The sequence below is a fragment of the Oncorhynchus clarkii genome, chromosome 18 (genome assembly GCF_045791955.1).
Source record: "Oncorhynchus clarkii lewisi isolate Uvic-CL-2024 chromosome 18, UVic_Ocla_1.0, whole genome shotgun sequence".
NCBI classification, from domain to species: Eukaryota; Metazoa; Chordata; class Actinopteri; order Salmoniformes; family Salmonidae; genus Oncorhynchus; species Oncorhynchus clarkii.
In genome coordinates, this window is record NC_092164.1 from 53,654,947 (window position 1) to 53,727,035 (window position 72,089).

A 72,089-nucleotide genomic window follows, 5' to 3' on the forward strand; every position below is an offset into this window, starting at 1 on the left:
GCTGTTGGTGAGACTACTTGTCTCACCTCGCTGGCTATCAGGTCAACAAGGCAGCCATGTCTAGCAAATTACAAATCCTTGCATGAACAGCAGCCATTTACAACGTGGACAATGGACTCTCATGTAGAATACAAAATGGGTCATGGTTTGCAGGGTACCAGAGTGCTAAATTATATTTTATAGGTAGAACTTGCAGCCTCGTGTCATGACGTTGGCCTGGGGGTAGGTTTATGACAGTCATAAATACCTCTTCCTCCCCTTTTCCTCTCTCTACCCTACTGATGTTACATTTGCAACCAAACAAACCCATTTGGTTAACATAGAGATTCTGGGAACATCAGAAGGTCGGGGAAATTAACTATATTCTGGTAATCCAAACAATTGAACATATGCGGTGGTACTTAATGAATATGATGTCAGTTCGGTTGTCATCTGAGACATTCTCATCAATGATAAGATGACATAAACTCTACAGTTTAAAGTCTACACATCAGAGTTATCGGATTCACATGGAATTGTTCAATTGAAATGTTTGAATATGAAATTATTCGTGATGGGATGAAATATGATTTTAGCTTCTAAAATGTGAGATTTGTGTTTTCATAAGGTTAGGGCTATGCTCAATCAGTGGCCCGCCTCTGTGAAGGGACATGGGCTATAAAACTTTTCAAACACGCCCTCCTCTCCCTTCCTATATTAAGCCTTGATAACAATATAACCTCCTGTTCCGAGGATGTGAGGACGACGGTCCGATGTCAGAATGGTTCAGATAATAACTACAGAACGAAGCCAACATCAGCGTGAGCTTTGGTTGCGAATGGTATGAACTTTGAACTCTTATTCATTACAGAAGTGATACTTCCTAGCCGTTGAGTTAGCAACAGCAGCAGCAAACGCAGGTTAGGAAGGAACAGACAGAATATCCCTTCTACCACACAACGACGTTGCTACAACGTATCCAATTTACCAGCAGAGACATTTTTCAAAGGACAAAGGACTCGGTTGGGCAACATGGCCTTCCATCTACCACCAACCTAACGAAGCGCAGCTCAGAGTAAGTATTTATTGCATTTTTCTTTTCCAAATGGGCGGTAATGTAGAATGCATAAGATACTGTATTCACATCTTCGCCCTTTGTTCCCCAGTCTTCCCGCTCTTTCACTCAAACCCAGCCCCTTTTCTTTTGTGTAACAAGCTGTCACATCTGTTCCGCCCGCTAGGGACGTTTTCCTTTATGACGTAATTTGTAATCATGTTATGATTAATTATGTGTATGTGTAATTCTGTGTGATTAGTTAGGTATTTAGTAAATAAATAATGAAACCCAATTTTGTATTGCTAATTCAACTTGTTAGCCATTGTTCGTGCAGTAAGCCAAGAATTTACAACTTTCAGATGAGACTGAATTAAGGTGACGATTAATATTGAATGCTATTGATGTAAAATATTACTAGGTCTTTAAGAGTTTATTCTGAAGATAACAGCTCTATAAATATTATTTTGTGGTGCCCCGATTCTCTAGTTAATTACATTTACATGATTAGCTCAAACAGGTAATATTAATTACGGAGAAATGATTTCATAGAATAGCATGTCACTTAATCCGGCATAGCCAAAGACACGACACTCGCCTTAACAGTAAAGGTGAGAATGTCCTCGCCAATGTCAGCATTTTGGTACATGGAAAGAGAGACAGTGGTCAGCACAGTCCAGAGCAGCGAGTTTTCCCTGCAGCCTCAGGCAAGTCTAGTGTTGCAGTTAATAGCGTTGTCCTAGATGTAGGATGAGATGACCCATCATGGGTGACAGAGGTCTCCACATCAACACCGCGATCAGCCACAACTGCATCAGAGGCAGTCACTGGCTCAGTTTGCATATTAGTCCGTGTCCACCTGAGCTCGACTCCAGTCCATTTGCAGAGGTTGTCGAGGTCTGACCAGACTCCAAAGCCCGCAGCACAAGTGTCCAATTTATCATTGACCTTCCTCCTGAAGCCCAGGAAGTTGTCCTCAGTGTCCCTGGCCAGTGAAACCTTCCACCTCTGTAGTTCCAGAAGGTGGGAGGCTCTGGCTAACATCTTAACTGTCTATGTTGACAATGTGTAAATCCACTCAATATTCGGGACAACTTAACCCCCCTCTTTGGCTCAGGAAGACAACGTTACATGTGGTGTGTGTGTTTAAGCATAGCCACATTCTCACTGCTATTAATTTCCCTCAGAACCTTCTGTGGGATATGCACATTTGCATGCACTTTTGAAAGCAGATGCTGAATCTTTGCTAGAGCCACCTCTCTCACTGATTCATGACCACAGGTAGAGGGGAAATGTCAATCATATCAAGCCTAGTTGAACACTCATGGACAAGCTCCTAAACTTGTTCCACCCACTCGACATCAACATTAAACGTATGTTATAAATAACTATGTGTTTCGTGATGAGAGTAAATTCTGATTGGTTTATTCATTAGTGCAAATGTTGCGTCTTTCACACACACACAGACACACGCACCGTAAATCTATATGTTTGGGTGTATGCACAGTGCACTTAAAAAGTATTCAGACCCCTTCCCATTTTACAAATTTTGTTACGTTACAGCCTTATTCTGGAATGGAATACATTGTATTTTCCCTCATCAATCTACACACATTACCCCATAATGACAAAGTCATGAGGTCGAAGGAATTGTCCATGGAGATCAGAGAACAGATTGTGTCAAGGCACAGATCTGGGGAAGGGTACCAAAACACCCCTGCAAAAAGCTTTGCACCCCCCGCAGTTACTTGCCCAAGCCTCCCCAGCTTCTCCTTCACCCAAATCCAGATAGCAGATGTTCTGAAAGAGCTGCAAAACCTGGACCAGTAAAAATCAGCTGGGCTAGACAATCGGCACCCACTCTTCCAAAAATGATCCGCCTCCAATGTTGCAACCCCTATTACCAGTCTGTTCAACCTCTCTTTCGTATCGTCCGAGATTCCGAATGATTGGATAGCTTCCGCAGTCATCCCCCTCTTCAAAGGGGGTGACACCCAAACTGTTACAGACCTCTGCCATCCTGCCCTGCCTTTCTAAAGTCTTCGAAAGCCAAGTTAACAAACAGATCACCAGACCATTTCAAATCCCACCGTACATTCTGCGCTGTGCAATCCGGTTTACGAGCTGGTCACGGGTGCACCTCAGCCACACTCAAGGTACTAAACGATATCATAACCGTCATTGATTAAAGACAGTACTGTGCAGTTGTCTTCATCGACCTGGCCAAGGATTTTGACTCTGTCAATCACCACATTCTTATTGGCAAACTCAACAGCCTTGGTTTCTCAAATGACTGCCTCGCCTTGTTCACCAACTACTTCTCAGATAGAGTTCAGTTTGTCAAATATGAGGGCCTGTTGTTCGTACCTCTGGCAATCTCTGTGGGGGTGCCACAGGGTTCAATTCTCAGACCGACTATACTTCTCTGTATATATCAGCGATGTCGCTCTTGCTGCGGGTGATTCCTTGATCCACCTCTACGCAGACGACAACCTTCTGTATACGTCTGGCCTTTCTTTGGACACTATGTTAACAAACCTCCAAATGAGCTTCAATGCCATTACAACACTCCTTCCGTGGCCTCCAACTGCTCTTAAACGCTAGTAAAATTAAATGCATGGTCTTCAACTGATCGCTGTCTGCACCTTCCCGCTTGACTAGCATCACTACTCTGGACGGTTCTGACTTAGAATATGTGGACAACTACAAATACATAGGTGTCTGGATAGACGGTAAACTTTCCTTCCAGACTCATATTAAACTTATCCAATCCAAAATTGAATCTAGAATCGGCTTCCTATTTCGCAACAAAGCCTCCTTCACTCACTCTGCCAAACATACCCTCATAAAACTACCGATCCTCAACTTCGGCAATGTCATTTACAAAATAGCCTCCAACACTCTACTCAGCAAACTGGATGCAGTCTATCACAGTGACATCCGTTTTGTCACCAGATCCCTATTTTCCACCCACCACTGCGACCTGTATGCTCTCGTCGACTGGCCCTCGCTACATATTCGTCGCCAGACCCGCTGGCTTCAGGTCATCTACAAGTCCATGCTAGGTAAAGCTCCGCCTTTCACAGGTCACTGGTCACCATAACAACACCAACCAGTAGCATGCGCTCCAGCAGGTATATTTCATTGGTCATCCCCAAATCCAACACCTCCTTTGGCCGTCTTTCCTTCCTGTTCTCTGCTGGCTATGACTGGAACGAACTGCAAAAATCGCTGAAGTTGGAGACTTATATCTCCCTCACTAACTTTAAGCATCAGCTGTCGGAAGAGCTTACTAATCACTGTACCTGTACATAGTCCATCTGTAAATAGCACACCCAACTACCTACCTCATCCCCATATTGCTTTTATTAACTTTTTTGCTCTTTTGCACACGAGTATTTCTACTTGCACATCATCTTCTGCCTATCTATCACTCCAGTGTTAATTTGCTAAATTGCAATTATTTATTGCCTTACCTCCATACGCCATTTACACACACTGTATATAGATTGTTCTATTGTGTTATTGACTGTACTTGTGTTTATATGGAAGAAATTTGGAACCACCAAGACTCTTTCTACACCTGGCTGCCTGGCCATACCGAGCAATTGGGGGACAAGGGCCTTGTTCAGGGAGGTGACCAAAAACCCGATGGTCACTCTGGCAGAGCTCCAAAGTTCTTCTGTGGAGATGGGAGAACCTTCCAGAAGGACAACCATCTCTGCAGCCCTCCACCAATCAGGTCTTTATGGTAGTGGCCAGACAGAAGCCAGGTTCATGACAGCCCGCTTGGAGTTTGCCAAAAGGCATCTAAAGGACTTTGTCCATGAGAAGCAAGATTGTCTGGTCTGATGACACCAAGATTGAACATTTTGGCCTGAATGTCAAGCGTCATGTCTGGAGGACATCTGGCACCATCCCTACAGTGAAACATGGTGGTGGCAGCATCATGCTGTGGGGATGTTTTTCAGAGGCAGGGTCTGGGAGACTCGTCAGGATCGAGGGAAAAATGAACGGAGCATAGTACAGAGAGATCCTTGATGAAAACTTGCTCCAGAGTGCTCAGGACCTCAGACTGGACGAAGGTTAACCTTCCAACAGATCAACGAACCTAAGCACACAGCCAAGACAAAGATAACGCAGGAATGTCTTCCGGATAAGTCTTTGAATGTCCTTGAGTGGCTTAGCCAGAGCCCGGACATGAACACGATCTAACATATCTGGAGAGATCTGAAAATAGCTGTTCAGCGATGCTCCCCATCCAACCTGACAGAGCTTGAGAGGATCTACAGAGAAGAATTGGAGAAACTTCCCAAATACAGGTATGTCAAGCTTGTAGCGTCATACACAAGAAGACTCGAGGATGTAATCACTGCCAAAGGTGCTTCAACAAAGCACTGAGTAAAGGGTCTGAATACTGTACATTCACGAGATAAATACCAAACTCAGCATATCAACAAGAATGAAGGAAGCATATTGTCCAGAGGTAAATTGTACACCTATGCATCATAGGTTTCCAGTTAATTGTATATTGCTGTCACTCTGTGACAATAATTGTAATCACTTTTTGTGTTTATGCCTAAAAATTATAATACAAATAAACTAACTGGAACATAACATGTTAAATGAATGGTAACAATGCTTTACATGCTTTGTGACAATTTTAACAAACTCCAACTTAAATCAATGATATAAAAGACAACATCTAAAGCTTTGTAAAGTTCTGAAATAACTTTCTGCAAAAACGACTATGTAGACTACTCCAACAAACTTACAGGAAATGCAACATGAAGAACCTCTCCCTCTCACTCTTTCCCCTCCCCTCTCTTTCCCTCCTCTTTCTCTTCCCCCTCTTCTCTCCCCCCCTCCTCTCTCTCTTTCCCCTGCCTCTCTCTCTTTCCCCTCCCCTCTGTCTCTCCCCCTCGCCCTCTCTCTTTCCTCTCTCTCTCTCTACCCACCCCTCCCTCGCTCTCTCTTTCCCCTCCCCTCCCTCTCGCTCTCTATCCCCTCCCCTCCCTCTCTCTCTCTTTCCCCTCTCTCTATCTCATCCCCTTGCCTATCTCTCTTTCCCCTCCCCCTCTCTCTCTTCCTCCCCCCTCTCTCTCTCTCTCTCTTCCTCCCCTCTCTCTCTCTCTCTCTTCCTCCCCCCCTCTCTCTCTCTTCCTCCCCCCCCTCTCTCTCTCTCTCTCTCTTCCTCCCCCCTCTCCCTCCCTCTCCCCCTCTTTCCCCTCCCTCTCTCTCTCTCCCCCTCTTTCCCCTCCCTCTCTCTCTCTCTTTCCTCTCTCCCTTTCTCTTCTTTCCCCCTTTCTTTTGCTCTCACTCTCTCTTTCCCTCCTATCCCTCTGTACCCCCTTTCCCCTACTTGGGGTGACAGGTAGCCTAACCGTTCAGAGTTGGGCCAGTAACCAAAAGGTTGCTGGTTCGAATCCCCATGCTGTCAACGTGGGAAAATCTGCCATTCTGCAAGCCAGTTAACCCCCAACAACTGCTCCCTGGACATCGAATAAGGTAGCACCCTGCACCTCTCTGATTCAAAGGGGTTGAGTTGAATGTGTCTTCAGTTGTACAACTGACTAGATATCTCCTTTCCACACACTCATAGCAACAAGGTGAGATGTGATATTACCGGGTTAAGTTGCCATTTATTACACTCCTCAATTGATTATTACAGACTGTACGCCTTCTCCGTCTGACAGGAAGCTTACTGCCCCCACTGACACACACCCACACACACTCATGCACGCGCGCACATACCCCCCCTGTGGGATCCCACCATAAATGATGTGTCAATAGGGGAGCTTTAGTCACATGACCCAAACACTGCAGGAAGACATAGGATGATTGATGAGCACAGAGAGAGAGGAGGTACACACACACACACACACACACACACACACACACACAGACAAAGATGTAGTGTAGCATCAACAAATACATTTTGTCTTCCAATTCAATTACTAGTGTAAATACTACAAAAAACAAACATGTACTTTTGATGTTTATATAGTGCTTTCAGATAAATAACATGTATTATTGAAGATTTGACACTGTGATAAAACATTACTTTTTACCTGTAAAATTAGACAATGGGTAATGATGAAGGCCTCAGTTTCTGGTCTGGAGCGCACGGCTACTGTATAGCAACCTACATTAATGGTGCCAAAAGCTCTGGTCTGCCTATGTAAATTACGATCGGTAGAACGGACCAATTTTTTCCAATATTCAATTAGATCCATTTTGACTACTACATTTGTCACAACACAGGACCACGTGTTGACACAGACCAATCATGGGCATAATAAGAACTCTCTCAGGTAGGATGAAAACGACTACATTGACCATGATCCTTTGCCAGTTACGGTCACTTTCACCATGATCCTTAGCGATTTTCTTTTGGTGTCATTCAGCACCATTCAGCAATATGTCACACTTCAAATTCAAATCATTCTGTCTTCATGCGTCATCGGGAGTTTTCCTTAGGAATACATATCAGCACTATCACTATCTACTGGTTGTCATGTTTTTGGTAATTATTTCTTTCTGCTCTCTACAGTTTGGTGTGGGGTCAAAAGGTTACAACAGAGTAGTTATGAAAAACTGAAACAATTCTAATGAATTGGAAGAACAGAGGGAAGAAAAGGAGAGGAGCAGGGTGACCTTTGGTTGTGTCTGGAGGGGAAGCCTCTATGGCCGTGTCTAAACTTGACAGTTCATGCAGAGTTTGTATTCTGATCTTAGAGTTCTGATCATGGAATTACGAACGCATCATGCGTCTACACCTACATTTGAAATGTGTCTACCGTGTCCACAGTGTGTCTTGCAGTAGTGACCTGTCATTCAGGGCAGGTGGGGCTTGCCCATTTTCCATGTTATTTTGACATTAATACGTGTCACATATCAGTATGCAAATAATGTAAAAATAACATATACACTACCGTTCAAAAGTTTGGGGTCACATAGAAATGTCCTTGTTTTTGAAAGAAAAGCACATTTTTTGTCCATTAAACATAAAATTGATCAGTGTAGACATTGTTAATGTTGTAAATGACTATTGTAGTTGGAAACGGCAGATTTTTTAATGGAATATCTAAATAGGCGTAGAGAGGCCCATTATCAGTCACCATGACTCCTGTGTTCCAATGGCACGTTGTGTTAGCTAATCCAAGTTTATAATTTTAAAAGGCAAATTGATCATTAGAAAACCCTTTTGCAATTATGTTAGCACAGCTGAAAACTGTTAAAGAAGCAATAAAACTGGCCTTCTTTAGACTAGTTAAATATCTGGAGCATCAGCATTTGTGGGTTTGATTACAGGCTCAAAATGGCCAGTCTCAACGTCAAGAGGACAAGTACATTAGAGTGTCTAGTTTGAGAAATAGTCCTCAACTGGCAGCTTCATTAAATAGTACCCGCAAAACACCAGTCTCAATGTCAGTCTCAACGGCCAATTAAAAGAAAAGATTAAGACGGGCAAAAGAACACAGACACAGGAACTCTGCCTAGAAGGCCAGCATCCCAGAGTCGCCTCTTTACTGTTACGTAGCAGACGTTGAGACTGGTGTTTTGTGGGTACTATTTAATGAAGCTGCCAGTTGAGGACTTGTGAGGCGTCTGTTTCTCAAACTAGACACTATTTTTTTAAATTGTTTTATTTCAACTTTTTTTAACCAGCTAGGCTAGTTTACAACTGTGACCTGGCCAAAATAAAGCAAAGCAGTGCGACACAAACAACAACACAAAGTTACACATGTAATAAACAAACATGCAGTCAATAATACAATAGAAAAAGTCTATATATGCTTATATATAAGCAATAAATAGGCCATTGTGGCAAAATAATTACCATATAGCAATTAAACACTGGAGTCATTGATCTGCAGAAGATGAGTGTGCAAGTAGAGATACTATGGTGCAAAGGAGCAAAAAAAATAAAAAATAATAACAGTATGGGGGATGAGGTAGCTGGATGGGCTATTTACATATGGGCTATGTACAGGTGCAGTGATCTGTGAGCTAATCTGACAGCTGGTGCTTAAAGTTAGTGAGGGAGATATGAGTCTCCAGCTTCAGGGATTTTTGCAGCTGGAAGGGAAGGCCGCCAAAGGAGGAATTGGCTTTGGGGGTGACCAGTGAGATATACCCGCTGGAGTGCGTGCTAGGGGTGGGTGCTGCTATGGTGACCAGTGAGCTGAGATAAGGCGGGGCTTTACCAAGCAAAGACTTATAGATGACCTGGAGCCAGTGGGGTTGGCGACGAGGGCAATGAGAGCATACAGGTCGCAGTGGTGGGTAGTATATGGGTGTTTGATGACAAAACGGATGGCACTGTGGTAGACTTCATCCAGTTTGCTGAGTGTTGGATGCAATTTTGTAAATTACATCACCAAAGTCAAGGATCGGTAGGATAGACAGTTTTACAAGGGTATGTTTGGCAACATGAGTGGGTGGATGCTTTGTTGCGAAATAGGAAGCAGATTCTAGATTTAATTTTGAGTGTTTACAGTCTAACCAGACTGGTATTTGTAGTTGTCCACATATTCTAAGTCAGAACCGTCCAGAGTAGTGATGCTGGATGGGCGGGGAGGTGTTGGCAGCGATCGGTTGAAGAGCATGCATTTAGTTTTAATTCCATTTAAGAGCAGTTGGAGGACACGGAAGAAGAGTTGTATGGCATTGAAGCTTGTCTGTAGGTTAGTTAACACAGTGTCCAAAGAAGGGCCAGATGTGTACAGAATGGTGTCGTCTCCGTAGAGGTGGATCAGATAATCACCAGCAGCAAGAGCGGCTTCAGTGATATATACAGAGAAAAGAGTCGGCCGGAGAATTGAACCGTGTGGCACCCCCATAGAGACTGCCAAGGGTCCGGTCAACAGGCCTTCCGATTTGACACACTGAACTCTATCAGAGAAGTAGTTGGTGAACCAGGCGAGGCAGTCATTTGAGAAACCAAGTCTATTGAGTCTGCCAATAAGAATATGGAGATTGACAGAGTCGAAAGCCTTTGCCAGGTCGATGAAGACAGCTGCACAGTATTGTCTCTTATTGATGGCGAATATGATATTGTTTAGGACCTTGAGCATGGCTGAGGTGCACCTATGACCAGCTCGGAAATCAGATTGCACAGTGGAGAAGGTATGGTGGGATTTGAAATGGTCGGTGATCTGTTTGTTAACTTGGCTTTCAAAGACCTTAGAAAGGCAGGGTAGGAAAGATATAGGTCTGTAGAAGTTTGGGTCTAGATTGCCTCCCCCTTTGTGGAGGGGGATGACTGCGGCAGCTTTCCAAAATTTGGGAATCTCAGACGATAAGAAAGAGAGGTTGAACAGGCTAGTAATAGGGGTTGCAACATTTTCGGCGGATCATTTTAGAAAGAGAGGGTCCAGAATGTCTAGCCCGGCTGATTTGTAGGGGTCCATATTTTGCGGCTCTTTCAGAACATCAGCTATCTGGATTTGGGTGAAAGAGAAATGGGGGAGGCTTGGGCAAGTTGATGTAGGGGCTGTTGACCAAGGTAGGGGTAGCCAGGTGGAAAGCATGGCCAGCCGTAGAAAAATGCTTATTGAAATTCTCAATTATCATGGATTTATCGGTGTTGACAGTGTTTCCTAGCCTCAGTGCAGTGGGCAGCTGGGAGGATGTGCTCTTATTCTCCATGGACTTTACAGTGTCCCAGAACATTGTGGAGTTTGTGCTACAGGACGCAAATTTCTGTTTGAAAAAGCCAGCCTTTGCTTCCTAACTGCCTGTGTATATTGGTTCCTAACTTCCCTGAAAAGTTGCATATCGCGGGGGCTATTCGATGCTAATGCAGTACGCCACAAGATGTTTTTGTGCTGGTCAAGGGCAGTCCGTTCTTGGGTGAACCAAGGGCTATATCTGTTCCTAGTTCAACATTCTTTGAATGGGGCATGCTTATTTAAGATGGTGAGGAAAGCACTTTTAAAGAATAACCAGGGATCCTCTACTGTCGGAATGAGGTCAATATCCTTCCAGGATACCCGGGCTAGGTCAATTAGAAAGGCCTGCTTGCTGAAGTGTTCTAGGGAGCGTTTGACATTGATGAGGGGTGGTCATTTGACCACAGACCCATTACAGACGCAGGCAATGAGGCAGTGATTGCTGAGATCCTGTTTGACAACAGCAGAGGTGTATTTGGAGGGCAGGTTGGTTAGGATGATATCTATGAGAGTGCCCGTATTTACGCATTTGGGGTTGTACCTGGAAGGTTCATTGATCATTTGTGTGAGATTGAGGGCATTAGCTTAGATTGTAGGATGGCTGGGGTGTTAATCATGTCCCAGTTTAGGTCACCTAACAGCACGAGCTCTGATGATAGATGAGGGGCAATCAATTCACATATGGTGTCCAGGACACAGCTGGGGGCTGAATGTGGTCTATTTCAAGCGGCAATGGTGAGAGACTTGTTTCCTGAAAGGTGGACTTTTAAAAGTAGAAGCTCAAAATGTTTTGGCACAGAGCTGGATAGTAAGACAGAACACTGCATGCTATCTCTGCAGTAGATTGCAACTCTGCTCCCTTTGGCAGTTCTATCTTGTCGGAAATTGTTGTAGTTAGGGATGGAAATTTCAGAGTTTTTGGTGGTCTTCCTAAGCCAGGATTCAGACACGGCTAGGACATCCGGGTTGGCAGAGTGTGCTAAAGCAGTGAATAAAACAAACTTAGGGAGAAGGCTTCTAATGTTAACATGCATGAAACCAAGGCTTTTACTGTTACAAAAGCAACAAATGAGAGTGCCTGGGGAATGGGAGTGGAGTTAGGCACGGCAGGGCCTGGATGAACCTTTACATCACCAGAGGAACAGAGGAGGAGTAGGATAAGGGTACGGCTAAAGGCTATAAGAACTGGTCGTCTAGTACGTTCGAAACAGAGAGAAAAAAGATCAGGTTTCTGGGCACGGTCAAATAGATTCAAGGCATAATGTACAGACAAAGGTATGGTAGGATGTGAATACAGTGGAGGTAAACCTATGCGTTGAGTAACGATGAGAGAGATATTGTCTCTAGAAACATCCTTTATCCCAGGTCACTAAAGGGTTAGCTAAGGTGTATTGTGCAGGGCTAGAGGCTCTACAGTGAAGTAAGGCAATAATAACTAACCAAAACAGCAACGGACAAGGCATATTGACATTAGGGAGAGGCATGCATAGCCGAGTGATCATTGGGTACAGTGAGTAGCTGGGAGAGCTGGAGACACGGCAATTCAGACAGCTAGCGGACCGGGGCTAGCAGGCTAGCAGAAGGGCCTTAAAGGGACGTCGCAACGGAAGAAGTCAGTTGTAGCCCCTTCGTGCGGTTAAGTCGGTAGATCAGTCATGATGGAACAGCAGGGCTCCATGTAGTATTTTGCCAATTGGCAAAATAAATATAGTAGCCAAAAAATGTGTCTGATGGACTTCTTCAGCTAACAGTCCGGTGTGCTCTAGACAGCTAGGGGCCACGGCTAGCAGCCTAGCAGATGGGCATTCAGGGGATGTTGCGATGGGGGAGCCAGTTGAAAAATCCCCTCAGGCAGATTACGTCGGTACTCCTGTCGTGATGGATCGGCGGGGCTCCGTATTGGCAAAAAAAGGGGTCCAGGCCAATTGGCAAAATAATCATTGTAGCACAAGGAGTGGCTGATGGACCTCTTCAGCTAGATGGGATATGAGCCTACCATAGGCTAGCTCCAGGTTAATATGTGCTTGCTTCAGAACAGAGACGTTAGCCAGGAGATGCCAATCAGATAGCTGCGACAATCCAGGTGAAGAGGTTCAGAGTTTGCGGTAGGAATCCAGGGATATGGAGAGTAAGAAGTCCGATACGCTCTGGGTTGAATCGCGTTGTGCAGACTTGCAGGAGTTGTCTGGACTGGGCTAAAGGTTAGCTGATGACCGCTAGCAGTGGCTAACTGACTACTAGATATTTAGCTGGCTAGCTTCTGTTCTGGGTTCCGGTTCTGAATGTACTTGTTCTCTTGCTCAGTTGTGCACCGGGGCCTCCCACTCCTCTTTCTTGGCAATTTCTCGCAAGGAATATCCTTCATTTCTCAGAACAAAAATAGACTGACGAGTTTCAGAGGAAAGGGTTTTGTTTGCTGATGCTGTAGTCTAAAGAAGGCCAGTCTTATTGATTCTTTAATCAGAACAACAGTTTTCAGCTGTGCTAACATAATTGCAGAAGGGTTTTCTAATGATCAATTAGTCTTTTAAAATTATAAACTTGGATTAGCTAACACAATGTGCCATTGGAACACAGGAGTGATGGTTGGTGATAATGGGCCTCTGTACACCTCTGTACAGATATTCCATAGAAAATCTGCCGTTTCCATCTACAATAGTCATTTACAACATTACCAATGTTTTTCTGATCAATTTGATGTTATTTTAATGGACAAAAAATGTGCTTTTCTTTCAAAAACAAGGACATTTTCAAGTGACCCCAAACTTTTGAACGTCAGTGTATATATCATGAGTTAATAAAGCCGCATACAAACATCTCTTTTTTGTTTTCTTGAGTAAGACAGCTCCAAAATGCAGGTGTGTCAGCCTTGCTCAGTGCTTTCTGTGGTGGTGGGGCAAGCCAGAAGAAAATACACAGCGTTGCCCCGTGATTAGCTCAGTGTTCTGTCACTCATGGGGACTTTACTTCACTGCCAAGTGTAATAGGAGACATTGAATATTCGAGCCCTTCGGCTGCTACCATAGAAGTGCACATCCAAGAAGGCTGATCATGTACTGATCAGGTCAACATCATAGTTTCAAAATGTTAGCTAGCAGTCATCATCATGAATCAAGTCAACAATCTACTGACAAATCCTTGTCATATGACGAGAAATAACGAAGAGAAATTATAGATAAAAACGTATCAGGGCTCATCAGCCATTGGAAATAAACATTACACAACAATTTGGAAATCGCAAATTCAACAAGTGGTTTAGAAGGAATCAGTGACAGTGGCTGTGTGGTCACAAATCTGGGATTAAGAGGCTGTTTTCCAAGTTTAAAATTATAAACATTTGACATTGTGCCGCACTCAAAACAACTGTTAACCCAGAGGACCACCGCGCCACCTTCCTGTTCAAGTGTACCAAGCACAACAATGCGAGTCCAAACATGTATTGTATGCTGATTCGTAAATTATGTAATATGCCAGGGAGATATGTATACTGTAGATAAGAAAGTAATTCTATGTGTATGTTATGTAGTAAGATGTTAGTAGCCCATGTGCCTCACACTAATAATTTGGTAAATTTACCCCTCTTATTTCGCCTACTGTTCTGACTGTTCTACTGTAGCATATAACCTGTTCTAGAGAAATATAATAATCTAATATTGTAAGAGCTTTCATTGTCTGCTTATAAGTCCCCTTCATTTTTCCTACGATTCTAACTTGGTGTGCAGGGAGAATACTGTAAGAACGGCCCATGTCCTGAATTCTGTTGCTGTACATTTCAAAAGTGCTAAACAAATAGTTAAATTGACTAACGTTACGTTCGTCTTTGCTTGATCATTGTCTTAATCGAAATTACAAATTGCCTCTTATCCGCTTGTCGTCCCCTTATTCCATAGTTTGTACATCTCATTTGTCAGTAGAAACCACATTTGTTTAAAATAAGCAAATCAGCCATATCAGCTATGTTTATTGAAAGGCAGTAAATGAGGCTGAATGAACTGTTTCGCTGCCAGACAACGCTCCGCTTGTCATGACTCTCGCCGAAGTCTGTCCCTCTCCTCGGGTGGCGTTCGGCGGTCGACGTCACCGGCCTTCTAGCCACCGCCGATCCACTTTTCATTTTCCATTTGTTTTGTCTTAGTCTTACACACCTGGTTTCACTCACCCAATTACCTGTTTATTATTTAACCCTCTGTTCCCCATGTTTGTTTGTGAGTGATTGTTCTTTGTAAATCGGTCCGTTATTGTGGGCTCGAATACTGTATTTGCCTTGTATTTTTGTATTTTGAGTAAAGTATGTTGATTACTCATTTCTGCTGTCCTGCGCCTGACTCTCTACACCAGCTACACACAGGACCCCATTACACCGCTGATAGCCAGATGTAGTAGTGGTAAGATGTTGGGACTGCTGTTGGGACAGCTTTATGTAGGCCCTAACAGTTTGTGGGCACCGTTTGTCACCGTTATAGTGCAATTAATGTATTGTATAGTGTTGTGTTGTGTAGTGGCTTTGCTGGCATGCATTCCACTTTTTTTTGCCCCATCAAGATGAACATGCTAATTTACAGTCCCTTTACCTGCCTCGTATTTAAATGCCAGTATGCTTTCTACAGACGTTGGAAGAGGCAACATATTACAACTCAACAACAACTGATGGCAGTAACTAACTACTGTAGGGATAGCATTTCTCGAGCCAAACAAAACATTGTTTTTCTCAATAATAGCTAGCTGGCTGGTTTTTATGAGGCCAGCCAACACGCTCCTCACACGCTAGGAACACATCTGCTCCAATGTTGTAATGAAAAGGTGTCTCGCTCCCAAAACACACGTTTTCTGGAGAGGGCTGATGATGTCGCCTACTCTATGCACTTTCAGTAGCCTGATTGCGTTCAGGCTGAGGAGAAATCCACACACAATGCATCCCTGACCACCACCTGAAGTGGCCAGCCAGATCTGAACACAATCAGACCAAAAAGCAACTTTTTTTCAAAAAGCGACCATCTTTTCAATGTTATCTTTGTGTTCTGACAGCAGAAGTCACATGCAAGTGTCAAGTGTATGCATGACCTCTATCTCTTCTAAACCTCTGCCCTCCAACAAACACACACGCACACACACACACACACACACACACACACACACACACACACACACACACACACACACACACACACACACACACACACACACACACACAAACACAAATCCCCTGACAACTGAGCTTAATAGTATCTTCTGTTCTGATTTCAGAACTGTACTGTAGCTGAATAGCACTGGCCAATAGAGAGTTCAACACTCTCATAGCAATACTTCTTGATGACCGAGCCAGGCAAGAGCAGAGCCTAATCAGTCAGGAACTCATGCTGTGCTTTTATACTGCAAATAAAGCCTAGACTACCCACACATGCACGCACGCACGCACACACACACACACACACACACACACACACACACACACACACACACACACACACACACACACACACACACACACACACACACACACACACACACACACACACACACACTCTAAAGTCCTTCTGTTATAAACCCACAGTCAGTGTGATATGAGGCTAGTCTGCCTCCTCAGTCACACTGACAAAGTCGCCCTCAGTTGCCAACACTATCACCATGGTTACAATAGGCTTGAAGAACAAAGCCTCCCCCCACACACAAACACATGAATGCAAGCATGTAAGTAAGCACGGACGCACATGCACTGCTCCACCACATCTCCCACTACCCTTATGTGGGCCCTCAACTGCAAATGAATCACTTTAATTGAAATAGTTGATTGCATCACTTCACGTCGCAGCCCAGTTTAAGTGTGTGTGTGTGTGTGTGCGCATGTGTGTGTATGTGTGTGTGTGCTGTAGACATTAAATCTGCAGTAAAAGTGCACTAAGACTTAATAAATACAACCCTGCTGAAGAGCCATTACTCCGGTCGCTTCAGTGGGAGAACACGGGCCGGCATTATTCATGAGACACACACACATATCCATCTATGCACACATACGCACGCACACACACACACTTTGCACCCATTATTAATGAGTCTGCTGACATTAACCAACACCTGAGTGGCGGGTTGTAAAGAAGGGACATTTTTACAGAGTGACGGGGTACGCTCTAACAAGTACAGACAGACTGTGAGCACACACACACACACACACACAGACACACACACAGACACACACACACACACACACACACACACACACACACACACACACACACACACACACACACACACACACACACACAGACACAATTTCCGGCTGTAGTCTGTCTTAAGCGTATATGGGAGTGAGAGCTTGGTCATTAAAAACCTGAGAGAGAGACCATCACGGCATCATTAGCAATTACCACCAGCACACTGCTGCTAACTTTATTACCCCCGCTTTTTATACATAGACACATTAATTCACTCTCACTACACCACAGGCTGTGGGCTTGGCAGCTAACTCACTCTCTTTCCACACACTCTCCCCACACACTCACTCACTCTCTCATTCACTCTATCCCTCTCCACCTCCTTCCCTTTTCTGGAACAAATCAAGGAAAAGAGGAATTTAAAGTGGCTCTTAATAAATGGGCCCCTCCACCCCTGTGATGATTCATCTTCTTGATCCAAGAACATCTATTCTGGCTTAAGTGACAACAATATATATCTCCAAGCTTGTGCTAATAGTCTGCTAGCCCCAGCCATAGAGAATTAATAACCATTCACTAGTCTGCTAGCCCCAGCCATAGAGAATTAATAACCATTCACTAGTCTGCTAGCCCCAGCCATAGAGAATTAATAACCATTCACTAGTCTGCTAGCCCCAGCCATAGAGAATTAATAACCATTCACTAGTCTGCTAGCCCCAGCCATAGAGAATTAATAACCATTCACTAGTCTGCTAGCCCCAGCCATAGAGAATTAATAACCATTCACTAGTCTGCTAGCCCCAGCCATAGAGAATTAATAACCATTCACTAGTCTGCTAGCCCCAGCCATAGATAATTAATAACCATTCACTAGTCTGCTAGCCCCAGCCATAGAAAATTAATAACCATTCACTAGTCTGCTAGCCCCAGCCATAGAGAATGAATAACCATTCACTAGAAGCAAAAGAAGAGCAAGGAACCCACCCACATATACACGTATGAGCATGTAATACACTTTCACAAGAATATACACAACAAGAATGTTGACTGTCATCATGTGCATCTCAAATGGCACCCTGTTCCCCATATAGTGCACTATTTTTGACCAGGGCTCACTACAGTATACAGGAAATAGGGTGTCAATTGGGACATAGACATCTTCTTATTGCTCTTTGAGTGTTTAACTCCTTATTGAAATAGTGTCCACCTGGTCAGTGCAAATCTGTAGCTAGAAATTCAGCATGTCCCCGAGGGCCCTCACAGTGTGCTGCAGGAGCACCATCGAGAGCAAATTGTCAGGCTGCATCACAGCCTGGTACGGCAACTCCACCGCTGCTGACCACAAGGCTCTACAGAGGGTGGTACGCTCAGCCGAGCACACCATTAGGTGCACACTGCCTACCTTCCAGGACACCTACAACACCAGGTGTCGCAAAAAGGCCTCGGGCTGTTCACCCTCTTCCATTACTCAAATGCAGGCAATATAGTAGCATCATGGCAAAAACTGAAAGACTGGCCAATAGCTTCCACCCCCAGACCTTTACGCTACTGAATAGCTACCACTAGGCAGCTACCTAACCCCTCCCCTCATGCACCCTGGACTTCCTACACCTACTTCTCCTTTAAGTCCATGCTATATCCCTCTGTGAAGAGGAATGAGCAAGAAAGGGGAATAAGGTTGGATGGGAAGTGGAGAACGAGAGGGGGACAGAGGGAGGAGGGGACGATGAGGGAGTCTGAGATGACAGGATAAAGAGGGGGGGGGTGAAGACTAGATAGACCAGAAAGTGTCATTAATTAACAAACAACCTCTCAGTAAATATTATCTACACACCACCTGAACCCAGACTACAGCTTGAAATGTCACCTCTTCTCCTCAGCTAACACACACAACACATACTGGAGATCACACCCTCACATACAGTGTTGTGCCTCTGTTGTTAGCTGTGAGATCGTCTTCATCGTTGGGTTGGCTGTGTCTGGGTCTAGATAAATACACCTCTCACAGACACCCTTATCATCCAACCTATGCCTTGCTAGCTCTAATCCCCCTGACAACTACCTTTAAACTAACTAATAGCTGCCACCAGCATCATTTAATTGAAAATCTATGGATGCATTTATTTTAGAGCAGAGCTGAGGTGTGAGTCTCTGCTTTGTATTATCAAACTGCACACAATCACTAAAGGCAAGACCGCGTCAGATACTTATGGGCAATACCTTTATCAATACATGAACAGGAGGAGGGAGGAGAGGGATGGGTGTTTGTGTGTGTGTGTGTGTATGTGTGTTTGTGTTACAGAACATTTAAGTTTATTAGTTGCGTACACAGATATGAAGATGTTATCACAGATACAGCAAAATACTTGTGTTTCTAGCTCCAACACTGCAGTAAAACCTATAATTATTTTTTTGAACTATATAAACATATGCTGAGCCATGACTAGAATACATTATACACAGTAGATAGAACGTGGGGAAACAGTATGTAACCATTATTATAGTGACCAGTGTTCAATGACTATCGACTGTACATAAGGTAGCAGTCTATGAGGTGTAGGAGTGTAGGATAGAGTAGCGGGTGGTAGCCAGCTGAACAGTATCTGAGGTTTAGGGCAGGGTCCTGGGTGGAGGTCAGCTAGAACAGTATCTGAGGTTTAGGGCAGGGTCCTGGGTGGAGGTCAGCTAGAACAGTATCTGAGGTTTAGGGCAGGGTCCTGGGTGGAGGTCAGCTAGAACAATGTCTGAGGTTTAGGGCAGGGTCCTGGGTGGAGGTCAGCTAGAACAGTATCTGAGGTTTAGGGCAGGGTCCTGGGTGGAGGTCAGCTATTGGGGACTATTTAACAGTCTGATGGCCTGGAGATAGAAGCTATTTATCAGTCTCTCTGTAACGGCAGATTTCCTCCACAGGCAGTGGCTCGGGTGGCTGAGGTCCTTGTTTGTGTGTGTGGGTGTCCAAGGGAAGGGGTTAATCAGAGAAAGGTGTAGTACAGGCTTGTTTCTAACAACAAGAGGATATTAACTTTACTATACTTGTGCACGTGACATTAAAACTTGAAACTTGTATCCTTGAAATAGAAAGAGCATACAATACCTCTATAGTGTTCAGATCGTCATCAGTTGGGTATGCTGTACCGTCCATTCTAAATGATAAAATTGTGAATACAACATGCTTGAATTTGGACTACAAATGTGTGCGTTGGCAAGGGATGTCATTATTACAGCATAAGGTAAACATTGCTTCTATCTGAGAGCACAGTGGGCAAATCTGAAATGACAAGTCATTGCCCTGGTTAAAAGTAGGGCACTATATGGGGAAAAGATTGACATTTGAGACACAGGCTGTGTATTTCCCTGGTCTATTGGGGTCTCCATGATAGTTGCAGACACCACCGGCAAGAAGGGTAAGTCTCCTAGGATTAGAGAGTTTATGCTCCAAATGACGCCCTATGGGCCCTGGTTAAAAATAGTACACTACAAAAAGTACAGGGTTACAGGTTTGATCGCAAGTACAGATGTAGGATCTTAATTTGAGACAGTTTTCTACAGCAAGAAAATAATTGTGGTAGCAACCTGAAAAGTGAATTATTATGTGAATAATAATTCATGGACATTTCTGTAGGGGTTGACACATTTTCTGTACGAGAAAATGAAGTCTGAAATGTGTAAGTGGAAATTACAAAATGTAGCTTCTCAGCCTTCCTTCTCTGCAGTATGTCAAGGTGAGACAGGAAGGCTGAGAGTTCTCTGCAGTATGTGGAGGTGAGACAGGAAGGCTGAGAGTTCTCTGCAGTATGTGGAGGTGAGACAGGAAGGCTGAGAGTTCTCTGCAGTATGAAGAGGTGGGACAGGAAGGCTGAGAGTTCTCTGCAGTATGTAGAGGTGGGACAGGAAGGCTGAGAGTTATCGGCAGTATGTAGAGGTGAGACAGGAAGGCTGAGAGTTCTCTGCAGTATGAAGAGGTGAGACAGGAAGGCTGAGAGTTCTCGGCAGTATGAAGAGGTGAGACAGGAAGGCTGAGAGTTCTCTGCAGTATGTAGAGGTGAGACAGGAAGGCTGAGAGTTCTCTGCGGTATGTAGAGGTGAGACAGGAAGGCTGAGAGTTCTCTGCAGTAAGTAGAGGTGGGACAGGAAGGCTGAGAGTTCTCTGCAGTATGAAGAGGTGAGACAGGAAGGCTGAGAGTTCTCGGCAGTATGAAGAGGTGAGAAACAATTTGAGCTTCCTCTTCTAAAAATGCACCTTTCTAGAAACAAGTCTCTTACTGTTGCCGCTTGCTATAGACCACCCTCTGCCCAGAGCTGTGCCCTCGATACCATATGTGAACTTTGCCCCCCATCTATCTTCTGAGCTCGTGCTACTAGGTGACCTAAACTGGGACATGCTTAACACCCCGGCCATCCTACAATCCAAGCTTGATGCTCTCAATCTCAAACAAATTATCAATGAACCTACCAGGTACAACTCCAAATCCGTAAACATGGGCACCCTCATAGATGTCATCCTAACTAACTCGCCTTCCAAATACACCTATGCTGTTTTCAATCAAGATCTAAGCGATCACTGCCTCATTGCCTGCATCCGTAATGGGTCTGCGACCAAACGACCACCCCTCACCACTGTCAAATGCTCCCTAAAACACTTCTGCGAGCAGGTCTTTCTAATCGACCTGGCCGGGGTATCCTGGAATGACATTGACCTCATCCCGTCAGAAGAGGATGCCTGGTTATTCTTTAAAAGTGCCTTCCTCACCATCTTAAATAAGCATGCCCCATTCAAAAAATGTACAACTAGGAATAGATATAGTCCTTGCTTCACTCCAGACCTGTCTGCCCTTGACCAGCACAAAAACATCCTGTGGCGTTCTGCATTAGCATCGAATAGCCCCAGTGTTATGCTTATTTTCAGGGAAGTTAGGAACAAATATACACAGGCAGTTAGGAAAGCTAAGGCTAGCTTTATCAAACAGAAATGTTCATCCTGTAGTACAAACCAACTGCCCCTGCTCTAAGGCTAGGAAACACTGTTACCACTGATAAATCCCCTATAATTGATAATTTCAGAAAGCATTTCTCTATGACTGACCATGCCACCTGGCTACCCCTACCCTGGTCAACTGCCCGGCACCCTCCACAGCAACACGCCAAAGCCCCCACCCTTTCTCCTTCACCCAAATCCAGATAGCTGATGTTCTGAAAGAGCTGCTAAATCTGGACCCCTACAAATCAGCCGGGCAAGACAATCTGGACCCTCTCTTTCTAAAATGATCTGCCGGAATTGTTGCAACCACTATTACTAGCCTGTTCAACCTCTCTTTCATATCGTCTGAGATTCCCAAAGATTGGAAAGCTACCGCGGTCATCCCCCTCTTCAAAGGGGGAGACACTCTAGACCCAAACTTCTACAGACCTATATCTATTCTACCCTGTCTTTCTAAGGTCTTCGAAAGCCAAATTAACAAACAGATCACCAACCATTTCGAATCCCACCTTACCTTCTCCGCTATGCAATTTGGTTTCAGAGCATGGGTGCACTTCAGCCATGCTCAAGGTCCTAAACGACATCATAACCGCCAACGATAAAAGACATTACTGTGCAGCCGTATTCATCGACCTGGCCAAGGCTTTCGACTCTGTCAATCACCACATTCTTATTGGCAGACTCAACAGACTTGGTTTCTCAAATGATTGTCTTGCCTGGTTTACCAACTACTTCTCTGATAGAGTTCAGTGTGTCAAATCGGAGGGCCTGTTGTCCGGACCACTGGCAGTGTCAATGGGGGTGCCACAGGGTTCAAGCCTCGGGCCGACTATACTTCTCTGTATACATCAATGATGTTGCTCTTGCTGCAATGAGGCAAGACTGTTCACACCATGTGGAAGCCATAGGAATAGGAATCTGGTGTATATCCCTTTAAATGGAGGGAAGGCATGCAATGGAACAGAGAGGTTTCAGGAGAAACAACATTTCCTGGTTGGATTTTCCTCAGGTTTTCGCCTGCAATATCAGTTCTGTTATACTCACAGACAATATTTTGACAGTTTTGGAAACTTTAGAGTGTTTTCTATCCTGATCTGACAATTATATGCATATTCTAGATTCTGGGCAATAATTTGGGTACGTTTTTCATCCAAACATCAAAATACTGTACCCTACACTCAACAGGTTAATGAACACATATAGGAATTGTTGAATTTCTTTGACAAGCACCCACTTGGTTCCAAGATGGCGTAGCAGTAGGACGTGTTGTCGTGTCGTGTCCCTTGTATATATTGTTTGTTTTCGTTTTTTTCTTCGCATATCTTTTAAAACATTTTGCTGAACCTCAACTTCTTCTAAATACTCTCCTGCAACCCGCCTCACCCAACGTAGCTATTTTTCCTAAAGTATTTATATTTACTTCGGATCTGGAACCCCTCAACTGAAGCTAGCCAACTAACTACCAGCTATTCAGTCAGCAAAACATTGCTAGCGGTCTTCAGCTAACCGGTCATCAGCTAACCTTTAGCTCGGAAAGCTCTCGCCAGTTCGAACAACGCGACTCTAACCAGAGCATAACGGACCTATTTTTATTTTATTTTTATTTATCATCCCCGGATTCCCACCGCAAACGGAACATTTTGAGCTCCTGGGCTACAATATCCGGACCCACGACCGGTCCATCGATGTCACCGCATGAAGAGGAATAAACAGACTCACCCCATCGCGACGACCCCCAAAGGCTAACTCTCTAGCCCTTGCTATCTCCTTGCTTGCAAATTCGGCCTGCTAACTGCTAGCTTGTTTAGCCCGGTCCGCTAACTGCTACCGTGTTTAGCACCGACCTACTAACTGTTAGCTTGTTAGCACAGGCCTGCTAACCGTCTGAATCGCCGCGTCCCAAACACTCACTGAACCCATATTTACTTTCTATCCCTTTTCGATTTTTCATTTGTTTATACCTTCCGGTAACCTGCCTCACCCAATGTGACACGGAACCGCTATTATTTTTTAATTTTTAGAACACACTCAAGAACCTCCAGAAGCTAACCAGCTAACTGGCTACAAGCTATTTAGTCATTGTTAGTTTTCTAACCTGGATAACACTCGCCAGTCCAGCTTCCCTGCCCCATCCACCGCTGCCCCCTGGACACTGATCACTTGGCTACATAGCTGATGCATGCTGGACTGTCCATTAATCACGGTAATCCATTCTGCTTGTTTATGTTTTATCTGTCGGCCCCAGCCGCACTCAGGCTCTGTGTGTAGTTAATCCGACCCCCCCTCTGCCTAGTCAATCGCCATTCTACCTGCTGTTGTTGTGCTAGCTGATTAGCTGTTGTTGTCTCACCTACTGTTTTAGCTAGCTCTCCCAATTCAACACCTGTGATTACTGTATGCCTCGCTGTATGTCTCTCTCAAATGTCAATATGCCTTGTATACTGTTGTGCAGGTTAGTTATCATTGTTTTAGTTTACAATGGAGCCCCTAGTTCCACTCTTTATACCCCTGATACCTCCTTTGTCCCACCCCCCACACATGCGGTGACCTCACCCATTACAACCAGCATGTCCAGAGATACAACCTCTCTCATCATCACCCAGTGCCTGGGCTTACCTCCGCTGTACCCGCACCCCACCATACCCCTGTTTGCGCATTATGCCCTGAATATATTCTACCATGCCCAGAAACCTGCTCCTCTTATTCTCTGTCCCCAACGCCCTAGGCGACCAGTTTTGATAGCCTTCAGCCGCACCCTCATACTACTCCTTCTCTGTTCCGCGGGTGATGTGGAGGTAAACCCAGGCCCTGCATGTCCCCAGGCACCCTCATTTGTTGACTTCTGTGATCGAAAAAGCCTTGGTTTCATGCATGTCAACATCAGAAGCCTCCTCCCTAAGTTTGTCTTACTCACTGCTCTAGCACACTCTGCTAACCCTGATGTCCTTGCCGTGTCTGAATCCTGGCTCAGGAAGGCCACCAAAAATTCTGAGATTTCCATACCCAACTATAACATCTTCCGTCAAGATAGAACTGCCAAAGGGGGAGGAGTTGCAGTCTACTGCAGAGATAGCCTGCAAAGTAATGTCATACTTTCCAGGTCCATACCCAAACAGTTCGAACTACTAATTTTGAAAATTACTCTCTCCAGAAATAAGTCTCTCACTGTTGCCGCCTGTTACCGACCCCCCTCAGCTCCCAGCTGTGCCCTGGACACCATTTGTGAATTGATCGCCCCCCATCTAGCTTCAGAGTTTGTTCTGTTAGGTGACCTAAACTGGGATATGCTTAACACCCCGGCAGTCCTACAATCTAAGCTAGATTCCCTCAATCTCACTCAAATCATCAAGGAACCCACCAGGTACAACCCTAACTCTGTAAACAAGGGCACCCTCATAGACGTCATCCTGACCAACTGGCCCTCCAAATACACCTCCGCTGTCTTCAACCAGGATCTCAGCGATCACTGCCTCATTGCCTGTATCCGCTACGGAGCCGCAGTCAAACGACCACCCCTCATCACTGTCAAACGCTCCCTAAAACACTTCTGTGAGCAGGCCTTTCTAATCGACCTGGCCCGGGTATCCTGGAAGGACATTGACCTCATCCCGTCAGTTGAGGATGCCTGGTCTTTCTTTAAAAGTAACTTCCTCACCATTTTAGATAAGCATGCTCTGTTCAAAAAATGCAGAACTAAGAACAGATATAGCCCCTGGTTCACTCCAGACCTGACTGCCCTCGACCAGCACAAAAACATCCTGTGGCGGACTGCAATAACATCGAATAGTCCCCGCGATATGCAACTGTTCAGGGAAGTCAGGAACCAATACACACAGTCAGTCAGGAAAGCTAAAGCCAACTTCTTCAGGCAGAAGTTTGCATCCTGTAGCTCCAACTCCAAAAAGTTCTGGGACACTGTGAAGTCCATGGAGAACAAGAGCACCTCCTCCCAGCTGCCCACTGCACTGAGGCTAGGTAACACGGTCACCACCGATAAATCCATGATTATCGAAAAAACTTCAACAAGCATTTCTCAACGGCTGGCCATGCCTTCCGCCTGGCTACTCCAACCTCGGCCAACAGCTCCCCCCCCCCCGCAGCTACTCGCCCAAGCCTCTCCAGGTTCTCCTTTACCCAAATCCAGATAGCAGATGTTCTGAAAGAGCTGCAAAACCTGGACCCGTACAAATCAGCTGGGCTTGACAATCTGGACCCTCTATTCCTGAAACTATCCGCCGCCATTGTCGCAACCCCTATTACCAGCCTGTTCAACCTCTCTTTCATATCGTCTGAGATCCCCAAGGATTGGAAAGCCGCCGCAGTCATCCCCCTCTTCAAAGGGGGCGACACCCTGGACCCAAACTGTTACAGACCTATATCCATCCTGCCCTGCCTATCTAAGGTCTTCGAAAGCCAAGTCAACAAACAGGTCACTGACCATCTCGAATCCCACCGTACCTTCTCCGCTGTGCAATCTGGTTTCCGAGCCGGTCACGGGTGTACCTCAGCCACGCTCAAGGTACTAAACGATATCATAACCGCCATCGATAAAAGACAGTACTGTGCAGCCGTCTTCATAGACCTTGCCAAGGCTTTCGACTCTGTCAATCACCGTATTCTTATCGGCAGACTCAGTAGCCTCGGTTTTTCGGATGACTGCCTTGCCTGGTTCACCAATTACTTTGCAGACAGAGTTCAGTGTGTCAAATCGGAGGGCATGCTGTCCGGTTCTCTGGCAGTCTCTATGAGGGTGCCACAGGGTTCAATTCTCGGGCCGACTCTTTTCTCTGTATATATCAATGATGTTTCTCATGCTGCGGGCGATTCCCTGATCCACCTCTACGCAGACGACACCATTCTATATACTTCCGGCCCGTCCTTGGACACTGTGCTATCTAACCTCCAAACGAGCTTCAATGCCATACAGCACTCCTTCCGTGGCCTCCAACTGCTCTTAAACGCTAGCAAAACCAAATGCATGCTTTTCAACCATTCGCTGCCTGCACCCGCACGCCTGACCAGCATCACCACCCTGGATGGTTCCGACCTTGAATATGTGGACATCTATAAGTACCTAGGTGTCTGGCTAGACTCTAAACTCTCCTTCCAGACCCATATCAAACATCTCCAATCGAAAATCAAATCAAGAGTCGGCTTTCTATTCCGCAACAAAGCCTCCTTCACTCACGCCGCCAAACTTACCCTAGTAAAACTGACTATCCTACCGATCCTCGACTTCGGCGATGTCATCTACAAAATTGCTTCCAACACTCTACTCAGCAAACTGGATGCAGTTTATCACAGTGCCATCCGTTTTGTCACTAAAGCACCTTATACCACCCACCACTGCGACTTGTATGCTCTAGTCGGCTGGCCCTCGCTACATATTCGTCGCCAGACCCACTGGCTCCTGGTCATCTACAAGTCCATGCTAGGTAAAGCTCCGCCTTATCTCTATCTTAGTTCACTGGTTACGATGGCAACACCCATCCGTAGCACGCGCTCCAGCAGGTGTATCTCACTGATCATCCCTAAAGCCAACACCTCATTTGGCCGCCTTTCGTTCCAGTTCTCTGCTGCCTGTGACTGGAACGAATTACAAAAATCGCTGAAGTTGGAGACTTTTATCTCCCTCAACAACTTCAAACATCTGCTATCTGAGCAGCTAACCGATCGCTGCAGCTGTACATAGTCTATTGGTAAATAGCCCACCCATTTTCACCTACCTCATCCCCATACTGTTTTTATTTATTTATTTTTCTGCTCTTTTGCACACCAATATCTCTACCTGTACATAACCATCTGATCATTTATCACTCCAGTGTTAATCTGCATAATTGTAATTATTCGCTTACCTTCTCATGCCTTTTGCACACAATGTATATAGACTCCCCTTTTTTCTACTGTGTTATTGACTTGTTAATTAATTGTTTACTCCATGTGTAACTCTGTGTTGTCTGTTCACACTGCTATGCCTTATCGTGGCCAGGTCGCAGTTGCAAATGAGAACTTGTTCTCAACTAGCCTACCTGGTTAAATAAAGGTGAAATAAAAAAAATAATAATTAAAAAAACTCGTAGCACGCGCTCCAGCAGGTATATCTCATTGGTCACCCCTAAAGCCAATTCCTCCTTTGGTCGTCTTTCCTTCCAGTTCTCTGCTGCCAATGACTGGAACGAACTGCAAAAATCTCTGAAGCTGGAGACTCATATCTCCCTCACTAGCTTTAAGCACCAGCTGTCAGAACAGCTCACAGATCACTGCACCTGTACACAGCCCATCTGTAAACCCCCATCTACTGTATCTACCTACCTCATCCCCATACTGTATTTATTTATTTATCTTGCTCCTTTGCACCCCAGTATCTCTACTTGCACATTCATCTTCTGCACATCTACCATTCCAGTGTTTTAATTGCTATATTGTAATTTCTTCGCCACCATGCCCTATTTATTGCCTTAACTCCCTTATCTTACCTCATTTTCACTCACTGTATATAGACTTTTTGTCTTCTTTTGTTCTACTGTATTATTGACTAAGTTTTGTTTATTCCATGTGTAACTCTGTGTTGTTGTATGTGGCGAATTGCTATGCTTTATCTTGGCCAGGTCGCAGTTGCAAATGAGAACTTGTTCTCAACTAGCCTACCTGGTAAAATAAAGGTGAAATAAATGTAAAAAATTGGGATGTTAAGAGTATAGAGAAATGCATAATGTTGTGATGCCCCACAGTTGGAATACTGGGACTCATGGAGGTTGTGTCACGTTGGTATAAGGGATTGGGAGAGAGGCGCAGGAATGCGTAACAGGGGTTTTTATTTCCTGAATTACAGTGTGCCGTGTAAAGGTACGGGGATGAAGACCAAACGAACACGTATACAAAACACAGGGTAGAACCCAAACAAAAGAGCGAGAAGTACCTCAAATAAATACACAATTGCACAATGATGAACTTCTTTCGGATCAATCTGTTCATTTCTGGACAATAATTCAACCGCATCCCGCTCTGTCTTAGAAAGATTACGTTGTGTTTGGTTAGAGTCAATTTTACCCTTAAACAGATTTCCACATCAAAATTCACTTTCTTGGCAAATGTATTTAGTGTGGCTTTCTGGACGATGGGACAAAAAGTGGACTTGGGCATAAAAGGTGTTTTAGAGGGAACAGAAACTGCCTGACCTGAGACACTGGCGTATGTTGTTGGAGAGATGTTTTGCTTGTACCAGGCCTTCAGATGTAGATTCCTGTAGAAATTAAATAGGTTAATCTTTGTATTAAATTCATTAGTTGAATGTGGGGGCAAAGGACAGTCCTTTACACAACACCCTTATGCAATCATCAGAAAGGGGTTCTCCAGAAATGTTGATCACAGCCTTGTTCTGGTCCTGCTCCATGTAGTTGGATAGTTTTGATTTCTTCCTCCCCCTCCGTGTTGAGGCCAACAAGTCCACTTTTTGTCCCATCGTCCAGAATGTCACACTAAATACATTTGCCAAGAAAGTGAATTTTGATGTGGAGAATCTGTTTAAGGGTAAAATTGACTCCAACCAAACACGACGTAATCTTTCTAAGACAGAGCGGGATGCAGTTGAATCATTGTCCAAAAATGAACAGATTGTGGTTAAAAAAGCAGACAAAGGTGGCGCTACAGTGGTGTGGAGTAAAGACAAATATGTGACATAAGCCTACCGTCAATTAGACAATGATGAATTCTACCAATCTCTTACCTTCAACCCTACAGAGGACCTAAAAACTGAATTGAAAGGGATCCTCACAGAAGCTAAGGAGAATGGCTACATTTCAGACAATGAGTTCAAATTTCTTTTCAATGGCAGTATGGCTTCTTTTTACCTTCTTCCAAAGGTCCACAAACATCTTGAAAATCCCCCGGCAGACCAGTCATTAGTGGTAATGAAAGTCTGACAGAACCCATCTCTAAGTACATTGATTACTTTATTAAGCCTTTTCTGACGTCACTCCCAGCCTATCTTCAAGATACCACAGATGTGTTGAACAAAATTAAGGAATTTAACAATATAGGTACAGCTTCCTTTTTAATCACCATGGACGTGGAGCCTCTATACACCACCATTGAGCATGAACAAGGTTTGGCAGCTATGCACCATTTCTTGAGTACCCTACCTGAAACTGAGATGCCTCCTACAGAATTCATTGTCTCACTGACTGAATGGACTCTTAGTCATAAAATCTTTATCTTTCAGGACCGTATTTCTAAACAGGTTAAAGGGTGTGCCATGGGAGCTACAGCCCTTCCTACGCTGGTTTGTACTTGGGTAAATGGGAAAATGACTTCATTTTGGATCCTTCTATTAACCATTTATTTGACTGGATTATATGGTGGGGACGCTATATTGATGATGATTGCCTGTTTTGGTCTGGCTCAGAAGATTAACTTATTTCCTTCCACCAATACCTTAACAACATTTACCCTAACATCAAACTAACTATGGGGTACAGCAAGGTTAACATTCCTTTTTTGGACCTCGACATTAGTAGAAATGACAAAGGTTGTTTGCACACATCAATCTTTAGGAAGCCTACAGATGGGAATACCATTCTGAGGGCAGACAGCTTTCACCCCAAAAGGCTAAAAGAGAATATTCCATATGGCCAATTCCAAAGAGTCCGCAGAATTTGCAATCAGGAAACAGACTACAGTGTCAAACCTGCTGAATTGGAGAATCGCTTCTTGAATCGGGGCAACAGCGTTCAGGTCCTGAAAGATGCCGGTATAAGGGCTGGATTATTTGACAGAGAGAACTTGTTGCGAAGGGGAGAGCCTCGTGATACATCAGAGAGAGTGTATGTTGTTACAAAATTCAGCACTGAAGCAGAGAACATTAAAAGAATCAGTCAAATTAATTGGGGAATCATCCAAAGTGATACGCTACTACGCCAAGTCTTTCCTGAACCACCAGTCATAAGCTTTAAGAGATGTCCTACCCTAAATGATAAATTAGTCCACAGTTATCTTCCGGGTGACTCTCAAAAAACTTGGCTTGACCACAAACCCAAGGGCTCTTTTAAATGTAACCATTGCAACCATTGCAGTAATATTGCACAGAAGAAGTATTTTGTTGACACATCTTCCAAAATGGAGTATTACGTCAAGCATTTCATTAACTGTAAAACCACTCATGTCATCTATAGATTGGAATGTCCACAGTGTAAGGTGTTCTACATTGGACGGACAAAGAGACGCCTTCAAGATCGCTTAGCAGAACACAAGTAAGCCATACGGGTAGGCCCCATGGCAAGGCACTGCAAGTCCCTACACCATGGCAACCCTGCCTCCCTACAAGCTATGGGTATTGATCATATTCCGGCCCCTATTAGAAAAGGAGACCGTCTTAAACAGTTAAACCAAATGGAAAGTTTTGGAATTTACAAACGACAGGCCACTAAATACCCTGGTTTAAATGAAGATATGAATTTACAAACTACAGGCCACTAAATACCCTGGTTTAAATGAAGATATGGATTTACAAACTACAGGCCACTAAATAACCTGGTTTAAATGAAGATATGGATTTCTCACCCTTCCTGTAGTGTTGTGATAGGTCCATTTGCTGTCATCTAGTGGACATTTTGCTCAATTGCCCTCAGCTATGGTTAGACTGTTGCTGTTCATGTTTTGCTGTGTTCTAGTGTACTATATATTGCTTTCTTATTCTTGACAGTTCTCCCAGTCATATTTAAGGTTAGAACTACCTTTTAGTGTTCTGATACTTCTAGCTTGTAGTTGTATTTTTATGATAACATAGCTACAGTATTTCACCTTTTAAGGTGTATAGTATTGCTTACTAGGTGTGTCCAATCAACGGTGTAACCACTCCCTGTTCCAATTAGGGCTAATTGAAAAGCTGTTCAAAAGAGTACATTGTATTCCTTTTTTTTGTACTCCCTGACGAAGGCCATGCAGCCGAAACGCGTTGGTTTTTAAAAACTTTGTTTCTATTGAACATGCCATACTAATAAAGGCATTTTAATCAATTATATGAAGAGTGCCCTGGTCCTCCTTTCTTTTTGATGACCAATTTACCCCTTTTACCAAAGAGCACCTTCTATCTACCAAAATGTACTATTGTGTACCTTAGTAGCGCTTTCCCTTCATCCTCTTTCTACTAATTTCTAACGACTGTTGACATCTAGTGGAAGCCATAGGAACTGCAATCTGGTTCCAAATTATTAGACTTTCCCATAGAAAAGCATATAAAAGTCCAATGACCTCAAAACAAAACATTCCTGGATGGATTGTCCTCTGGGTTTCGCCTGCCAAATCAGTTCTGTTATACTCACAGACATTATTATTATATAGAGTGTTTTCTATCCAATACTACCATGCATATGCATATCCTAGCTTCTGGGCCTGAGTAACATGCAGTTTACTTTTGGCACCTCAGTCATCCAAACTTCCGAATACTGCCCCCTAGCCTTAAAAAGTTGTGATGAGACTTACCTATTTTCCACCATCATTTGCAAATAAATTCATTAAAAATCCTACAATGTGATTTTCTGGATTTTTTTTCTCATTTTGTCTGTCATAGTTGAAGTGTACCTATGATAAAAAATTACAGGCCTCTCTCATATTTTTAAGTGGGAGAACTTGCACAATTGGTGGCTGATTAAATACTTCTTTGCCCCACTGAATGTGTGTGCAACTGTGTGATTTAAAGCTGTGTGGTTAGGGGCCAATTAATCAGTGGTAGCTGTCACCATGAGGAAGGCTTATGTGTCTTATGTGTACAGTATGTGTTCGCCTCTCTCTGGGAGACACCAGCCGGGACATAAAGCTCACCTTCATTAAGGGCAAGGTAAAGGGCCCCCTCCATCCATCTCTTCCTCTCTCCACTTTTCTCCTCCTCTCTCATCTCTTCATCTCTATCTAAGATTAATAGAGTGCTTCTGTAGAAGTAGATAGTAGATAAACCCACACATGGCATAATCACACTCAAGACTAGTCACAGGAAAAAAGTTTCTGTGTGCCATTGTTGTGGCATTGAGAGAGAGTGTTGTTTTCTTTTGATAGACCTGTCAGTAGTTGCTATGCCGGTAATACAGTATGTTGATTTGTTAGACTCACATGCCCACAGTAATTGCCTTTAGAGTTTTTTCAATTTAATTATGCACATCAAACATGTTCCAGACAGAAAGATGGCATGACAAAATGCATTGAATAAACATAAAGAACGTCAGACATTTGTTTCCTTGTCATGGAAGACAATAATTTAGTGTGGCAAAGAAAAACAAATTATACTTCAACCAACCTTGAGAAAACCTCCAGAAAACACTGCCATTCTTTACCTTCAATTTCACCTCACCAAACATCCAGTTCACACATCTCAGCACATCCAGCCACCTCATTGGACAACCTTTTAACGGCTCCTCTTTATTCTGAAACACGAATTGTCAAAACACTCAAAAGCATCGGCTGCTCCTGCTCTGTTTGGCTCCTAGTGGGATGGATTGACCGTGAGTGATGAATTAGCATAGTAATTGATAATTACTCAAAGATCAGCGGGGCCATTGTTCTCTCTGACGGCTCCGCGTGTTCCCGCTCAGATTTAGGTCAGCTAAAAGGAGATGTATAATTGAGTGCCTTGTGACTTAATTAACGATCTTACACTAATTACAGCAGAATGAATGGAGATGGAGGAGAGAGGGAGGCCCCACATTATGTTGTGATTGTCAGAGCAAGTGTTATCGGGGAGCTCACCTGGCCTTTATGGAAATAGCTTTTTCTAGAATCTAAAACATAGGCCCTCTATGCACACAAAAGGGCATGTGTACTCAACACCATAGTACCCTCCAAGCTCGTCATCAAGCTCGAGACCCTGGGTCTCGACCCCGCCCTGTGCAACTGGGTACTGGACTTCCTGACGGGCCGCCCCCAGGTGGTGAGGGTAGGCAACAACATCTCCTCCCCGCTGATCCTCAACACTGGGGCCCCACAAGGTTGCGTTCTGAGCCCTCTCCTGTACTCCCTGTTCACCCACGACTGCGTGGCCACGCACGCCTCCAACTCAATCATCAAGTTTGCGGACGACACAACAGTGGTAGGCTTGATTACCAACAACGATGAGACGGCCTACAGGGAGGAGGTGAGGGCCCTCGGAGTGTGGTGTCAGGAAAACAACCTCACACTCAACGTCAACAAAACTAAGGAGATGATTGTGGACTTCAGGAAACAGCAGAGGGAACACCCCCCTATCCACATCGATGGAACAGTAGTGGAGAAGGTAGCAAGTTTTAAGTTCCTCGGCATACACATCACAGACAAACTGAATTGGTCCACTCACACAGACAGCATCGTGAAGAAGGCGCAGCAGCGCCTCTTCAACCTCAGGAGGCTGAAGAAATTCGGCTTGTCACCAAAAGCACTCACAAACTTCTACAGATGCACAATCGAGAGCATCCTGGCGGGCTGTATCTCCGCCTGGTACGGCAACTGCTCCACCCACAACCGTAAGGCTCTCCAGAGGGTAGTGAGGTCTGCACAACGCATCACCGGGGGCAAACTACCTGCCCTCCAGGACACCTACACCACCCGATGTCACAGGAAGGCCATAAAGATCATCAAGGACATCAACCACCCGAGCCACTGCCTGTTCACCCCGCTATCATCCAGAAGGCGAGGTCAGTACAGGTGCATCAAAGCTGGGACCGAGAGACTGAAAAACAGCTTCTATCTCAAGGCCATCAGACTGTTAAACAGCCACCACTAACACTGAGTGGCTGCTGCCAACACACTGACACTGACTCAACTCCAGCCACTTTAATAATGGGAATTGATGGGAAATGATGTAAATATATCACTAGCCACTTTAAACAATGCTACCTTATATAAATGTTACTTACCCTACATTATTCATCTCATATGCATACGTATATACTGTACTCTATATCATCGACGGTATCCTTATGTAATACATGTATCACTAGCCACTTTATACTATACTATGCCACTTTGTTTAAATACTCATCTCATTTGTACATACTGTACCCGATACCATCTACTGTATCTTGCCTATGCTGCTCTGTACCATCACTCATTCATATATCCTTATGTACATATTCTTTATCCCCTTACACTGTGTACAAGACAGTAGTTTTGGAATTGTTAGTTAGATTACTTGTTATTACTGCATTGTCGGAACTAGAAGCACAAGCATTTCGCTACACTCGCATTAACATCTGCTAACCATGTGTATGTGACAAATAAATTTGATTTGATTTGATTTGATTTGATTTGACTTGCACACGCGCGCGCACACACACACACGAACACACAAACACACACACACACACACACACACACCATGGTGCATGCACGCACATATACAAACACACATACAGACACACCCTATTGGGCTTTGAGTCATAGGGAGTGTCTTAATTTTGAGGAGATGGATTTTAAATTCACCAATAGCCCTCCCCGGTCTCTCTCTTTCTAGTGTTGCACAGGTCATTTAGATCCATCTCTAAATACATTTGCTGGTGGTGGTTTTGCCTTTTTTCTACCTCATTTCTCTTATCATTGTAGCCTATTTTCTACCTCATTTCTCTTATCATTGTAGCCTATTTTCTACCTCATTTCTCTTATCAATGTAGCTGTTTTTCAACCTAATTTCTCTTATCAATTTAGCCATTTTTTAAAGCTCATTTCGCAGTCTCCTTCTCTACACCCTTCTTTGTACAATACCTTTTTCACATTGCCTTCCCATCACTTGCCTTCCCATCACTAACCTTCCCTCTCTCTTCCATTTTTCTCCATTGATCTGTAATTTTCCTCCTCTGTCAGTGTCTCCTGTCTGTCAGCTAATCTGACAATGGCAAGCTAACGACTGACACAGTTTCCTCTGCGTTTAATGACGAGTAAATCATTCCATCACTTCAACACATGCAACTTCACACCATGACACAAGAAAGACAGAAACCCAGAGAGAGAAAGAAGGAAAAAAGGATTCTAGCTGTTTGTTAACTGAGGGCAGGGGGGTATATGTTCTTTTTTCTCCTCCTTTCAGAGTGCGTTCTCTTCATCTGTCCCGGTTCCTCCTATTTCTGTCAAGACGAGTGAGAATACAGGGAGCAGGATCCTGTGTTGGAGGATGTTCACTGGGACCCTACCGCACCAACCATTAGCATTTCAAAGCCCTCTCCTTTATGGCTATAATTCCATCTAAAGCAATTAATAAATGAACATTCATAAGTACTGACTAGGACTAAGATCATGTTTTAAAAAAAAGAAGAGTTGCCTGCATTGGTAATGAAGAGAAGAGAAGATAGGGTGAACGGGATCAAAAGTGTGGTTATTCCTATGGTAAAAAGGATGGGAATATGAGGGGCCTCTAAATCAAATCGTGTTCGTCACATGCTTCATAAACAATAAGTGTTTACTAGCCTTTCCCAACAAAGCCGAGAGAAAGAAAATAGAGAAATAATAGAAAAGTAAAACACGTAATGATAAAAGTAATAAGAGAAACACAATGAGTAATGACAACTTGGCTATATACAAGGGGTATCAGTACCGAGTCGATGTGCAGGGGTACGATAGGGGGAGAAGAAGGGAGGGAGGCGATAGGCCCCACTGGGGGAGAAGGAAAGTGTGGGAATCTGGTGGGAGAGAGGAACCTATATATAGGGCCTGAGGGAAAAGTGGCAGTTACTCTAGAATATAATTCCTGATCACCTGAGAGATACAAGCCCAGGCGACAAAATCCGCAATGAAGGCAAGGTCCCCCGAGAGGAATGTGTTTGTTTTTCTTTTTTTTAACCAGCATGCTATTGTCTTGCTCATTCCGCGCTTCAACTGAAACAACTAAAGGTATAGAACTAATTATCTATCTGTCAGCAAACCAATGAATTGACGGACTGGTCTGCAATATCCTTCAGACTTTTGCTGGTCCATTGAGCAGAACATTTCGAATGATTCTGTGAAGAGAAGGCTACTCCCATAAGCACACAATACAATTAATGTGCAATGCTATAGGTTTCAGTTTGACTGATGGATTGTAGTTGCTGAACTTTCAAACCACTGTCTCTTATCCCATCTCTTATTGGGAGGTGCCAGTCAAAAGTTTGGACACACCTACTCATTCAAGGGTTTTTCTTTATTTTTTAAAACTATTTTCTACATTATAGAATAATAGTGAAGACATCAAAACTATGAAATAACACACATGGAATCATGTAGTAACCAAAAATATGTTTATATTTATAGATTCTTCAAAGTAGCCACCCTTTGCCTTGATGACAGCCTTGGAATTCTCTCAACCAGCCTCATGAGGTATTCACCTGGAATGCATTTCAATTAACAGGTGTGCCTTGTTAAAAGTTCATTTGTGGAATGTCTTTCCTTCTTAATGTGTTTGAGCCAATCAGTTGTGTTGCGACAGGGTAGGAGTGGTATACAGAAGGCAGCCCTATTTGGTAAAAGACAAAGTCCATATTATGGCAAGAACAGCTCAAATAAGCAAAGAGAAAAGACAGTCATTACTTTACAGGTCAGTCAATCCGGAACATTTCAAGAACTTTGAAAGTTCAAAGTGTAGCAAAAACCATCAAGCGATATGATGAAACTGGTTCTCATGAGGACCGACACAGGAAAGGAAGACCCAGAGTTACCTCTGCTCCAGAGGATAACTTCATTAGAGTTAATTGCACCTCAGATTGCAGCCCTAATAAATGCTTCACAGAATTCAGATAACAGACACATCTCAACATCAACTGTTCAGAGAGGACTGCGTGAATCAGGTCAAATTGCTGCAAAGAAACCACTACTAAAGGACACCAATAATAAGAAGAGACTTGCTTGGGCCAAGAAACACGAGGAACGGACATCAGACCAGTGGAAATCTCTCCTTTGGTCTGATGAGTCCAACCATCGTATCTTTGTGAGATGCAGAGTAGGTGAACGGATGATCTCCACGTGTGTGGTTCCCACTGTGAATCATGGAGGAGGAATTGTGATGGTGTGGTGGTACTTTGCTGGTGACACTGTTGGTGATTTATTTAGAATTCAGGGCACACTTAACCATCATGGGCACACAGCATTCTGCAGCAATAAGCCATCCCATCTGGTTTACCCGTAGTGGGACTATAATTTGTTTTTCAACAGGACAATGATCCAAAACACACCTCCATGCTGTGTAAGGGTTATTTGACCAAGAGAAAGAGTGATGGAGTGCTGCATCAGATGACCTGGCCACAATCACCTGACTTCAACCCAATTGAGATGGTTTGGGATAAGTTGGATCAGAAAGTGAAGAAAAAGCAGCCAACAAGTGCTCAGCATATGTGGGAACTCCTTCAAGACTGTTGGTAAAGCATACCTCATGAAGCTGGTGGAGAGAATGCCAAAGTGTGCAAAGTTGTCATCAGGGCAAAGTGTGGCTACTTTCAAGAATCTGAAAAACAAAATATGTTTTGATTTGTTTAACAATTATTTGGTTACTACATAATTCCATATGTGATATTTAACAGTTTTGATGTCTTCACTATTATTTTACAATGTAGAAAATAGTCAAGATACAGAAAAACCTTTGAATGAGTAGATGTGTCCAAACGTTTGACTGGTATTGTATGTCCAGACAGAAATTCCAAGGTACAGACAGAACTTATTGGGAGGTATGTACAGACAGAACTTCCAAGGTGCAGACATAACTTATTAGGAGGTGTGTATAGTCAGAACTTCCCAAGATTCACAGGAAGTTGAAGTTACTGTACAAGATTGACCCTTTCTCTCTTCTCAATGTTAATTTTCTTTCTATTCACCTTCCCCTTTTAACTCCACCTCAGTTCGTATCCACTCCCCTCACCCCCGGTTTCCCCTCTTCTCCTTCACTCTTCTGTTCTTACTCATTCTCTAGTTATTGTGAACATCATCATTATTTAATGATAAGACAGTTACGGAGGGGAACCAAAGGGGCCTTGGTCTAGAGTTGAAATGACTACGAGAATGAAATACTTATACTTGCTTTAATGATTATCTATTAGACAAATATATTTCAGAAATGTCTTTGCAAGGTCAGTGAGTAGACAGTATTCACTGAGATAACATTATTTTGCTTGGAACACTGCAATGTACAGTATACACAGCATTTGGAAAAACGTGCTCTGTAAATATTGAAGTCTGCTGCATGTTTTTCACAGATTGCCTGTCAATCAATATCTGTGTAGACATAGACCTTAAAACCTCTTAAGGTATAGGGGGCAGCATTTTCACTTTTGGATAAATAGCGTGCCCAATTTCAACTTCCTGCTACTCATGTCAGGAATATAAGATATGCATATTATTAGTAGATTTAGATAGAAAACACTCTGAAGTTTCTAAAACTGTTTGAATCATGTCTGTGAGTATAACAGAACTTATGTAGCAGGCAAAACCCAGAGGACTAACTGTTCAGAATGGCCCCTGTCTGTTCCCTGAGTTGTCATTGGCAAGTGATGTTTCTTAGAAACCTGTTTTCAGTTCCTACCGCTACCACGGGATGTCCCAGTCTTTGGAATTTGCCAATGACTCCTTATATGGCTGTGAATGAGCTACGAATGAGCTTACGTTTTCTACGTATTCCCCAAGGTGTCTACAGCATTGTGACGTCTTTTTACGCATTTATGTTGAAGAAAAGCCGTAAGGGAGCACATTTAGCAAGTGGTCAAATGATGGCTCCCGCAGAAAATCTTGCGTAAAGTACACAAGTAGCCATTTTTCCAATCGCTTCTTATGAGAAACCAATTGTCCCGACGGATATATTATCAAATAGATATGTGAAAAACACCTTGAGGATTGATTCTAAACAACGTTTGCCATGTTTCTGTAGATATTATGGAGCTAATTTGGAAAAAGGTTTGGCGTTATAGTGACTGCATTTTCCGGTCGATTTCTCAGCCAAACGTGAAGAACAAACGGAGCTATTTCGCCTACAAAAATAATATTTTTGGAAAAAAGGAACATTTGCTATCTAACTGGGAGTCTCCTGAGTGAAAACATCCGAAGTTCTTCAAAGGTAAATTATTTAATTTGATTGCTTTTCTTATTTTCGTGAAAATGTTGCCTGCTGGTAGCAGAGTCTAGCCATAGCATTTTGCCATGATAAACTTACACAAATGCTTGTCTAGCGTTGGCTGTAAAGCATATTTTGAAAATCTGAGATGACAGTGTGATTAACAAAAGGCTAAGCTGTGTCTCAATATATTTCATTTGTGATTTTCATGAATAGGAAGATTTTCTAGGAAGATTTATGTCCGCTGCGTTATGCTAATTAGTTTGAGGCTATGGTTACGCTCCTGCATGCGGGTTTGAGAGTCATGAGAAGTTAAGGAAAGTTTGATTTTATATCATTTTTTTATTTTATTTGCCGTGCTGCATTTTCCCTGTTTTTTTGCCCAAGTGGGACGTGACTGTCCCCTAGCCCCAAGATTAAGCACAGATCTAAGATCAGCTCACCGTCCCCCAATCCTAATCTATTGTGTTAATGCAGCTGAAGTGACACCTGCCTACTCCTTTCATCTTGCTTGTCCCTTTCAGATGAACCTCACGAGACAACAAAAGCAGTCTGCTTGCTCTCCTGATGCATCCTAAATGGCACCCTATTCGCTATAGAGTGCAGTACTTTTGACCAGAGCTCTATGGGTCTATTAGGGAATGTAAAGGGAATAGGGAGCCATTTAGGACACAGTCCCTGTCTCGTTTCCTTGTTCTTTTTTTCACGTTTGCAATTAATGTGTTTACATCGCAGCCTTTCCTGGTTCTTCAAAGACCCATCAAGCGAACAGCTCTCTCTCCAACCAACCAAGTCCTCGCTCTCTCTCTCTTTTTCTCTTTCCATCCCTCACCAACCCATTTCCATCCATCTCTCTCTACTGTATCACTCTGGCCTGAAAAATTAGTTTTGACACATCAGGGAGGAAAAAGGTACAGTATATAGAAAGAATTGCGGATCTGCAATCGTCAACAACAGGTGACACACTTGTGAGAGAAGTCATGGAGATGGCCATGAAGACGTCTCTGTTGAAAATGCCAACAGCACCAACAGCAAAATCTAATTCCCTTAGCAATCCTCTGTGTCTATTTCTATGTATTCATTTGATGATTCCCAAGATACAGGCTGAGCAACACTACCAACTGTTACTCATTTCAGACTTATGATTTGAGCCACTTTACTGGCTCTCGAGAGTCACACCGGTCTCCAGAGTGGTGCACTTTGGGATATGACTACTGCCTCCTCACGACAATGTGATTTGTCTAATCTGGTATGGCCCCTGGGAGAGGAGTAAGACTCCAACTAGTTGTCCTACCTGTCCTAATCCTACCTCCCTCATCTGTCTCTCTCTCTTTCTCTTTTCCTCTATTTCTCCGCCGCAATCTCTCTCATCCTCTCTCTCCCACCACCACAGCACATACAGGTGTATCCAGTCAGGGAAAGTAGATGGTGTTAGATTACACACAGGTGTATCCAGTCAGTGAGAATAGATGGTATTAGATAACACACAGGTGTATCCAGCCAGGGAAATACATGGTGTTAGATAACACACAGGTGTATCCAGCCAGGGAAATACATGGTGTTAGATAACACACAGGTGTATCCAGCCAGGGAAATACATGGTGTTAGATAACACAGCCTATTCCAGCCAGTGGGAATAGATGGTGTTAGATTACACATTAGATGAGCCCGACCACCCATATCATGGTGTCTCAGTAAACCGATGTCTTAAGAAACCTGCGATGTCAAAAGTAGAGTATCGGCCCAGGTAAAAAATACTGCAGGACAAGATGGCGCCGATAGACATGGACACCCTGTTCTTTAGCTCCTAAGCAACTTTGCAGTTTTAATTTTTTTGTTTTGTTATTCATCACATTACTTGCTCAGAGCTATTTTTGCATTGAAAACTACAGCCGAAAATAACTTTTGGATACTAGAAAGGCGTTCACTCACCAGCATTTTGACCAGAAATGTGACTTTCCTGAATTGGAACCTTTGATCTTACCCCCGGAGGCAATTACACTCATCCCAGAGGTTGCTCCAGGACTCCGCCGATGGAGAAAAGGTCTATGGAGTAAACTTTTACTCTGAATCAAGAGGAGTGCATACCATCCATCACTTCGGTACACATTACTCGCTAATGTTCAGTCCCTGGAAAATAAAGTAGACGAGCTCAGGGCGAGGATATCCTTCCAGAGAGACATCAGGGACTGTAACATACTCTGTTTCATGGAATCATGGCTCTCTCCAGATAAACTCTCCCCGTCCATACAACCAGCTGGGTCTTCAGTGCATCACACAGACAGTAAGAAAGAACTCCCCGGGAAAAAGAAAGGCAGAGGTGTGTATTTCATGATTAACTACTCATGGTGGGATTGTGGTAAGGTACAGGAAATCAAGTCCTTTTGTTCACCTGACCTGGAATACCTCAATCAAATGGCGACCGCATTAGCTCCCAATAGAATTATCTTCGGTCATCGTCACATCATATATTCCCCCTCAAGCTGGTATCATAACAGCTCTCAAGGAAATACACTTGACTTTGTGCAAACTGGTAATCACATATCCTGAGCCCACATTTATTCTAGCTGGGGACAATAATAAAGCAAATCTGAGGAAAATGTTTAATCAACACATTGCCTGCGCTACTGACGCCTCAAACTCTTGACCATTGCTACTCTCCCTTCTGGGTCAGCTACAAGGCCTTCTCCAGCCCTCCCTTCCTCAAATCAGATCACACATCCATTCTGCTCCTTTCTTCGTATGGACAGAAACTCAACCAGGAAGTACCACTGTTAAGGACTGTTCATCGTTGGTCTGACCAATCGGAATCGATGCTTCTCATGAGGATGGAGAGCTCTCGCTCTCTGTGGCCAACCTGAGTAAGACATTTAACTGTATTAACCCTCGAAAGGCTGCCGGCCCAGACAGCATCCCTAGCCGCATCCTCAGGGTATGTGCAGACCAGCCGGCTGGACTGTTTATGGACATATTTACTCTCTGCCTATCCCAGTCTGTTGTCCCTAATTACTTCAAGATGTCCCCCATTGTTCCTGTACCCAAGAAAGTGAAGGTATTTTAACTTAGTGACTATCGTCACATAGCACTTACAGTGCATTGCGAAAGTATTCGGCCCCCTTGAACTTTGCGACCTTTTGCCACATTTCAGGCTTCAAACATAAAGATATAAAACTGTATTTTTTTTGTGAAGAATCAACAACAAGTGGGACACAAACATGAAGTGGAACGACATTTATTGGATATTTCAAACTTTTTTAACAAATCAAAAACTGAAAAATTGGGCGTGCAAAATTATTCAGCCCCTTTACTTTCAGTGCAGCAAACACTTCTTGTTAAGGATCATATCACCTCCGCTTTACCCGACACCCTAAGACCCACTGCAATTTACATACCGCCCCAAAAGATCCACGGATGATGCAATCACCATCGCACTGCACACTACCCTATCCCATCTGGACAAAAGGAATACCTATGGAAGAGTGCTCTTCATTGATTACAGCTCAGCCGTCAACAGCATAGTACCCTCCAAGTGCATCACTAATTTCGGGGCCCTAGGTCTGAACCCCACCCTCTGCACCTGGGTCCTGGACATCCTGACGGGCCGCCCTCCAGATGTTGAAGGAAGGCAACAATACCTTTGTTACCCTGATCCCCAACACAGGGACCCTACAAAGGTGCGTGCTCAGCCCCCTCCTGTACTCCCTGTTCACCCATGACAGCATTGCTACGCATGTCTCCAACTCAATCATCAAGTTTACACACACCACAACAGTGGTAGGCCTGATAACCAACAACTATGAGACAGCCTCCAGGGAGAAGGTGAGCACCCTGGTGGAGTGGTGCCAGGAAAATAGCTTCTCCCTCAAGGTAAAAAAAAATTTACGAGCTGATAGTGGACTTCAGAAGATAGCAGAGGGAGCACGCCGCTATCCAATTCGATGGGGCCACAGTGGAGAAGGTGAAAAGCTTCAAGTTGCTCGGGGTACACATCACTAACAAACTGAAATGGTCCATCCACACAGACAGTTTGGTGAAGAAGGTGCAACTGCTGTCCTATGTATAAAGTCATGGAACACTGGTCACGTTTATAATGTTTACTGTTTTACACATTTCATATGTACAGTTGAAGTCAGAAGTTTACATACACTTAGGTTGGAGTCATTAAAACAAATTTTTCAACCACTCCACAAATTTCTTGTTAACAAACTATAGTTTTGGAAAGTCGGTTAGGACATCTACTTTGTGCATGACACGAGTCATTTTTCCAACAATTGTTTACAGACAGATTATTTCACTTATAATTCCGTGTATCACAATTCCAGTGGGTCAGAAGTTTACATACACTAAATTGACTGTGCCTTTAACCTCTTTGATCTCTAGGGGCGCTATTTCATTTTTGGATAAAAAACGTTCCCGTTTTAAGCGCGATATTTTGTCACGAAAAGATGCTCGACTATGCATATTCTTGACAGTTTTTGAAAGAAAACACTCGGAAGTTTCAGAATCTGCAAAGATATTGTCTGTAAGTGCCCCAGAACTCATTCTACAGGCGAAACCAAGATGATGCGTCAACCAGGAAATGAGCAGAATTTCTGAAGCTCTGTTTTCCATTGTCTCCTTATATGGCTGTGAATGCGCAAGGAATGAGCCTACACTTTCTGTCATTCCCCCAAGGCGTTAGCAGCATTGTGACATATTTGTAGGCATATCATTGGAAGATTGACCATAAGAGACTACATTTTCCAAGTGTCCGCCTGGTGTCCCTGCGTCGAAATTGGAGCGTAAAGCCAGGTGCAATTATTTTTCCATTTGAGAGCAAGGAGAAACCAGGCTTCCACGAAGGATATATCATTGAAGAGATATGTGGAAAAACACCTTGAGGATTGATTCTAAACCACGTTTGCCATGTTTCAGTTGATATTATGGAGTTAATTTGGAAAAAAGTTCGCGTTTTGAGGGCTGAATTTTCATTTTTTTTTTTTTTTTTTTTTTTTTTTGGTAGCCAAATGTGATGTACAAAACGGAGCTATTTCTAATACACAAAGAATCTTTTTGGAAAAACTGAGCATCTGCTATCTAACTGAGAGTCTCCTCATTGAAAACATCACAAGTTCTTCAAAGGTAAGTTATTTTATTTGAAGGCTTTACTTGTTTTTGTGATAGTTGCCTGCTAAATGCTAACGCTAATGCTAACGCTAAATGCTACGCTAGCTAGCTACTGTTACACAAATGATTGTTTTCCTATGGTTGAAAAGCATATTTTTAAAATCTGAGATGACAGTGTTGTTAACAAAAGGCTAAGCTTGAGAGATAGCATATTTATTTCATTTCATTTGCGATTTTCATGAATAGTTAACGTTGCGTTATGGTAATGAGCTTAGATAAATAGAATCCTGGATCCGGGTTTGGTCGTCGCAACAGGTTAAACAGCTTGGAATATTCCAGAAAATTATGTCATGGCTTTAGAAGCTTCTGATAGGCTAATTGACAACATTTGAGTCAATTGGAGGTGTACCTGTGGATGTATTTCAAGGCCTACCTTCAAACTCAGTGCCTCTTTCCTTGACATCATGGGAAAATCAAAAGAAATCAGCAAAGACCTCAGAAAAAACATTGTAGACCTCCACAAGTCTGGTTCATCCTTTGAAGCAATTTCCAAACGCCTGAATTTCCCACATTCATCTGTACAAACAATAGTAAGCAAGTATAAACACCATGGGACCACGCAGCCGTCATACTGCTCAGGAAGGAGACGTGTTCTGTCTCCTAGAGATGAACATACTTTAGTGCGAAAAGTGCAAATCAATCCCAGAACAAGAGCAAAGGACATTGTGAAGATGCTGGAGGAAGCAGGTACAAAAGTATCTAGGTCCACAGTAAAACGCGTGCTATGTCGACATAACCTGAAAGGCCGTTCAGCAAGGACGAAGCCACTGCTCCAAAACCGCCATAAAAAACAGACTACGGTTTGCAACTGCACATGGGGACAAAAAATGTCCTCCGATCTGATGAAACAAAAATAGAACTGTTTGGCCATAATGACCATCGTTATCTTTGGAGGAAAAAGGGGGAGGTTTGCAGGCCGAAGAAAACCATCTCAACCGTAAAACACGAGGGTGGGAGCATCATGTTGTGGGGGTACTTTGCTGCTAGAGGGATTGGTGCACTTCACAAAATAGATGGCATCATGAGGGAGGGAAATTATGTGGATATATTGAAGCAACATCTCAAGACATCAGTCAGGAAGTTAAATCTTGGTCGCAAGTGGGTCTTCCAAATTAACAATAACCCCAAGCATACCTCCAAAGTTGTGGCAAAATGGACAACAAAGTCAAGGACAACAAAGTCAAGGTATAGGAGTGGCCATCACAAATCCCTGACCTCAATCCCATAGAAAATGTGTGGGCAGAACTAAAAAAGCCTGTGCGAGCAAGGAGGCCTACAAACCTGGCTCAGTTACACCAGCTCTGTCAGGAGGAATGGGCCAAAATTCACTCAACTTATTGTGGGAAGCTTGTGGAAGGCTACCCGAAACTTTTACTCCAAGTTAAACAAATTAAAGGCAATACTACCAAATACTAATTGAGTGTATGTAAACTTCTCACACACTGGGAATTTGATGAATGAAATACAAGCTGAAGTAAATCATTCTCTCGACTATTATTCTACTACTACTATTCTGACATTTCAAAATCTTAAAATAACATGGTGATCCTAACTGACCTAAAACAGAACATTTTTACTAGGATTAAATGTCAGGAATTGTGAAAAACGGAGTTTAAATGTATTTGGCTAAGGTGCATGTAAACTCTGACTTCAGCTGTGTATTCTAATTACAAGTCCAGGCCTATACTATTTAACTATTGCCGTACATATATTATTATATCCTAAATATTCTACAGATATACTAAATACTCTATCCATATACTGCCTATACATTCCATCATATATATATATATATATATATATATATATATATATATATATATATATATATATATATTGTTAATGTTGACAATTGTTCATGTTGTAAATGACTATCATAGCTGGAAATGGCCGATTATTTATTGAAAATCTACTGTAAATAGGCGTACAGATGCCCATTATCAGCAATCATCACTCCTGTGTTCCAATGGCACGTTGTGTTAGCTAATCCAAGTTTATCATTTTAAATTCTTATTGATCATTAGAAAACCCTTTTTCAATTATGTTAGCATAGCTGAAAACTGATGTCCTGATTAAAGAAGCAATAAAATTGGCCTTCGTTACACTAGTTGAGTATCTGGAGCATCAGCATTTGTGGGTTCGATTACAGGCTCAAAATTGCCAGTTTCAACGTCAAGAGGACAAGTACATTAGAGTGTCTAGTTTGAGAAACAGACGCCTCACAAGTCCTCAACTGCCAGCTTCATTAAATAGTACCCGCAAAACAGTCTCAACTTCAACAGTGAAGAGGCAACTCCGGGATGCTGGCCTTCTAGGCAGAGTTCCTCTGTCCAGTGTCTGTGTTCTTTTGCCCATCTTAATCTTTTCTTTTTATTGGCCAGTCTGAGATATGGCTTAGAAGGACAGCATCCCGGAGTCACCTCTTCACTGTTGAAATTGAGACTGGTGTTTCGCGGATACTATTTAATGAAGCTGCCAGTTGAGGACTTGTGAGGCGTCTGTTTCTCAAACTAGACACTCTAATGTACTTGTCCTCTTGCTCAGATGTGCACCGGGACCTCCCACTCCTCTTTCTACTCTGGTTAGAAACAGTTTGCGCTGTTCTGTGAAGTGAGTAGTACACAGCATTGTACCAGATGTTCAGATTCTTGGCAATTTCTCGCATGGAATAGCCTTCATTTCTCAGAACAAGAATAGACTGACGAGTTTCAGATGAAAGGTCTTTGTTTCTTGTCATTTTGAGCCTGTAATCAAACCCACAAATGCTGATGCTCAGATACTCAACTAGTCTAAAGGAAGGTGGTTTGCTTCTTTAATCAGAACAGTTTTCAGCTGTGCTAACATAATTGCAAAAGATTTCTAGTGATCAATTAGCCTTTTAAAATGATAAACTTGGATTAGCTAACACAACGTGCCATTGGAACACAGAAATTATGGTTGCTGATAATAGGCCTCTGTACGCCTATGTAGATATTCCATAAAAAATTCAGCCTTTCCAGCTTCAATAGTCAGTTACAACATTAACAATGTCTACACTGTATTACTGGTCAATTTGATGTTATTTGAATGGACATTTATTTTTTTTCTTCTTTCAAAACCAAGGACATTTCTAGGTGACCACACACTTTTGAACAGTATTGTATATATAGCCGGTTGAAGGCCGAGCTCTAGTCAATGAACAAAGATATATCCCGGACTCTAACATTTTTTTCTAATATTTCTATATTTCAAAATTCCATCCTGTATTGTTTTGTGTTGTTTGATAGTACTGCACTGTTGGAACCTGGAACATACGCATTTCGTTACACCCGCAATAAGATATCCTAAATATTTGTATGCAACCAATACAATTTGATTTTATTTGATGTTGGGAATAGTGTGCCATTTGGGATACAGGTATTACAAGCATTGAATAATATATATATATATTTTGACAGGCGGGCTATAAATGGTAACAACTCTCAGCTTTGTGTATTACGTAATACACAAAGTAACTTACCTACTTTAAGCACTTTACCTCTGAATGTGGCACAAACGTAACTTCTTCCCTTCTTCCCCCAAACGTAACTCATCCCACTCAATTTATCGCTTTCCTCTCTACAAACAGTGAGACAGATCAGGTGAGTCCAAAGCCTCGTATCTTAACCATCCAGGTAGGCAGCTCTTCACGTATGCAATATATTCACGTGACTTAGTTACCCAGATGCTGAGTTTAAATTACACTGAGACGAAACGTCTTGGAGGGGCAAGGTGAGATCTGAGAAGATCCCTGCCAGGTATGTGCTACACGTGTAAAGCCAGGCAGAAACAAGTCGTACTGATAATACCAGACAGCATATTGATGCATCCGAGCGACCCTTTTCATTTCAGGCTCCATTTGGTTGGCTCCTGTGCAAAAACTATCACTGCTGCTGTGGGACTAGAGAGAGAGAGAGAGAGAGAGAGAGAATATACTCTAACCACTTCTTTGAAAATTGGAAAACACAAAACAAACAACACGAAGAGTTGTCTATTCAAAATGGAGATGTTAGGGTAAACCACTTCTCCAATCTTTTTGGACCTTTAACAAAGAACAAACAGTAAAAACATATACATGTTCAAATACAAATATTAGAATCAACTATTAAAGACTACCAGAACCAACTGGATTCTCCAATTACATTGAAAGAACTACAGGACAAAATACAAACTCTCCAACCCGAAAAGGCCTGTGGTGTTGATGGTATCCTCAATGAAATGATAAGATACAAAGACAACAAATTCCAAATGGCTGTACTTAAACTCTTTAACATCATCCTTAGCTCTGGCATATTCCCCAATATTTAGAACCAAGGACTGATTACCCCAATCCACAAAGTTGAGAAAAATTTGACCCCAATAACTACTATGGGATATGCGTCAACAGCAACCTTGGTAAAATCCTCTGCATTTTCCTTAACAGCAGACTAGTACATTTCCTCAGTGAAAACAATGTACTGTGCAAATGTCAAATTGGCTTTTTACCAAATTACAGACCACATATTCACAGACCATGTATTCACCATGCACACCCTAATTGACAAACAAACAAACCAAAACAAAGGCAAAGTCTTCTCATGCATTGTTGATTTCAAAAAAGCCTTTGACTCAATTTGGCATGAAGGTCTGTTATACAAATTGATGGAAAGTGGTGTTGGAGGAAATACATACGCATTATAAAATCCATGTACACAAACAACAAGTGTGCGGTTAAAATTGGAAAAGAACACACATTTCTTTCCACAGGGCCGGGGGGTGAGACAGGGATGCAGCTTAAGCCCCACCCTCTTCAACAAAAATACCAACAAATTGGCGAGGGCACTAGAACAGTCTGCAGCACCTGGCCTCACCCTACTAGAATCTGAAGTCAAATGTCTACTGTTTGCTGATGATCTGGTGCTACTGTCCCCAACTAAGGAAGGCCTACAGCAGCACCAAGATCTTCTGCACAAATGCTGCCAGACCTGGGCTCTGACAGTAAATCTCAGTAAGACAAAAACAAAGGTATTCCAAGAAAGGTCCAGTCACTAGGACCACACATACAAATTCCATCTAGACACCATTGCCCTATAGCACACAAACTATACATACCTCGGCCTAAACATCAGCGCCACAGGTAACTTCCAAAAAGCTGTGAACGAGCTGAGAGACAAAGCCAGAAAGGCCTTCTATGCCATCAAAAATAACATCAAATTTGACATACCAATTAGGATCTGGCTAAAAAAACTTGAATTAGTTATAAAATCCATTTCCTTTTATGGTTGTGAGGTCTGGGGTCTGCTCACCAACCAATAATTCACAAAATGTGACAAACACCAAATTGAGACTCTGCATGCTGAGTCCTCCGTGTACAACGTAAAACACAAATAATGAATGCAGAGCAGAATTAGGCCGATACCTGCTAGTTATCAAAATCCAGAAAAGAGACGTTCATTTCTACAACCACCTAAAAGGAAGTGATTCCCAATACCTGACCAGTGTGACTGACACAAACTTAAGGAAAGCTTTGACTATGTACAGACTCAGTGAGCATAGCCTTGCTATTGACAAAGGCTGCCGTAGGCAGTCCTGGCTCTCAAGAGAAGACAACCTACTCTCCTGCCTCTCTCCTGCCAAATGTATGACAGTATTAGAGACAGTATTAGAGACAGATTTCACAGATCCACAAAGAGTTAGAAAACAAATCCAATTTTGATAAACTTCCATAACTACTGGGTGAAATACCACAGTGTGCCATCACAGCAGCAAGATGTGTGACCTGTTGCCACAAGTAAAGGGCAACCAGTAAAGAACAAACACCATTGTAAATACCCATATTCATGTTTATTTATTTTCCCTTTTGTAATTTCACTATTTGCACATTGTTACAGCACTGTTTTTTTGAAAAAACATTTGAAATGTCTTCATTCTTTTGGAAGTTCTGTGAGTGTAATGTGTACTTTTTTTATTGTTTATTTCACTATTGTTTATTATCTACGTCACATGCTTTGGCAAGGTTAACATGTGTTTCCCATACCAATAAAGCCCTTGAATTGAATTGAGAGAGAGTGACATCACACCTCCTCTGTGCCTGGACATGTGCTTATAAGAATATATTTATCTGTTTGTATGTGTCTGCCTGTTAGTTGCCTACAATATAGCCAATATCATGTAAGCCCAAGCAATGCACCATGCAGGTGTTGGACACACCTGTATGATATTTTTTAAACGGTCCTTGTGAGTGGTGGTGGCCCACGTCAGCGGCACTGTGTTTTCCTCAAAGCGGGCGAGGAAGGCTTTTAGACTTTGTATTTTTTTATTGAATATCCGAAACATACAATATGCTTGCAGTGAAGCTGCTCAACAACTACATCATACCAGTCATCCAACAGATTCCCATTCAGAGCGACACACAGAAGCATCCAGGGTCAATGCCCTGCTCAAGGGCACGTTGACAAATCTACCACCAGGCCTAAAAATGGGAACCCGAACCCTCCAAGATCCCCCTACAGTTCCCCAATAGCTGTCCCTCAACCATTCGAGACCCCTCCCACAGCCCCCTCCCCAAGGAGAAAAATTAAAAATAAAGAATACAATTAATTCCCCACCCCCAAGAACCCCCCCAATGCACCAACAACCAAGAGAATGAACTAAAGAGAAAAAAGGAAAAGACAGAAGAAAACAGCAAACAACAATTCAAAAAATAAAATAAAAAATAATAATAAAGGTAAAACAAAGGACATCAAGGACAACTAAAATCATAACAGCAATGTCAACTGTATATGTATATGTGCATGTCTGGCACTATTACATGTATGTGTGTGTTCTTGAATGTGTTTATTTGAATGAGAGTGTGTGTATATGCATGTGTTCAAACACCTGCGCGGCATCAGCCTCAGGGAAACATACATTAGTTGTAAAAACAATGCCCCTCAGTGTCATTCAAATGTACTTTTTATTATGTTTTATTTAGACTTTTTTTTAAATGTATTAGTTAAAATTGTATCTTTGACTATCATTCTGTTTCCCACACAGCAACCCCACTCCCACTTGTTTCCAATTCCATATCCCAACCCTCAGCCAATCCCATCTATCTCTGCTGGCCACCCACTTCGGGTTTCTACACAACACATATCTTTCAACTATGCTGTGGTGTTTAACGTACAATTTCAATCAATCTAATTGAATAGAATCCACAGATTGCGTGTTAAAGATAAATAATTTACTAAGAGTATTAGTGTATTAGTAATTGACTGACCCGGTCTCTCCAGATCTCCTAACAGTACTATTTCTAGGGTCAATTTTAGACCAATGCTGTGCATGTCAGCCATTCCTGAACCTGAGACCAGAATTAGGCTGCCTGAGGGCAATACCAAAACAAATGGTCTATTGATTCTGTATCCTCACAACAAAATCTGTAGAGCTTCGATGACTTTATGCCCCAAATATTTAACATTTTGTTGGTGGCTAGAATTATATATAATAATTTTTGCTGAAAAGCACGAAGTCTTGAATCTTACATTGTTTTATACTGTATATCAACTCATACACCCTGTACCATAGAATCAGTACATCAAAAATCTCTTCCCAACTATTTTGCAATCTGTATGGCACAGTTGTTAACACCCTGGTCCTCAGATTAAACGGGTATACTTTCATATTTATGCTATTTTTATTCCTCCAATACTTTTGATCCTTTATATTGGCCAGACCAGTTGGGCAGACCAGACCAGACCAGTTTCCTACCTCCTCCCGCTGCCACCTGCCTCCTCCATTTTTGGGGTAATGCTGTATCAAATAGGTTGTACTCTTGGATTGAGCAGACCTTCCCGTACACTTCTGATAACTCCATGAAGGTCATAACTCTACCATTACAATTTACAATATCTTTTAAGAACTAAATATCCTTTTCAAACACCTTCCCATAAAAACATTTTTTTTTTTTCAACCAGCACATTTGAGTTCAGCCATAGTTGGGGTAATTGATTTAATACAGTATGTACATGTAAGTAGGGGGAAAAACTGACTAGGTAATCCGGATAGATAATAAACAAAGTAGCAGAATCATATGTGAAGAATTTAAAAGAGTGTGAGAGTTTGTCTTTTTGTGTGTGTGTGTGTTTTTCATTATCTTTATAAACGTGTTCATAGAAGCCCTCAATTATATTCAGATATACTTTACCTCTACACTACACTACACTACACTACACTACACAGACTAACGTTAATGGTGCCTTCTGGCCAGGACTGTGTGCTCTGTACTCTGAAGAAGTTGGAGTGTCAGTCTAAGTATGTGTGAGTGTGTGGGTAGAGTCCAGTGTGTGCATAGTCAGTGTAAGAGAGTCAATGCAAGAGAGTCAGTGCAAGCGAGTCAGTGTAAGAAAGTCAGTGCAAGAGAGTCAGTGCAAAAAATGGGTCAATGCAATAGTCCAGGTAGCCATTTGATTAACTTTTCAGCAGTTTTATGGCTCGGGGGTAGAAGCTGTTCACGAGCCTTATGGTCCCGGACTTGGTGCTCCAGTACAGCTTGGCGTACTGAGTGAACAGTCTATGGCTTTGGTGGTTGGGGTCTTTAATCATTTTCCAGGTCTTCTTCTGACACCGCCTAGTATAGAGGTCCTAGATGGCAGGGAGCTCGGCCCATGTACTGGGCCATCACATTCCTCCAATATAATCTATGCCAAGGTGCATTGAAGCTGTTCTGGCTCGTGGTGCCCAACACCCTATTAAGACACTTTATGTTGGTGTTTCCTTTATTTTGGCAGTTACCTGTATGACAAGGCTTTAAGTCAGAATTTATGTTTTCTAGTCTGGGCCAAACACACAAACAAGGGTACCTGCAGGTCCGATTATGGCAACATGTTCCAGTTGAGTGATTGGCCAATGTTCCTTGAGCACTTCTATTCAAAATAGCTTCAGGTGGACCAAAAACAGGCCATCCGTCAAAGTTTCCATGCTGTTATTGCTTTGGGAGTAGGGAACAGCAAAATTAATTTATTTGATGTATTGCTTGTATATATTTCTTCAGTTGGAATGAGAAAGACTAATAAGTACTAGGAAGTTGACAAATAAATGATTATTTTTAGAATGAAATACCTAGTTATAACCACAGGAAGTTTGATTTTCAGTGGAACTAAATTGTTGTTGAATGACCACAGTTTATTTAATGCCTTAAAGTATTGATTCTTTATAATGAAGACATTTTTATTTAAATTACATTTGAAGGAATATTTTTGCATATCTTTCATCTATTTCCGTAATCCTTTTCTTTATCCAGAATATATTGTATCTGTCATCAAAAACAAAGGAGGACCAAGGCACTCTTCATAATGGATTAAAATGCCTATATTTGTATGGCATGTTCAATGGAAACAAAGATTAAAAACTCTGATGCGTTTTGGCTGCATGGCCTTTGTCAGGGAGTACGAAGATATGATAATACAATGTCCTCTTTTAAACAGCTTTTTCCAACCAACCCTGATTTGAAGAGGGTGGTTACAGAATTCATAGGACAATACCTAGTAAGCAATACTATACACATTTAAAAGTGAAAAACTGTAGATATTTTATAAAAAATACAACTCAAGGCTAGAAGCATCTGAACCCATAGAAATGTAGTTCTAACCTTGAGTATGACTGGGCAAAGTGCTAAGAATAGGAGAGTAATCTATTTTCTGGTACACTAGAACATGGCCCACAACAGTCTAAACATAGCTGAGGGCAATAGAGCAAAATGTCCACTAGATGACAGCAAATGGACCTATCACGACCCTAGAGGAAAGGTGAGAAATCCATATCTTCATTTAAACCAGGGTATTTAGTGGCCTATAGTTTGTAAATCCATATCTTCATTTAAACCAGGGTACTTGGTGGCCTGTAGTTTGTAAATCCCAAAACTTTCCCTTTGGTTTAGCTGTTTAAGACTGTCCCCTTTTCTAATTGAGGCTGGAACATGATCAATACCCATAGCTTGTAGGGAGGCAGGGTTGCCATGGTGTACTCTTCATTTCATACCCGTATGACGTACTTGTGTTCTGCTAAGTAGTCTTGAAGGTGTCTCTTTGTCCTTCCAATGTGGAACACCCTGCACTGTGGACATTCCAATCGGTAGATGAGTGGTTTTGCAGTTAATGAAATACTTGACGTAATACTCCATTTTAGAAGCGGTTGTATCTGTATTTAGATTTTTTATTTCAAGTACCGTCATTGAATGGAAGAGTTGCAATAGTATATTTTTGTTCTATTGAATAAATTCCTTAAAGCCCGTTTTATTCCATACTCTCATCATGAGTGGGGGTCACTGCCTCACGCTGCCAAAAGACACAGGGGAATTCTCTGACCTCTTGTCTTAACTAGAGAGCGAGAAAGTCACTTAGTCTCCCCGCAGCACCCCCGCCACCAAAGATCTTCCCACAGATATGGATCTGAATGCATTGCTGTAGTGTACACTAATAGAAAGAAAATGTGCCATCTAGAACCTAAAAGGGTTATTCGGCTGTCCCAATAGGAGAGCCCTTTGAAGAAATAGTTTTGGTTCCAGGTAAAAGCCTTTTAGTTGCAGGTAGTAGAACCCTTTTTGGTTCCATGAAGAACCCTTTCCAAAACCAAAAAATGGTTTTCCTATGGGAACAGCTGAAAAAACATTTTGGAACCCATATTTGTCATGACTTCCGACGAAGTTGGTTCCTCTCCTTGTTCGGCGGCATTCGGCAGTCGGCGTCGCCGGTCTTCTAGCCATCATTGATCCACTTTTCATGTTCCATTTGTTTTGTCTTGTCTTCCCACACACCTGGTCTAAATTCCATCATTACATGTTGTGTATTTAACCCTCTGTTCCCCCCCATGTCCTTGTCTGGAATTGTTTATTGTAAGTGCTTGTGCACGTGATGTCTGGTGTGCGACGGGTTTTGTACCCATTGTATTTGAATGTTTTGTTCAAGGTGATTTTTATTATTAAACTGCGCCGGTGCAGGTACCCTGGGAATAGGGGTGGAGGAGCGCGTCCGGGAGCACGCAGCAATGCTTCACCATCTTGGCACCGCCATGGATCACGTTGTCCAGACAATGGACCGCTGGGAGAGACAGGGAGTTCTACCAGCGCCTCCAAAAGCACAACCGGGGTCTCCACTACACGCCCCTTTTTCTCCTGTTCCCAGTGGGATTCGTCTCTCCCTTCCCCAGGAATACGATGGGACGGCTGTGAACAGCCAGGGGTTCCTGTTGCAGCTAGACTTATACCTGGCAACCGTCCTCCCGGCTCCTTCGGGCCGTGAGTGGGTGTCCGCCCTCGTCTCGTGCCTCACCTGGGAAAGCCCTGGAGTGGGAAAATGCCATGTGAAGAGAGGGAGATGCGGCGTTGGACCAGTTTGAGTGAACGCCTCTTCCATCTGAGGCAGGGGACGAGGACCGCCCAGGAGTTCAGCCTGGAGTTTCGGACCCTGGCTGCAGGCACAGGATGGAACGACAGGGCCCTGATCGTCCATTATCGCTGCAGTCTGCGCGAGGACATCTGTCGGGAGTTGGCCTGCAGAGACACCACCCTCACATTCGACCAGCTGGTGGACCAGAGGTCACACTGCCGGTTGGTGCCGGGTTGTTTCCTCTGGGTATCGAGGCAGCAGGCAGGGCGTTCTGGCGTCACCCCAGGTGAGTCGGCACCATTCTCACCCAGAGCCCTCTGTTGCACATATGTTTTTGTATGTCACTTTTCCTGAGTTTTCCCCGTATTCCCAGCATAAAGTGCTCGTCGATTCAGGCATGGCTGGGAATTTTATAGATCGTTCGCCCATAATTTAGGGATCTCCATTGTTCCCGTGGCTGTGCCTTTCCCCGTTCACGCCTTAGATAGTTGACCATTAAGGTCAGGGTTAATTAGGCTCTGGGCATGGTGACGCAGGGAGGTCACAAGGAGAGAATTAGTCTCTTCCTTATTGACTCTCCTGCGTTTCCCGTGGAGCTGGGCCTACCCTGGTTAGCTTGTCATAACCCCATAACCCCTCTTGGCAACAGAGGGCAACAGAGGGTTCTCACAGTTTGGTCGCGAGAGTGCTCGGGGAGGTGTTTAGGGGTTTCCGTTGGTGCTACTATGGTGTAAAGTCCAGACCAGGTCTCCACCGTGCGCATTCCCCCTGATTATGCCGATTTTGCTCTCGCCTTCTCCATAAAGAAGGCGACTCAATTACCACCCCATCGACGGGGCGATTGTGCGATAAATCTCCTGGTAGACGCTGCACTTCCCAGGAGTCACGTGTATCCCCACTCACAGGGAAGACGGCAGCTATGGAAAAATATGTCTCCGAATCCCTGCATCAGGGGTACATTCGGTCCTCCACTTCACCCGCCTCCTCAAGTTTATTTTTTGTGAAGAAGAATGAGGAGGTCTGCGCCCGTGTATTGCCTATCGAGGTCTGAACCAGATCACTTTAAGGTATAGTTACCCGCTACCGTTCATAGCCTCAGCGATTGAGTCATTGCACGGGTTGCGCTTCTTCACCAAACTAGATCTCAGGAGCGATCACAATCTGGTGCGTTCCGGGAGGGAGACGAGTGGAAGACGGTATTCAGTACCACCTCAGGGCACTAGGAGCACCTCGTCATGCCGTGAAGGTTGAAGAATGCGCCAGCAGTCTTTCAAGCCTTTGTAGACAAGACTTTCAGGGACCTGCACGGGCATGGTGTAATGGTGTATATGGATGACATTCTGATATACTCCACTACACGCGCCGAGCATGCGTCCCTGGTGCGCAGGGTTCTTGGTCAACTTTTGGAACATGACCTGTACATCAAGGCTGAGAAATGCCTGTTCTTCCAGCAGTCCGTCACTTTCCTAGGGTACCGCATTTCTACCTCAGGGGTGGAGATGGAGAGTGACCACATTCCAGCCATGCGTAATTGGCCAACTCCCACCACGGTAAAGGAGGTGCAACGTTTCTTAGGGTGTGCCAACTACTACCGGAGGTTTATCCTGGGTTTTGGTTAGGTAGTGGCTCCCATTACCTCACAGCTGAAGGGGGGCCTGGTACGTTGCAGTGGTCAGCTGAGGCGGACAGGGCTTTTGGTCACCTGAAGGCTCTGTTTACCTCGGCTCCCGTGCTGGCCCATCCGGACCCCTCTTTGGTGTTCATAGTGGAGGTGGATGCGTCCGAGGCTGGGATAGGAGCTGTGCTCTCTCAGCGCTCGGGTACGCCACCGAAGCTCCGCCCCTGTACTTTCTTCTCGAAGAAGCTCAGCCCGGCAGAGCGAAACTATGACGTGGGGGACCGGGAGCTGTTGACTGGGCCTTGAAGGTGTGAATAAATTGGCTTGAGGGGGCTAAACACCCTTTTCTCATCTGGACTGACCACCGCATTCTGCAGTTCGTCCGGGCGACGAGGAGACTGAACCCTCGCCAGGAAAGTTGGGCCATGTTTTTCACCCATTTGGGTTCAACCTTTCCTTCAGACCAGGCTCCCAGAACTTGAAGACAGACGCATTGTCCTGGCTGTATGCCACAGAGGAGCGGCCCATGGATCCCACTCCCATACTCCCCGCCTCCTGCCTGGTGGCGCCGGTAGTGTGGGAGTTGGACGCGGACATTGAGCAGACGTTACATGCATAGCCCACACCCGTCCAGTGTCCCACTGGGTGTCTGTATGTCCCGTCTGCTGTTCATGACCGGTTGATCTATTGGGCCCACACGTCACCCTCCTCTGGTCATCCTGGGATCGGTCTGAGAGTGCACTGTTTGAGCGAGAGGTACTGGTGGCCTACCTTGGCTAAGGACGTGAAGGTTTATGTTTCCTCCTGCTCGTTGTGCGTTCAGTGCAAGGCTCCTAGGCACCTGCCCAGTGGGAAGCTACACCTCTTACCCGTTCCACAATGGCCTTGGTCAAACCTGTCGGTGGATTTTCTTACCGGTCTCCCCCCCACGTCTTCCGGCACTACGGGGTGCCTGAGGATATAGTGTCTGAGATGAATGGGCAGGTGGAGAGAGTGAACCAGGATGTGGGCAGGTTTCTGTGGTCTTACTGCCAGGACCGGCTGGGAGACTGGGCGCCGTTTGTGCACTGGACCGAGATGGCACAGAACTTGCTTCACCACTCCTCCACTAACCTCTCTCACTTCCAGTGCGTACTGGGGTACCAGCCGGTTCTGGTAGCGTGGCATCAGAGTCAGACCGAGGCTCCTGCGGTGGACGACTGGTTCAGGTGTGCGGAGGAGACATGGGAAGCTGTCCGTGTTCACCTTCAGCGGGCCGTGCTGCGCCAAAAAGAGAACGCAGACCGTTACCGCAGTGAGGCCCCGGTGTTCGCACCAAGGGACCGGGTCTGGCTCTCGACCCAAAATCTGCCCCTCCGCCTGCCCTGCCGGAAGCTGGGTCCGCGGCTTGTGGGGCCATTTAATGTCCTGAGGAGAGTGAACGAGGTTTGTTATAGGTTATAGCTTCCCCCGATTACCGTATTAACCCCTCGTTCCATGTGTCTCTCCTCAGGCCGGTGGTGGCTGGCCCGCTCCATTAGTCTGAGGTGCGGGAGGTTCCTCCACCCCCTCTGGACATCGAGTGGGCCCCGGCTAACTCCGTTTGCTCCATTTTGGATTCGAGGAGTCGGGTGAGGTGTCTTCAGTATCTCATGGAGTGGGAGGGGTACGGTCCAAAGGAAAGGTGCTGGGTTCCGGTCGAGTACATGTTGGAGCCTTCAATGCTGCAGGAGTTCCACCGTCTTCGCCCAGATCGCCCTGCGCCTCGCCCCCCCGGGTCGTCCCCGAGGCCGGTGTCGGCGCGCTGCTGGTACCACGCGTCAAGGGGTGGGGTACTGTCATGACTTCCGCCGAAGTTGGTTCCCCTTCTTGTTCGGGCAGCGTTCGGCGGTCGGCGTCGCCGGTCTTCTAGCCATCATTGATCCAGTTTTTATTTTCCATTTGTTTTGTCTTGTCTTCCCACACACCTGCTTTCAATTCCAACATTACATGTTGTGTATTTAACCCTCTGTTCTCCCCATGTCCTTGTCCGGAATTGTTTATTGTAAGTGCCTGTGCACGTTATGTCTGGTGTGCGACGGGTTTTGTACCCATTGTATTTGATTGTTTTGTTTGGCGATTTTATTATTAAACTGCACCGTTGTAACACAGTTTTTGATCTCCTGCACCTGACTTCTCTGCTGCCGGTACGCACACCTTACAATATATATATTTTTTTACCTTTATTTAACCTTGTAGGGCAGTTGAGAACAAGTTCTCATTTACAACTGCGACTTGGCCAAGATAAAGCAAAGCAGTGCAACAAAAACAACAACATAGAGTTACACATGGGATAAACAAACGTACAGTCAATTACACAATAGAACAATATGTATACAGTTTGTGCAAATTAAGTAAGGAGGAAAGGCAATAAATGGGACAATAGTGGCGAAATAATGACAATTTAGCAATTTATACTGGAGTGATATATGTGCAGATGAGAATGTGCAGTAGAAATAATTTGTTAATAAATTCATAAAAAATCCTACAATGTGATTTTCTGGAGTTTTTTTCTAATTTTGTCTGTCATAGTTGAAGTGTACCTATGATGAAAATTACAGGCCTGTCTCATCTTTTTAAGTAGGAGAACTTGCACAATTGGTGGCTGACTAAATACTTTTTTGCCCTACTGTATGTTGTGTTTGATAAAGTTCATATTTATATAAAAAAATATGAGTTTACATTCGCGTGTTACGTTCAGTAGTTCTAAAACATGCAGTGATATTGCAGAGAGCCACATCAATTTACAGAAACACACATAATAAACATTGATAAAGATACGAATATTATACATGGAACTTTTGATAAACTTTTCCTTAATGCAACCGCCGTGTCAGATTTCAAAAAAACTTTATGGAGAAAGCAAACCATGCAATAATCTGAGTACAGCCTTTAGACAACAAAGCAGCAAAAAGATACCTGCCATATTGGGTAGTCAACATTACTCAGAAAAAGCATTTTAAATATTAACTTACCTTTGATGATCTTCATCAGAATGCACTCCGAGGAGTGGAATCCTCAAAACAGGTTCTAAATACTGTTGACATCTAGTGGAAGCCTTGGGAAGTGAAACATAACTAATTTCACCCTGTGTGTTCAATGGGGGCTGAGTTGAAAAACTACAAACCTCAGATTTCCCACTTCCTGGTGGAATTTTTCTCAGGTTTTCACCTGCCATATGAGTTATCTTATACTCACAGACATCATTCAAACAGTTTTAGAAACGTCAGAGTGTTTTCTGTCCAATACTAATAATAACATGCATGTATTAGCATCTGGGACAGAGTAGGAGGCAGTTCACTCTGGGCACGCTATTCATCCAAAAGTGAAAATGCTGCTCCGTATCCCAAAAAGGTTAAGCCCTTAGATCAGAATATATCCTACACTAACATATTGAATTGTTTTAAGATGGTCACAACATTTTGAATTTTGCTATTTTATTTTGAATTTTAGGACCCCTGTATATATATAATTATTTGATGAAACATTGACATGGGCCTTTACAGCTATAGCCCATAGAACCACATTGCATTTGTACATGGCAAAATAGATGGTCAGAAATAAATCCTAGGGAATAAGGTTTTGAAGTGTCTGTCCAATATCTGAGCGATATTAGAAAATTGTTTGGTCCTGTTATTCTTGGCACATTTTAGTTTGTAGCGCCAATGGTTCGGTCTGTACAGTCGGTTTTGTGAGAAGACCTCTTCAAATTGAGGTACTCCGCAACAGAGTGTTCAGACAACTACCCTTAAGCTTGTGAATGTCGTAGAGCCAAATAACCAACACTGGTGTCATGTTCGTGAGAGTCTAAACTTATTAGCTTGTAGCTCAAAAGGTCCAGGTTTTACAGATGATTTCATGACAAATTTCTTGTCCGGATCCTCTCATTATATGGAATAAGCGCAAACGTTATATTGGTGGAAAGACGGGAATGAGCTGCAGCCACTAAGATAAACAGTAAGTCTCTAGCATGAACACACATGGAGCTATTAATAACTCAAAATGAAGTCTCCATGTGATGCCTCTATCTATAAACACTAATTTACCAACATTTATGAAAATAGCATTTTGGAAAGAAACGGAGAGAGAGGATTCCTCCACAATAATTCATGCTTCCAAAAAGTAAACTTTTGTTTCAAAGTCCAACATAATCATTAATATGAAATATTTGAAGACACTTTTCATGTATTCCATCAATAAATCTCACATACTGTAACATATCGAAGGATACATCACATCACAAGTGTTCAGATGAAAGTCACGACTTACATCAAACTCTAACATTCTTTAATAATAGTTTTTCTTTCTCTATCCTCTTTATTACAGATAATTCATACTGAGAGCAGATCTTTGGGCTGGTTTGTGATGGTTGAAATGAATCCCTCACCATCGCTCCACTGCACCAGATGAATTAATGATAAAGAGCTAAAGAGTGAAAAAGAGAAATAAAAAAATAAGCGAGAGAGAATTAGAGAAAGAGAGAGGAAGAATGAGAGAGTGAGAGGAAGGAGGAGAGAGAGAAATAGAAAGATAGAGTGATAAGGAGGAGGGAGAGAGAGAGAGAGAGACAGAGAGAGAGAGATGAGTCGCTAAAAGCAGCCAACCATGACATCCTCAGCTCCGGAGCTCTGTTCCACAACAGACTAAAATCATAGAAGTCATTTGAGTAGAATCTCATTTAAAACATGGATTTTACCAATCCATATTGATTTACCAATTTCTATAGCAACAGATTTTTAAATATTTATTTTTTATTTCACCTTTATTTAACCAGGTAGGCCAGGTGAGAACAAATTCTCATTTACAACTGCGACCTGACAAAGATTTAGCAAAGCAGTGCGACAAAAACAACAACAGAGTTACAGATAAACAAAACGTACAGTCATTAACACAATAGAAAAATGTATGTAAAGTGTGTGCAAATGTAGAAGATTGGGGAGGTAAGGCAATAAATAGGCCATAGAGGCAAAATAATTACAATTTAGCATTTACACTGGAGTGATAGATGTGCAATGGATGATGCGCAAGTAGAGATACTGGGGTGCAAAAGAGCAAAAAGATAAATAACAATATGGGAATGAGGTAGTTGAGTGGGCTATTTACAGATTGGCTGTGTACAGGTACAGTTATCGGTAAGCTGCTCTGACAGCTGATGCTTAAAGTTAGAGAGGGAGATATAAGTCTCCAGCTTCAGTGATTTTTGTAATTCGTTCCATTCATTGGCAGCAGAAAACTGGAAGGAAAGGCGGCCAAAGAAGATGTTGGCTTTGGGGATGACCAGTGAAATATACCTGCTACAGCGCATGCTGTGGTGGGTGTTGTTATGGTGACCAGTGACCTGCGAAAGGCGGAGCTTTACCTAGCATGGACTTGTAGATGACCTGAAGCCAGCGGGTCTGGCGACGAATATGTAGCGAGGGCCAGCCGACGAGAGCATACAGGTCGCAGTGGTGGGTGGAAAATAGGGATCTGGTGACAAAATGGATGGCACTGTGATAGACTGCATCCAGTTTGCTGAGTAGAGTGTTCAAGGCTATTTTGTAAATGACATCGCCAAAGTCAAGGATCAGTAGGATAGTCCGTTTTATGAGGGTATGTTTGGCAGCATGAGTGAAGGAGGCTTTGTTGCGAAATAGGAAGCCGATTCTAGATTTAATTTTGGATTGGAGATGCTTAATGTAAGTCTGGAAGGAGAGTTTACAGTCTATCCAGACACCTAGGTATTTGTAGTTATCCACATATTCTAAGTCAGAACCGTCCAGAGTAGTGATGCTAATCGGGCGGGTGGGTGCGGGCAGCAATCGGTTGAAGAGCATGAATTTAGTTTTACAAGCATTTAAAAGCAGTTGGAGGCCACGGAAGGAGTGTTGTATGGCATTGAAGCTCGTTTTGAGGTTTGTTAACACAGGATACAGGGTAATGACAAGGATATGAATAAGGTACTCTAGAATGAGGGTTAAAAGACAAGGGCAGTTTGAAAATGAAAGAGGAAAAGGATGGAAAAAAAGATGGAATAGGAGGTCTATGTCATTATGACTCTGTCAATATCATGTAACCCAGGTTGCAAATGGAGCTCACACTCGTTGAATACTGAATCAAATGACAATCGCAATCTGTTCGAGTGTGTGTGTATGTGTGTGTGTGTGTGTGTGTGTGTGTGTGTGTGTGTCTGTGCTTGCGTGCGTGCGTGCATATTGTTGTGTGTCTGTGTGTGTTAGTGGGGCATGTTCATTGTCTTTGCAGAGCTAATTATCTCACCAGGCCCTCCATCATTAATTTCCCCTCTCTATCATTCCTCTCCCCTATTCTCACCTCTCCATCATTCCTCTCCCCTATTCTCCTCTCTCCATCATTACTCTCCCCTATTCTCCTCTCTCTATCATTACTCTCCCCTATTCTCCTCTCTCCATCATTCCTCTCCTCTATTCCCCTCTCTCCACAATTCATCTCCTCTATCATTCTACTCCCCTTTACTCCCATCTCCATCATTCCTCTCCCCTATTCTCCTCTCTCCATCATTACTCTCCCCTATTCTCCTCTCTCCATCATTCCTCTCCCATATTCTCCTCTCTCCATCATTACTCTCCCCTATTCTCCACTCTCCATCATTCCTCTCCCCTATTCTCCTCTCTCCATCATTCCTCTCTCCTATTCTCCTCTCTCCATCATTACTCTCCCCTATTCTCCTCTCTCCATCATTCCTCTCCCCTATTCTCCTCTCTCCATCATTCCTCTCCCCTATTATCCTCTCTCCATCATTCCTCTCCCCTATTCTCCTCTCTCCATCATTCATCTCCCCTATTCTCCTCTCTCCATCATTCCTCTCCCTGATTCTCCTCTCTCCATCATTACTCTCCCCTATTCTCCTCTCTCCATCATTCCTATCCCCTATTCTCCTCTCGCCATCATTACTCTCCCTGATTCTCCTCTCTCCATCATTCCTCTCCCCTATTCTCCTCTCTCTATAATTCATCTCCTCTATCATTCTACTCCTCTATTCTCCTCTCTCTCATTCTCCCTCTCTCAAACATAATTTCACTGTTTAAACACGAGGAGACCTCTCGAGACATAACAGAGACAAAGGTAGGTGTTAACATCAACACCTGTTCTTAGCTAACCCCTTACACATAAATAAAGGCGTGCAGACACAAGCATATATGTAGGACCGCAGACACACACATACAAACCTTGTTTGTCGTCTATCCATCCGTGTGTGTGTGTGTGTGTGTGTGTGTGCAGGCAAAGACGCCAAAGCACTGTTTAAACAGACGGGAGTAGGCAGAGAGCTGGACAGAGGAATGATATAAAGGATGAAAATCAGGGCTGCTGTTTAAAAGAGTCTCTCTGTCTCTTTCTCTCTCTCACCCCCCCTTGTCTGCTTGTGTTACAGATTACCTAAGCAGTAGAGCTGAGTGTACTCAGCTAATTGATGAAGAAGGGAATTATGTTAATCCCACCATATTTCCTCATCACAGACACTTACTGATACAGGTGTGGTAATACATGAGTCGCACACTAAGCCAGCACACATATACAAAAACACACATACACACTCAGTGTAGTCAAAGAAGTGGGTAAGGCCAAGAAGAGGGTCTAGCACCAACAGAAAGGATACAGTTGAACACATTTGTAGGTAGAAATGTAATTCTGTATCCACGGTAACCAATTTTTCCTAACCACAATCCATGAAAGTCAGTCTCCACAATAATGGTGGAATATGAGGGGCGTGATGATCACACATTCAGTTCAATTCTTCAATTCTGTATCAGGAAAGCTGTACTAGCAGAGAAGGGAAAGCAATAAATAGATAACCAGATATGAACAACTGTTCTAAACCTGTCAGCCCGCTGTGTCTTCTGTACCACTGAGGTTATTGAAGTGTGTGTGTGGCCTTGTGCGTGTGAAACAACGTCTATGCTAGAGAGAACCAGAGGATGTCTCAGGGTAGTAATGACCTCCAAGTCTCTACTTCCACTAATGAACACAGTGGGTGTCCATTACCTCTAGGCCTTCTTGAAAAAGTCTCTCTCTCTCTCTCTCTCTCTCTCTCTCTCTCTCTCTCTCTCTCTCTCTCTCTCTCTCTCTCTCTCTCTCTCTCTCTCTCTCTCTCTCTCTCTCTCTCTCTCTCTCTCTCTCTCTCTCTCTCTCTCTCTCTCTCTCTCTCTCTCTCTCTCTCTCTCTCTCTCTCTCTCTCTCTCTCTCTCCGTGTGTTTGTCTGTGATTGATTCATGATTCAAGTCCATATCAGATACCTAGCTAATTGCTGAATCACCCAACCATAGCGAAAAGGGCCCATTGAAACCCCCAGGCCCCACCTCTGAGGCCAAGATTAGAGCTCCGTCACTGGGGTGGGGGGTGGGGCAGACAAATCTGGCAGAAAACCTGGAGCTTGATGCCAAAGACCCTCAGTCCACAGTCAATGAAATCCAATACGGTATGTGTGTGTTAAATCCCATGGGAGTAAAGAGATTGCTGTTGTCAATCAGAAAAAGAAACACAAACACACATAAACACAAACTCACTCAATACAATCAGACCTTTGCTGTTAGATAAAAAGGTGCCATATATAACCTAAAAGGGTTCTTTGGCTGTCCCCGTATGCGAACCCTTTGAAGAACCATTTTTGGTTCCAAGAAGAACCCTATTAGGTTCCATGTAAAACCTTTTCCCCAGATGGTCCTACATGGAACCCAACAAGTTATATTTGGAACCAAATAGGGTTATCCTATGAGGACAGCCAAATAGCCCTTTTGGAACCCTTTTTGTAAGAGTGTTGGCTACCTTTCAGAGTTTGTTTGATTTCACTGGAGGACATTTTAGCATTCTAGACATGTGGAATTCCACAAAAAAGTAGTCAAGTCAAGGCCTGGAGTCTTCTAAAAATGAATTTTAAATGAGAAACGCATTACTTTAGGTAGTCCCAAATAGCCCTGCTAGACAACTGCAGGTAATGAAGATGTGGGATGCTTGACAAAAAGAGGACTTAGGTACAACTGCGACGGAGATGAGTAGGTGTGTGTGCGTGTGCATGTGTTTGTGTGTCTGTGTGTGTGTGTGTGTGTGTGTGTGTGTGTGTGTGTGTGTGTGAGTGAGAGAACGAGAGACACGTAAGGGAAGGATACGCTACTTAATATAGAGGATCTTCGGGGTGCACAAAATTAGCCAGGCTGCTCTTGTTGCCATGGAGATGACATGCAGAGGAGAGGGTTATTATCCCCAGATTAATCAGGATATTTTAGACACTGGAGACTAAAGCAAAGTCCTAGGTAGAGTACAGAAAAATGTAGACATTGAGGCAGAGTTTTAGGTAGAGTACACGATAATTTAGACACTGGAGACTGCAGCAGAGTACTAGGTAGAGTACAGGTTAATTTAGACACTTGAGTCTACATAGAGTAGTGGGTCGAGTACAGGATCATTTAGACACGGGATAAAGCAGAGTACTACGTAGATAACAAGAAAATTTAGTCACTGGATACAGCAGCAGAGTACTACATAGATAACAAGAAAATGTAGTCACTGGATACAGCAGCAGAGTACTACATAGATAGAGAGTCACATGATCATTTAGACACTGGATACAGCAGCAGAGATAACATTTAGTCACTAAGATAGAGAAGTCACAGATCATTTAGACACTGGATACAGCAGCAGAGTACTACGTAGAGAACAGGATAATTTAGTCACTGGATACAGCAGCAGAGTACTACGTAGAGAACAGGATCATTTAGTCACTGGATACAGCAGCATAGTACCACGTAGATAACAGGATCATTTAGACACTGGACACAGCAGCAGAGTACTACATAGATAACAAGAAAATTTAGTCACTGGATACAGCAGCAGAGTACTACATAGATAACAAGAAAATTTAGTCACTGGATACAGCAGCAGAGTACTAGGTAGAGAACAGGATCATTTAGACACTGGATACAGCAGCAGAGTACTAGGTAGAGAACAGGATACTTTAGTCACTGGAGACTGCAGCAGAGTACTAGGTAGAGAACAGGATCCTTTAGTCACTGGAGACTGCAGCAGAGTACTAGGTAGAGAACAGGATCATTTAGACACTGGAGACTGCAGCAGAGTACTACGTAGAGAACAGGATCATTTAGTCACTGGATACAGCAGCAGAGTACTACGTAGAGAACAGGATAATTTAGTCACTGGATACAGCAGCAGAGTACTACGTAGAGAACAGGATCACTTAGTCACTGGATACAGCAGCAGAGTACTACGTAGAGAACATTATCATTTAGATACTGGATACAGCAGCAGAGTACTACGTAGAGAACAGGATCATTTATACACTGGAGACTGCAGCAGAGTACCACGTAGAGAACAGGATCATTTTGTCACTGGATACAGCAGCAGAGTACTACGTAGAGAACAGGATCATTTAGTCACTGGATACAGCAGCATACTAGTGGGTAGAGAACAGGATAATTTAGAAACGGGATACAGCAGCAGAGTACTATGTAGAGAACAGGATCATTTAGTAACTGGATACAGCAGCAGAGATCTACGTAGAGAACATTATCATTTAGTAACTGGATACAGCAGCAGAGTACTACGTAGAGAACAGGATCATTTAGACACTGGAGACTGCAGCAGAGTACTAGGTAGAGAACAGGATCATTTAGACACTGCAGCAGAGACTGCAGCAGAGTACTACGTAGATAACAGGATAATTTAGACACTGGAGACTAGCAGAGTACTACGTAGAGAACAGGATAATTTAGTCACTGGATACAGCAGCAGAGTACTACGTATAGAACAGGATCATTTAGTAACTGGATACAGCAGCAGTGTACTACGTAGAGAACAGGATCATTTAGACACTGGAGACTGCAGCAGAGTACTACGTAGAGAACAGGATCATTTAGACACTGGATACAGCAGCAGAGTACTACGTAGAGAACAGGATAATTTAGACACTGGAGACTGTAGCAGAGTACTACGTAGTGAACAGGATCATTTAGTCACTGGATACAGCAGCAGAGATCTACGTAGAGAACATTATCATTTAGATACTGGATACAGCAGCAGAGTACTACGTAGAGAACAGGATCATTTAGACACTGGATACAGCAGCAGAGTACTACGTAGAGAACAGGATCATTTAGACACTGGAGACTGCAGCAGAGTACTAGGTAGAGAACAGGATCATTTAGACACTGGATACAGCAGCAGAGTACTACGTAGAGTACAGGATAATTTAGTCACTGGATACAGCAGCAGAGTACTACGTATAGAACAGGATCATTTAGTCACTGAATACAGCAGCAGAGTACTACGTAGAGTACAGGATCATTTAGACACTGGATACAGCAGCAGAGTACTACGTAGAGAACAGGATAATTTAGTCACTGGATACAGCAGCAGAGTACTACGTAGAGAACAGGATCATTTAGTCACTGGATACAGCAGCAGAGATCTACGTAGAGAACATTATCATTTAGATACTGGATACAGCAGCAGAGTACTACGTAGAGTACAGGATAATTTAGTCACTGGATACAGCAGCAGAGTACTACGTAGAGAACAGGATCACTTAGTCACTGGATACAGCAGCAGAGTACTACGTAGAGAACATTATCATTTAGATACTGGATACAGCAGCAGAGTACTACGTAGAGAACAGGATCATTTATACACTGGAGACTGCAGCAGAGTACCACGTAGAGAACAGGATCATTTTGTCACTGGATACAGCAGCAGAGTACTACGTAGAGAACAGGATCATTTAGTCACTGGATACAGCAGCATACTAGTGGGTAGAGAACAGGATAATTTAGAAACGGGATACAGCAGCAGAGTACTATGTAGAGAACAGGATAATTAGTAGTAACTGGATACAGCAGCAGCAGAGTATCGTAGAGAACAGGATCATTTAGACACTGGAGACTGCACATTATCATTTAGATACAGCAGCAGAGAACTGGATACAGCAGCAGAGTACTACGTAGAGAACAGGATCATTTAGACACTGGAGACTACAGCAGCAGAGTACTACGTAGAGAACAGGATAATTTAGTCACTGGATACAGCAGCAGAGATCTCACTGGATACAGAGAACATTATCATTTAGATACTGGATACAGCAGCAGCAGTGAGTACTACGTAGAGAACAGGATCATTTAGACACTAGTACGTAGAGAACAGGATAACAGGATCAGAACATTATCATTTAGATACTTACAGACACTGGACTGGATACAGCAGCAGAGTACTACGTAGAGAACAGGATCATTTAGACACTGGAGACTAGACTGGATACAGCAGCAGAGTACTGGATACAGCAGCAGAGTACTATAGAACAGGATCATTTAGTCACTGAATACAGCAGCAGAGAACAGGATCAGGATAATTTAGTCATTTAGACACTGGAGACTGCAGCAGGAGTACTACGTAGAGACTGCACAGGATAATTTAGTCACTGGATACAGCAGCAGAGTACTACGTAGAGAACAGGATAATTTAGTCACTGGATACAGCAGCAGAGTCCTACGTAGAGAACAGGATCACTTAGTCACTGGATACAGCAGCAGAGTACTAGGTAAAGAACAGGATCATTTAGTCACTGGATACAGCAACAGAGTACTACGTAGAGAACAGGATCATTTATACACTGGAGACTGCAACAGAGTACCACGTAGAGAACAGGATCATTTTGTCACTGGATACAGCAGCAGAGTACTACGTAGAGAACAGGATCATTTAGTCACTGGATACAGCAGCATACTAGTGGGTAGAGAACAGGATCATTTAGAAACGGGATACAGCAGCAGAGTACTATGTAGAGAACATGATCATTTAGTATCTGGATACAGCAGCAGAGATCTACGTAGAGAACATTATCATTTAGTAACTGGATACAGCAGCAGTGTACTACGTAGAGAACAGGATCATTTAGACACTGGAGACTGCAGCAGAGTACTACGTAGAGAACAGGATCATTTAGACACTGGAGACTGTAGCAGAGTACTACGTAGAGAACAGGATCATTTAGACACTGGACACAGCAGCAGAGTACTAGGTAGAGAACAGGATAATTTAAACACTGGAGACTGTAGCAGAGTACTACGTAGTGATCTGGATCATTTAGTCACTGGATACAGCAGCAGAGTACTAGGTAGAGAACAGGATAATTTAGTCACTGGAGACTGCAGCAGAGTACTACGTAGAGAACATGATCATTTAGTCACTGGATACAGCAGCATACTAGTGGGTAGAGAACAGGATATTTTAGAAACTGGATACGGCAGCAGAGTACAAGGTAGAGTACAGGATAATTTAGACAATGGAGACTGCAGTAGAGTAGTGGGTAGAGTACAGGATCATTTAGACACTGGAGACTGCAGCAGAGTAGTTTGTAGAGTACAGGGTATATTAGACACTGGAGACTGTAGCAGAGTACAAGGTAGAGTACAGGGTATATTAGACACTGGAGACTGTAGCAGAGTACAAGGTAGAGTACAGGATCATTTAGACACAGGAGACTGCAGCAGAGTAGTTTGTAGAGTACAGGGTATATTAGACACTGGAGACTGTAGCAGAGTACAAGGTAGAGTACAGGATAATTTAGACACTGGATACTGCAGTAGAGAACTAGGTAAATTACAGAATTATTTAGACACTGGAGACTGCAGTAGAGAACTAGGTAAATTACAGAATTATTTAGACACTGGAGACTGCATTAGAGTAGTGGGTTGAGTACAGGATCATTTAGACACTGGAGACTGCAGCAGAGTAGTGGGTTGAGTGCAGGATAATTTAGACACTGGAGACTGCAGCAGTGTTAGTGGGTAGAGTACAGGATAATTTAGACACTGGAGACTGCAGTAGAGTAGTGGGTTGATAACAGGATAATTTAAACACTGGAGACTGCGTCAGAGTAGTGGGTCGAGAACAGGATAATTTAGACACTGGAGACTGCAGCAGTGTTAGTGGGTAGAGTACAGGATAATTTAGATACTGGAGACTGCAGCAGTGTTAGTGGGTAGAGTACTGGATAATTTAAACACTGGAGACTGCAGCAGAGTAGATTGTAGAGTACAGGGTAAATTAG